We start from the raw sequence: 70,938 nt of genomic DNA, 5'->3' as shown, positions 1-70,938 counted from the left end.
TGGCTGGGCCATGGGCAAAGGCAGGCAAAGGGTGAATAGAGGTAGGTTCCTGTCTCTCAGCTAGCAATATCTGGACCTAGTGCCCACCATTTGACCCCACCGCTGAAGACCATATATAGTGAATGGGAATGAGTACATTACCATAGACCTCTGCAGTAAGTCTACAGTGTCCTGTGAGGCACTGCAACACAAGCTGAAAGGAGTAAAGAAAGAAATGAGACTTAGAGAGAGCTGGGTCTTTGGGCTGATGATTGATATTCTGGGCAGCAAAAACAAAGGGTGCCAAGTACACCCAATATTTTATTGATTATCAGCATATGAAAGTAGGCAGGATATGCTTTGAAGACATCTAGAGACACAGTGTAAAGGGAACACTTGGCTGAAAGCATCTGAGAATGGCTGATATGCAAGCAGGAATATCTGATATGCAGGCAGAGATAGCTGATATGCAGGCAGGGATAGCTAGTGTGCAAACAGGGATAGCTAGTGTGAAACAGGGATAGCTAGTGTGAAACAGGGATAGCTAGTGTGCAAACAGGGATGAAAGGGGGAAGGCACTGTTTACCTTGCTTGGAAAGATCAGAGGGTGCCGAGACTGGTTTGCAATTAACTAGAGTTTGCTAATACTGGACAGAGATGTCTGCTACAACCATCCCGTGCTGACCCTATTCAGAATGCTGCCTCTGCTATGATGGTGTTTAGGTCAACTGAGGATGCATTCTGAACTCAAGGAAAGGCCAGGAGAGGTGGGAAATATACTGCTGGGAAGCCAGCTAGCTAGGAGAAGACTCATATGGCTGGGCCTGTGTCTGACCTGAATGCCCCTGTCTGCCTACTGGCAACATCAGTTGCCCCTCTAGCTGGGCACAATATACAGGGTTTCCTCCTGGCTCTTTTCTGATTGTAAGGGTAGCAGTGAGATTTGATGGGGCTCTGAAAGACCACAGCTTAGCTTCCCACCCCACAGATACACACTCTGCCACTTTCACTTTGGCTGTGAGAAGAGGAGATTCTCAAGCAATGACTGACTCAATCTTAGCCTTCCAAGCATCAGGACAGTTCTGAGACCCAAGCCCACCAGTGGGTGTCCGAAGTCTGGGCAGACTCCAAGAAGAGACCAGCCTGGTGTTGGCATTTTCTCATATTAATTCCATTCCCTTTGTTCCTATCCCCTACCCCTCCCACTTCCCCTTCCCCTTTGCCCGCTCCGTATTTCACTTATCTATTATACCTTTTAGTCCTTATTTACACTTTCAGTTTCTCACACTAGAAAACTATTCAGTGTTTACACAAGTGCGTTCTATTTATTTCACTTCAGAGTATCACCTCAATGTGCATCCGTTTACCTAAAAATGTCTCTAGTTTCTCATTTTTTATGAATGAGTAGTACTCCATTTTAGAAAAAACCTCGCATTTTCTTTATCCAGTCTCCAGTTGATGGGCAATTAGGCTGCTTCCAAGTTTTAGCTATTACAAATTGTGCTGCTATGAACATGGGCACATATATATCACTGTGGTATGATTCTTTTAATTCTTTGGGGAAGACACCCAGCAGAGGAATAGCTGGGTCAAATGGGACTTCCAGTCCTAGTTGTTTGAGGTATCTCCACACTGATTTCCACAGTGGTTCCACCAGTCTACACTCCCACCAGCAGTGGAGCAGGGTTCCTCTTTCCCCACAGCCCCACCAGCATTTGTTATTGGTTGATTTCATGATAGCAGCCATTCTTTCTAGGGAGAGATGGAATCTCAGCATTGTTTTCATTTGCATCTCTCAAATGACCAGTGACGTTGAACATTTTTCATACATTTATTTGCCATTTCTACTTCTTTGTCTGAGAAATGTCTGTTCATTTCAAATGTCCATTTTTGGATTGGGTCTTTAAGTTTGGGAGGTCTGATTTTTTAAGTTCTTTATAGATTCTAGATAGTAGATCTTTGTTTGAGGAAAGCAGGTGAAAATCTTTTCCCACATTGTGGGTTGTCTTTTCACTCTGTTGGTGGTTTCTCTTGCTGTGCAGAAGCTTTTTAGTAAGAACAGATCCCACTTGTTGATTGTTTGTGCTAGTTCATGGGCAATTGAGGTTTTATTCATAAAATCTTTTCCTATACCAATGTCTTCAAGAATTCTAGCTAACCTCTGTTCCAGCTGGTTCAGCATTTCTGTTTTAATATTTAGATCTTTAATCCATTTCGATTTTAGTTTAGTGCACGGTGAGAGATATAGGTCTAGTTTTAATCTTTGGCAACTTGAAACCCAATTTTTCAAGGACCATTTATTAAAGAGGCTATCTTTCCTCCAGTGAGGGTGTTTGGCTCCTTTGTCAAAGATGAGGTGACTGAGTGTGTCTGCAGTTGTTTCTACATCTTCTAATCTGTTCCACTGGTTCTCAGATCTGTTTCTTTGCCAGTACCATGCTTTTTTTTATCACGGTAGCTTTGTAATATAGTTTCAATTGGAGATTGTAATGCCCCCTGCCATGTCTTTGTTGCCTAGAATTGCTTTTGCTATTCTAGATCCCTTCTTGTTCCAAATGAATTTTTGGATTGTTTTCTCAAGGTCCGTGAAGTATTCTGCTAAAATTTCAATTGGGATTGCATTGAATCTATATAGCAGTTTTGGAAGTATGGCCATTTTCACTATGTTGATTCACCTACCCAGGAGCAAGGGATGTCTTTCCATTTTCTGATATCCTCTTCAATCCCTCTTTTCAGAATCTATAGTTTTCAGAGAAGAGAACTCTGATTTCTTTTCTTAGGTTGATTCCTAGATATTACAATTTTTTGGGTGCTATTGTGAAAGGAATTTTTGTCCTATTTCTCTTTTAGTGAGTCTGTTGTTCATGTGGAGGAAAGCTATTGATTTTTGTTTGTTGAGCTTGTATCCAGCTACTTTACTGAATTTTGTTATTAAGTCCAGACGACTTTTGGTGGAGTTCTTGGGGTCTTCTATACAGAATATCATATCATCTGCAAATATTGACAATTTGACTTCTCTGTTTCCTGTCTTTATAACTTTTATTTCTTTCTCTTACCTAATTGCTGTGGCTAATGTTTCCAGAATTATATTGAGAAGGAGTGGTGATAGTGGACATCCTTGTTTTGTTCCTGATTTTAGTGTGAAGGATTTCATTTTTTGACCATTTAGTATGATATTAGCTGTTGGTTTTTCATAGATGGCTTTGATCAGATTGAGGTAGAGACCGTCTATTCTAATTTTTTGTAGGGTTTTTAAATCATAAATGCATGTTGCGTTTTGTCGAATGCTTTTTCTGCATCAATTGAGATGATCATATTTTTTTTTCTTGGCTCTATTGATATAGTGTATTACATTTATTGATTTGCATATGTTGAACTATCCCTGCATCCCTGGGATGAATCCCACTTGGTCAAGGTGTATGATCTTCTTGATGATCATCTGCATTCTATTTGTCAGTATCTTATTGAGGAATTTTGCATATGTTCATTAGTGAGATTGGCTTATAGTTTTCTTTTTCAGTTGGGTCTTTCTCTGCTTTGGGGATCACAGTGATGCGTGCTTCCCTTTCAATTTCATTGAAGAATTTAAACAGTAGTGGCAGCAGTTCCTCTCTAAATGTCTTGTAGAATTCAGCAGTGAAGCCATCAGGACCTGGGCTTTTCTTAGTTGGTAAGTTTTTAATAACATTTCCAATTTCATTGACTGCTATTGGGTTGTTTCAAATTTTTGTTTTGTTTTGTTTTGGTACCAGGGATCGAACTTGGATCCTTGTGCTTGTGAGGCAGGCACTGGAACCACTGAGCTAAATCCCCGGCCCAGAGTTGTTTCGAATTTTTAGGTTCAACTTTGGTAATTCATATGTATCTAGGAATCTGTCCATTTCTTCTATGTTTTCCATCTTATTGGCATATAGGTTCTTGAAGTACGTATTGATGATCCTCTGGATTCCTGCTGGATCCATTGTAATTTCACCCTTTTCATTCCTAATGGCATGGATTTGGGCCTTTTCTTTCCTTTTTCTGATAAGGTTGGCTAAAGGTTTGTCAATTTTGTTTATTCTTTGGAAGAACCAATTCGTTGCTTCATTGATTTTTTGTATCTTTCTCTTAGTCTCCATTGCATTGATTTCTGCTCTGATCTTTATAATTTCTACCCTTGTATGATTTTTTGTCCTGCTCTTCTTTTTCTAGAAGCTTAAGTTTCAGCATCAGGTTGTTTAATTGGGCTTGCTCTGTTTTCCTAATATGAGTATTCACTTCTATGAATTTCCCTTGTAAGACTACTTTCATTGTGTCCCATCTATTTTTGTATATTGTATTGGCAATATAATTAATTGTAGAAATTATCTAATTTCTTTTTAAATTTCCTCTGTGATCTATTGGTTATTCAGAAGTGTGTTGTTCCATTTCCATGTGTTTATGAAATTCTTGCAGTTTCTTTTGTTATTGGTCTCCAATTTCATCGCACTATGGTCTGATAATATACAGGGGATAACTTCAATTTCTTTGCACTTTCTATGAGTGAGGATATGGTGTATTTTGGAGAATGACTCATATGCAGTTGAAAAGAATATGTATTCTGATTTTTTTGGGTGGAACACTCTTTAACCATCTGCTAAGTTTATTTTTTCAAGAGTTTTATTGAGTTCTAGTATTTTGTTTTTCATTTTTTGTCTAGTTGATCCATCTATTTGTGGCAGTGGGTATTGAGGTCCTCCACTACTGTGGTATTAGTGCTTATTTGATTTTTCATGTTTGCTAGTTTTTTTATATATGGGGCACACTAGTGATTGGTGCATCTATGTTTATGATTGTCATCTCTTCCTGTTGGATTGTTCCCTTTACAAGGATGTAGTGTCCTTCTTTTAATCTCTTAATCAGTGCTGGTTTGAAATCCACTTGATCTGCAAAGAGGATAGCTACTCCTGCTTTTGTTCAGGTTCCTGTCCAATGGAGTATTGTTATCCACCCTTGAACTTGCAGTCCATGAGTTTCTTTTGAATTGTGTTTCTTATATGCAGTATATTGTTGGATCTTGCTTCTGACCCACTTTGCTAGTCTATTTCTTTTGATTGTTGAATTGAGAACATTAACAATGTTGGTTATAACTGTTACATATTGACTTATCCTTGACATGACATTTTGTTTTCGTTGGATTCTCCCTCATTGAGTTTAATTTATTTTTATGCCCAATGGATTCATTCTGCTGGGCTTCCTGGGGTTGTGATCCTTGTTGTCTTTTCCTAGAATATTGTATAAAGTTTTTTGGAGTGCTGGTTTAGTATTCATGAAATTTCTAAGGTGCTCTTTGTCATGAAAGTACCTTATTTCTCCATCAGTTTTGAAAGATAGTTTTGCAAGGTATATCAATCTGGGTTGGACGCTGTTTTCCTTTAGGGCTTGAAATAAATCACTCCATGTAAACCACTCCTGTGGGTTTGTGTTGAGAAGTCTGCTTTGATTCTGATGGGCTTTCCTTTGTATGTGATTTGTTTCTTTTCTCTAACTGCTTGTATAATTTTATTCTTCTGTTTGGTTTCTGGAATCTTAACTATTATATGCATATGTGTAGTTTTTTTTTGATCAAGGTGAATTGGAGTCCTATATGCCTCACTTATCTGTTTGCCAAGTCCTTTTCCCCTCCTTGGGAAGTTTTCTGCCATCACTTGTGTGGACCATTTGTTTTATATCATCTGGACTCTCTTCTGTTTCTTCATTGACTCTGATCAGTGTTACGTTATTCTTCTTTCCATTGTCTAGCAGCTGCTGGACTGATTTCTCGTGGTCCTTAATATTTTAAAGAAATTTTTCTTTTTGGGGTCACTAATTGATATCCCATCTTCTATATCTGAAATTCTATCTTCTCATTGGCTCATTCTGCTGTGTAAACTTTCAGTGGAGATTTTAATCTCCTGGAAATCTGTTTGCATCTGTTTTATGGATTCCACTTGTTTCCTATGTTGGGATTCCATCATGTTCCTGAGCTCCTCTATTTTTTTAACCTGTGTCCACTCTTAATCATGTCTTGCACTGTAGGCACAATCTCTGCTGTTATGTGAGAAATTATTTCTGATTTCTTTTTTTCCAGATCTTCTTTTGGTGCCAGTTCAGGCAGTCCAGATCATTGAGTTTCAGGTTTTTCCATGTTATTTCCTTTTGGATTACTTTAGCTGATCTGGAAGTCTGGTTTTGAGACTTGTTTTTGTGTCTTCTCATTTCAACAGAGGGGGACAGTGTGTGTGTGTGTGTGTGTGTGTGTGTGTGTGTGTGTTGCTTGCACCCACATAGCTCACCTCCTCAGAGCTGGCATTTGGGGGAGGCTCTGGTCCTTGGTGCTGGGGGCAGTAGTATGGTGGTCTGAATATCTCAGCTCCTCGATGATGGGGGCAGTGGCATGATGGCTGGAAAGAAGATGGTTACATTTTAAATTTGGCTGTTTGGCAACAACAGAATCACAAATTAACCCTGTAATTGTAGTCTAAGAATTTATGGTGCCTAAGACACGTTTTAAGCATATCGGCTAAACAATAAATATCAACTCAAATTGGAAGGCTAAAGTAAATTTATCAGTCAACTACAATTTGCAACAAGTTTAAGGTATCAAGGAAGAAGTTAGGTTCTGTTTTCCCTTCCATCTCTCCCACCACGTGATGATCCTACTGGCTATTAAATTTCTCCACTTACACCCTAAGGAACACTGAAATCGTATCCTAAACATAGACTCCCTAACATCTCCTTGGCTTCTCTTGGTAGGACAGTTTCTCTTTATTTTGGTGACCTCGACAGTCTGGCATTTGTTTTGGCAGAGTCTCCTGGAACTCAGTATGTTCAGCTAGAAGATAGATTTTCTAAACCACTAAGCAATCTGTACTCCCTTTTTCTCTCCCCTCTGTGTTTTTGCTATCCTCTTTCCCACTTCTCATTCTACATTTTAAATGAACTAAGGAACTTATGTGGGGGAAATTATCCAGCTAGGATTTAAATGTCATATCAAAGGTGTTTTTGAGAGAAAGGTGGAGGAGATTAAACACAGAGAAAGCTGAGTGAAAACAGGTAGAGATTGGAGTGATGATGATACAAGCCCAGGAAGCAGGACAAGGCAAGATCCATCTTTGGAGCCTGTAGGGGAGTAGAGCCCTGTCCACACCTTCATTCTAGCACACAGTGACTTTATAATTTGGAGCTTCGGCCCTTGGAAGGTGCAGTTTTGAACCAGTAATTTATAGCAATTTGTTTGATGATTTGGAAGATTCTTAGGTGTCCAGATTGCAGTGAATTTTGACTCTAGGAAATGCACTGTTAGGAAAGCTGCCCTTGAGAGGCCATGCATTTGACTGACAGAGGACCTGTGGACATGTGGTGGAAATAGTCCAAGACAGGGGACCACAGGTAATGATGAGGAAGTGGCCTGAATTAAGTGAACACAGCAGAATAAGAGGAGGTAGCATCATGATGTGGACCCAGCAATGTCAGGAGGAGGTGTGCCAGGACTAGAGGGGCATCCAGGATATAGACAGGCAATGGGAAGTTGTAACCCATTCTAGTCCTGGCAGACCCAGGCTGAGATCCTAAGAAGGAACACTTGAGGTTGCTGTGACCCTAGGCTGGCTAGTGCACACCTGAGTGACTCTGGGCCCAGAGGAAAGCCTCAGTACAAAACATACTCATACATTGCTACACAGCATTGTACTCACGAGAGGTGATTCTCAGAGTCACAGGCAGGATTCAGAGATTTATTTTCCCTTCACACCAATTTCTGAGCCCAAAATGACTGTCTCCAAAAGCCCACATTCCCTTCCAGACCCCTTACCCAGGCTCCTGATAATGAGTTCCAGAATAGCTGCAGGCAACCCATGGCCAAGGTCTCAGTGGCTGTTCTCAGTATTGTTCTTTGTTCCTTGCCCATCTCCCTGCTCCTCAACCCATCCCTGCTTGTCCAGGAAGACCCTGTTCCTTGTGACCTGTATAGTATGGCTGGGCATTGCTTTTGTCCTATGCTTATGGAAACCAGACCAGAAGTCAGGCTGAATTCCTGACATGCAAAAAACCAATCACCAGAGAGCCTCTCCCTATCCTTGGGCATATCAGACCTGGTTGCAGACTGTACTGTCCCTGGGAAGACAAGCTATCAGGGTCTCCCTCTAGGGATTCAACTACTTGCTGGGCCCAGAGCAGCCAAAGTTCTGGCTTCTGGCCATGGAAGACCTAGATTTGGTCCTGATTCAGTTGTGGTGGCTCCTAAGCAAACCATGGACAAGACTCAGTGAGCACACCCCTGGATTTTCTGAGTGGGGGTTTCATCCCAAAGCTTCTGGTTGGCTTATTGAGGGGTCTCTAAGGTGAGCTGCAGTTCCTTAGAGCTCCTCATATGCCCTGCAGGACCAGCTCAGAGCCTATGGTAGAAATTGTCAGAGGGTCCCAGGGAAGACAGGAGAATGTCTGTCATTGCAATGCATGGTGCCACACATGTAGTATAGACCATTCCAAGTGCCACAGTTCTAAGCAGTATGGATCATCAGATCCCCTCCTTAGCCAAGGCCTCAGGAAGAAGGGTATGGGCATTAACTGGAATCTCCAGTTTCCTGTCAACCTTTGAGCCTGAGAGTTGGTCCAAGTCACACCAGAAGGTCTACACCATGGTCCTCACCCAATTCCCCTAGTTCTGAGGCTCATAGCTAGTATATGGAGCTGACCCCTTTCCTCCATCCCATGAGCTTTAAACACATGCACAGAATCTTTTCTCTTGAACCCAGCTTGCTTGAGGCCTCCTGCCCTAAGGCAGGACACCACCAGCACCCCAGTGTTTGTCCCTCCAAATCCAAAACAAGTTGGCAAGAATGGGTTACACTTTGGCCTGCTTCTACTCAAGACATGGTCATCACTGTCTTGAGATGCCCATAAGACCTGGATTGAGATTAGTCACCACTAGAATATAAATTCTCCCCTGAGTTTATCCTCTTTTCTCAATCTTTTAACCCTGGGGGTGGACCAGGAAGGAAGGCAAAAGGAAACCAGATGATAGTGGGTAATGTGATGCCACTAGGTTTCAGCAAAGACAAAGACCAACATGGAGATGAAGACAGACAGCTAAAGGTGATGGTAGGTGATCTAAGACGGGCCAGACATCAGTATAGAGAGAGTGGCCCTACACAGATATCTGCACTACCCTGATCATCTCTGCCCAACTCCCAACCTGTCAGGCTCCTCCTCCTTCAAGCCTCAGCACTCAGCTGTTACACAGCCATGTCTATGGCCTGTGTACGTGTCTCTTGGTCTCTACCTAAGGGACTTGGAGAAGAGGGAAATTCCCTGAGGATCCCTTATGTCCTGTCTGTTTCTGAAAATGGGGGCAGAGGTATGGGGGAAGAGAAGGAATCAGGGCCTGCTCAAAGCCCTGGCCTAGGTGAGGGCCTGGAGGGTGAGGGCCAGGATCTGGGCTCAGTGAGATCACTGTTCTTTCCTGTCCAGAACGTCCACCATCAGCTGCACTGCCATCCCCTGACCTTTATGAGATGCAAAATGAGTCACAGAACCTATGGGAATTCTGTTACTAGAGGAATAAACACTTTTCTTTCTTTATTTTCTCTTTTCCTTTTCTTTTGTTATCTTTTTTATTTGTGTGTTTTTCTTGAGACCAGGTCTTCCTCTGTACTTTAGTCTGGTTTGAAACTCACTGTGTAGCCCAGAGTCACCTCAAAATGGCTCCTATCTCAGCCTCCTGGGATTGCAGACATGGAGCTACCACACCTGGCATGTTCTTTCCTTTTTGTGGGTTCAGTGAGTTGACATTGCCACTCGCATGCACACCCTGGGATCAGAGGGTCAGACGTGAGAATTTCCCCAATTCCAGCTGCTGACCCACAGGCAGTATCAATCGGATGAAAGGAAGAGGCACCGTGAGCATGGAAAGGTAGATCTTGAACGTGACACACTGTGAAAGTCTCAGCATGCCTTTCCTGTCCCGTGTTGATCCTTAGCTACAATCCACAATCCTGACTGGTCAGGGCAGGGAGGATATCTTGTCACGTATTTCTGAAAGAGTTGCTGTCAATAAGCTCCTTCACTAGTCCTGCATTTAGCAAAGAATGAACCTGCCCACTCAAGGAGGGGCAGACTGGAGGCTATAAATAATTTCCTCTGGTTGGCTTCTTCAGCCTTCCTCTTTCTCTTCCAACACCTGCCAGTAAAGCAACTGCTGTATAGCCATGGCCCTTGGGCTCCTATGTCTGGGAATCACCCTTCTGGGGGCCCTGAAGATCCAGGCTCAGGACTCTGATCCAGGTGTGATCCCAAGTCCACCTCTGAGCAAGATCCCCCTGCAGCCAAATTTCCAATATGACCAGGTAAGTTTCTGGAAAAGCAACTGAGGAGAGGAGGGTTAAGGGAAAGAGACAGTGGGAAGAGAGTGAGGAAGAGATAAATGGACTCAGGACAGTTTTGGGTGGGAGGACTCAGGGAATCCAGGCTCTGTGCATGTTTGGTTGGGACATCCGCAGCCCTTCCTCACCAATAAGAAAACTGAGGTCCAGAAAGACCTACTATCCACTTATACAGGGCCACCCCATCCCTAAAACTTCAGTGCAAACTCCTCCCTCCGATCACTCTTGGCCTCATAAGACCCAAACTACTGATGGCTTGTCAGGACGGCCCATTCCCAGGGCTCTACTGCCCACTGGGCTGCACAGAGTTACCAGCGGGGATAGAATGGTAATTGTGGATCTGGGTCCATCTCTGGGCTCTTATCATCTGACTCTTACAGTTCCAGGGGAAGTGGTACCCCGTAGGTTGGGCACAGAACACACCTTGGAATGAAAGCCTAAGCAGAACAGCCTTGTACAGCATCAGCTACAAGCTGATTGATGACAACAGCTACAATGTCACCTGTGCTTGGTTAAGGTAAAGCTGCCACATCCTGAGGGTCTGAGAGGCAGATTGATGGCATAACAGGGGGATAAAAAATTGAGGGAAACTGTCATTCATCTCATTGCTCTGCACTGAATCAATTTTTCTTACTTCTTCCCTCTGTCCCTCATAGGCTTTCTGCTTCCCTATTTCTCTCCTTTTGTTTCTCCCTCTTTCTCTTCTTCCCGATCTTTCTCCCTCCTCTTCATCAATATTCATGGATAGCTGCAGCAAAAACACAGTCAGGAGAAATGAAGAGAGGACTCCTCCCCAGAGGGGAGGACACTAGTTCCTGGAGAGGACCCCACCCATGCCTTCATTAGGGGTTGTAGAGACGTGACCTTAAAGGAGCCACCCTTCCTATAATACTAGCAGGCCTAGCTCCAGAGGCAGGAAATTCACAAGTTCAAATTCAGCCTGAGAAACTTTAGAAGACACTGTCCCCAAATGAAAAATAAAAACGGAGCTATGAGTGTATCTCAGTGCCATGGCCCTGTGTTCAAACCCCTGTACCATTACCATCACCACTATTAACATCATAAAAGAAGAAGGTCATGCATGTCACAGTAAGGGCTGCTGGACTCTGAGTCAGAGCCTCACCTTAGAAGGCAGCAAAGCAGCCAGCCATCAGCATGGGCACCTGAGCAGGGACTGATGTACATCCGGGAGGCCAGCACTCCCAGGCCTGAATCTGGGGCATCTCAACTCAAGCCAGGGTCTGTCCTGGGGCTCATAAAGAGAGGCAATCACAGGACAGCTGATGCAGAGAGGTGCAGAAAACTGCCAAATTATGCCAGGAAGTCACAGGCAGAAGATGATATAAGTAGGGCAGATGAGGAATCAGAAGGGGTATCATGTGCTCATCTCTCATCAGTGTATTCTAGACACTGGTTCCAACTGGAGCATTTGAGGATTGAAGGGCACAGGAAGGGAGGTTAAGGAGGTTTGCGTCTACGGTGCAGGGGTGAGTTGGACTCAGGTGAGAGGTCAGCTTTGGTTAAAGGGCTAGGTTACTGCTTGGCATGGAACAGAGTGGAAGCTCAGAGGAAATTGTCAGGAGAGATGGGAAAGAGAAGCAGTAAAATAAGTGTAGGGATCAGTGCCTGAGACCTGTGTGGGGGACAGGATGCCCTGGGGAGGTAACAGAGGAGACAGTGAGTGCTAGAGGGAGGGTTGAACAGACCCTGCAGAAGACCAGTCCAGTACCATGGAGTGGGCCAGGGGGAGGCCCTGCCAAGAGGGAGGACAGGCTGTCATGGGCTGGGCTGGGCTGGGCTTGGGGCTCAGAATCCTACTGCAGCTCTGCAACCCAGGGAGACCAAACTTGTGTCCTCTCCCTGTTCAACCCCACCATCTCTCACTCTCACAGCACCCGGGGATGTGTTCACATATCCGCAACTATAGTCCCAAGTGACCAGCCCAGCCAGTTCATCTTGGAAAATATAACAAGTGAGTCCCGGGTGAGGGAGGCCTGGGGTTGGGATTTGGGGAGCAGAGCCCTTCCAGAAAGGAACAGGCTTCCCTGCCCTTCCTCACAAATGCTGTCCTGTGGGGAGAAGCTGATGCTGACTGGTTGGGGAGGAAAGGGAGAGCTCCTTCCACCTGGTCAGGAAAGGATGACCTTTGGCATCCACACTGCAGGTTATGATGGATTACAGAACCTCACCATAACAGTGGTAGAAACTGACTACAATCAGTTCGCCATTGTGATTTTCAACTTGACTATCAAAACCAGGGTGCACTTTGAGATTATCCTCTATGGTGAGTTATCGCTGCATCCCCTCAGGGATCTGGTTCATGGTCACACCTATAGAAGATCCCCCCAAACCTTAAGAACCCAAAGTTTTCTCCAGTTCCAGCTCCTCTCTCAGGGAGGGGGTCTTCCCATGGACCCTGAGTGGGAAAGAGGTGTCTGACTTCATTCACTCATGCCACAGTGTTTATGTAGTGAGCCGAGGGTGGTGGCCCACAGCAGTCATTACAGTACTGGGTCAGCTCTGGCAGGAAGATTGCAAGTTTAAAGCCAGCCTGAACTACTTAGCAAGACATGGTCTTAAAAGCTTAAATTACAAAATTGTCTCTGTTGGCCCACTCACTGCCACTTGGACACAGGGAGGACCAAGGAGTTGATTCCTAAAGTGGAAGAGCAGTTCCGTAAATTTGCCAAGTCTCTGGACATCCCTGATGAGTACATCATCTTCACTGATCCCTTGGGTAAGGGCCATCTGGAGTGGTGGTAAGGAACATTGGGTCTAATGCTACTCCATCAGGGAAAAAAGACAGCAAAGACTCAGTCTCCTGGTCTAGTCACTGGAATGATGATGGCTTCTACCTTTTGGTCTGTGTCCTCAGGTCCTCTGGTACCAAGTGCTCCCTGAGACAGTTTAGCCAAGCCTGCCCAGATGACAATTTTAGGTTCAGGGCGAAGTTTATCCAGTCTCATTTTCCTGGGCAACCTCCTCCCCAAACCTTGGATCTTGCTAATCTGAGACACTTTGTTTCCCATATCTTGGGTCTGGCTGTCATGGATCATCTTCACCTTCCTCTTGCTCATTGCTGATGTAGGAGATCTCCTTGCTTTCAAGTGGCTTGGCCTGGAAAGGGCCATCATATATACCACACAGGGCTTCTGGCTGAGGAACTACTATAACCAACAGTTAAAAAGGCTGGAAGCCTTTATGCCTGAGCAGCCATGAGGCCTAGTTCTTTGATTTTTCCCATCCCCAGGCCCCAAGTTCAGAGAACACTCAGATCCTCCTCAGTGGGCCAGATTGGGACTAAAGTAGCCACAGGAAGTTCAGGGGTCTTTGCACCAAGATATCATCCTCTCTCTCTCTCTCTCTCTTTCTCCGGCCTGTTCTGGTATTATTTCTCCTCCACAGTGAAGTGCATTGATTACTGACTGGCAGGGAGGCAGTGAGGCAGTGAGTATGACTGGGCAGGGGACTGATGGGAGGCTAGGGTGGGGTGGGCTGGGGGGTCTCAGGCCTGCCTTTGTTCTGCCACTTCCCCCAACCCCAAACCACCGCCATCTTTACTCTGTTGTCCCTTCTCAGATGCCTGCTGTCTACACACTATGTTCTTCCTGTTGCTTCATCTTGAGACTTCATTAGCAGCTACAAGGCCAGTAAAAGAGCCAGAAGACCCTTCTTTTGTTTTGGACCAGGGATTGAACTCAGGTCCTTGTGCTTGCAAGGCAAGTGGTGGAACCACTGAGCTAAATCCCTGGCCCAAGAAGACCCTTCTTAAAGTACAATGCTCCCAGCCATGTCTTGAAATGCTACTTCACTGGTGGACCCTTTTTTGTTCAAATATACACTTGCTGCAAAGACTCCATGTGTGTGCTGCCTGTACACTGGCTCATGACTTTGGGGAAGGACAAAGCGTGGGCTCAAACACCATCAATCACTCCTGGGGCCTTTTGTCCCCAGAACCAGCCTGATGCTAGGGTGGAACAAGAAGGCACAAGGCAAGAATGCCAGGTTCCTCTGGCCTCTTTGTTGCCACCAGCTGCCCCAAGTGTGTCCTGGACAGAATGTTGTTGTACTCACTCTTGCTTTGATTGGACACTTTTAGTCCCATCCCTGAGCCCACCTCAAGATAGTCTAAAATGAGTGACCTATTCAAGAGAAGCACTTATCAGGCTTCATTCATACCACATGCTCCCATTGGACAACCTGCAACAGACCACACAGCAGCATCCCTATCAATACTGGGGAGCATGGGGGTCCCGGTATAAGGGGCAGTCACCCCAAGACTTATCAGGATCTTGTGGATGTGGGGTGATGGTGACCCAGACAGAGTGGGCTGGGGCAGAGGCAAAGGTCTATTCTAGGGAGTGAATGAGCAGAGGTGGGGCCCTGCCCTGTGGACCCAACACCCACCATTTGACTCCAACACCGGGGGACTGTGCACTTTCTAATTTTATTCAGAGTTTTGCCCCACCAGGATGATGTTCAGACCACCTCGAGGGGGGAGTTCAGAAATCAGGGCTGGGCCAGGGGCAGTGGGGAATATGCTGCTGGGAATCCAGGCTGCTGGGAGAAGAGTCCCAAGGCTGGGGTTGTGTCTGGCCTGAATGGGCCCAGTCTCCACATTGGCAGCACCAGCTGCCCTTCCAGGTGGGAACAACACATCGGGATCCCTATTGCCTCTTCTCTCCTTGTCAGAGCAGCAGCCAGAGTAAGCGATATTCTGAAAGACCCTGATTTCCCGCCTCACAGACCCATACACTGGCACTTCCATGCGGGCTGGGAGATTCCCAAGCAATGACCACCTCCACCTTGGCCTCCTGGCCAGCAGGAGAGGCCCAAGACCTAAGTCCACCAGTGGCTGTAAGAAGTCTGCTTCAAATAAAATAAATCGATTGTACTTTAAAGGACATTCTTAACACTAATCACATTCAAATAACAAAAATTTTCTATGAAGTAGATTTTACATGTCAGAAATTTAACATGAACTGTATAAGAAAAAGTCCTAAGAATTTTGCTCAGAAACACGTAAAAACTGAACTTGTATTCTCAGGCACCTTTATTAATAGGGAGAACCATAATGGCAGCTTTGTGAGGTGAGGAATTGGAAGTTCACAAGGAGAGGACTGGAACCCAGCGCGAGATGGAGCTGGGAGCAGGGGCTGGGCAGGGGCCCAGGATGGAAGCTCTGCCACTCCACATCATGTCACCTGCCATTATGAGCTAGGGCACTCACCCCTGTTTACAAGTGGGGGTTAAGGTGTCCCAGAGGAGTACACAGCTCAGGTCGTCAAGCATCAGCTGATGACCCAAAAGTGAAGAACAGCCATGTCCCAGAAAAATATATTTGAGGAGGTGAATAGGAGGAAGCTCTGCTTTCTTTTTCTTTTCTTTTTTTTTGCTTAAATTCTTTTCTTTGTACATTTTAGGCATACACTATGTTTACATTTATCATTGGGTGTTTGTACCTGTACATGATGTATCTTGGTTCTTATTTTTTCCCCATTTCCTGTGCGCCCTTCACCCCTCCACCCTTCCCTAGTTTCATAGATTTCTTTTCCATTTTCTTTCTTTTCTCATAATTTTTCCTTTTCATTCTTTGAAAGAGAAAAAATTGGCACTATATTCTACACCTATGCAACATAGGAAATATCATTTATCTTCCAACTGACAGAAATATTTTTCTAAACAATATTGAAGCCTCTTGATAACTATGCCTTTCTTCATAATGTCTCTGAAATGAGTCAACAAATTCATTCAGAATGTAGGTTCTAAGAAGAAGAAACATTTTAGTTTTATGGCTTCACAGTAAAAAAACATTAAATTTATTTAAGTGCTTCTACAATTTATGATTTTCATCGTTTTCATAAATATTCTCTGAAGCCACTCTGAACTCAAGAAGTTACAATTCTGTCAGTGAAAAGACCTAAAAGATTCAAACTTTCATTGCTTTTCTAAATCTTAACTAGCCTTGTTTCTATGTTCATGAAAGCAGCAAAATATTCATTTTTATCATACTGCATTCAATTGTCTTTAAATTTAGGATAGTCCATATTTTAAAAGAGATTTTAAAATAAAAGAATAAAACCAAACCTTACAAAACAACAAAGTAGAGTGTAAAAGTTGTTGGAGGTTAAGAAATTATAAATTAGTCATGATAGTCTGCTCAGGTAAATACATGTTTTTATTATGAAACAGAAAATTCAGGGTTGTTATAAATGACACTGTTATGGTTTCGATAAGGCTCACTAGGAATGGGTGTCCCAGCTTGCTGTATAGCAGTACTCATGTGGTTTGTTGTACACAACATGCCCCCTATCAGCTGCCACATGTACTCATGGCCAGAGGGAGGGGACAATGGCAGAGCAGATCTTTGGAAATGATGATTAAGACTTCTTTCTGTGTGCATCTGTGTTTCCCTAAGCTCAGAGAAGACCTAATTCCATGATTCAGTGTGCACACTGATATTTACAAGCAAGGGCATTGGAACAGACCCAAAGCAAAAGACAAATGAAGCATCCAAACATGTTTATATTCCAAAGTTAAGTCAGTCCATGGGCCGGGAATTTAGTGCAGTGGTGCTGCGCCTGCCTGGCAAGTGTAAGGTCCTGAGTTCAATTCCTGATACAAAAAAAATGTTAAGTCAGTACAGCATAAAAGCAAAAGAAAATTATAATTGCACCTGGTATCAGTATATCCAAAAGAGGGAGACAATGATATACTACACTTTAGAAGTATCAAATCATCTATCTCAAAGGCAAGTGAAAAGAATAGTAGCCCTGTTTTTATATATATTTTAAAAGCTTGATATTTTCTTATTTTCTGGAGCAAAGAGAGGCAACCCAAATCCTCGTGCATGGAACTGTGAACTAACAGGCATCTGTACATACAATTTTAGAATAATACTTTTCCCAGATTATTTACAGATCTAGGCAATGTAATGGATATTAAACTGACACTTGGAGTCAGATTTAAGGGAGGTCACAAGAATCCTCCCACCACCTGAATTTTTCTATTTAATATAGGAATATCCAAGATAACACAAGAAGACCTTATTAAGCTGTATTAAAGCAAAGCTCCTTCAGTCTTAAGGAAAGAGAATCCTTCACTGTTAACTATCTTTCATTCACATAGTGTCCAATTATAATATTTTTGTAGAGAAAAGTTTTCATCTTTCATATCTGGTCCCAATTTCCTCATCTGAATCCACTATAGCAGGATAAGCTTCATGTGTGAGTAAAGAGTGGATATTTTCTTTGACCCGCTTTAAATCTTCACCAATATTACTAAAAGTAGGTTTAATTGCTGCATTGGAAACTGTTTTTGAGGCCGTACATTTTATTCTTTTAATTAAATTTTCAGATGTGACTATGAATTCAATTTCATCACCAGAATCATCTACTAATGGCCTGAAGGCAGATCTTTCATTATTTGCAGATGATCTCCACAAGACCATTATTACAGTGAAGATAAGTGAAAAAGTAAGCACCAAAGTGCAGCATGAACCCAAAATCCATCCACTCTGATTGGCATTTTGCAATTGCAAATGTCTTAGTTGTCCACATCATAAACAGTAGAGGCCAGCATTCAGACATAAGAGCACTTGTAAAATACATATATTAAAAATTTTACTGTATTCTTAACAATAGAGTCTTCATAACTTGTGCCAAATTTATTTTTTTAATTTTTTTGTATTAAATTCTTTTCTTGGTACATTGTAGGTATACAACACAATTACATTTCTCATTGGGAATTGTACCTTTACATAATGCATCTTGGTTCTTATTTTTTCCCCATTCCTAGCCCTCCCTTCATGCCCTCCACCCTTCCCTATTTACGAAGACTTTATTTCCATTTTTTCCATTTCTCAGCATTTTTCATTTCCCTTCTTTCCTTTCCCCTGCCCCTCCCACTACCTCTATCCCTTTGGACCTTTTCTTCCTATTTTACATTATCGATTATTCATTCTAATCATTGGTACATTTTAGGTATACAATATAATGACATTCATCATTGGAAATTTGCACCTTTACATAGTCTCTCTTGGTTCTTATTTTTCACCCTTGCCCAGCCCTCCCTTCCATCCCTCCATTCCTCCCTATTTACAAAGATTTTGTTCCTATTTTTCCATTTTCTCATATTAATCCCATTCCCTTCTATCCTTGCCTCTAGCCCTCCCACTTCCTTCCCCTTTGCCCCTTTTCTTCCTATTTCACATTACCTATTATACATTTAGTCCTTATTTACACTTTCAGTTTCTCACACCAGAGAAACTATTTGGTATTTAAACATGTGTGTCCTATTTATTTCACTTAAGAGTATCGCCTCAATGTGCATCCACTTAGCTATAAATGTCTCTAATTTCTCATTTTTTATGGCTGAGTAGTACTCCATTTTATAAATAAAACCACATTTTCTTTATCCAGTCTCCAGTTGATGGGCATTTGGGCTGTTTCCAAGTTTTAGCTATTAAAAACTGTGCTGCTATGAACATGGGTGCACATATATCACTGTGGTCTGATTCTTTTAATTCTTTGGGGGAAGATCCCCAGCAGTGGAATAGCAGGGTCAAATGGGACTCCTAGTTCTTTGAGGTATCTCCATACTGATTTCCATAGTGATTGCACCAGTCTACACTCCCACCAGCAGTGGAGCAGGGTTCCTCTTTCCCCACAGCCCCACCAGCATTGGTTATTGGTTGATTTCATGATAGCAGCCATTCTTTCTGGAGTGAAGTGGAATCTCAGTGTTGTTTTCATTTGCATCTCTCAAATGACCAGTGATGTTGAACATTTTTTCATGTATTTATTTGCTATTTCTACTTCTTTATCTGAGAAATGTCTGTTCATTTCAGCTGCCCATTTTTGGATTGGGTCTTTAAATTTGGGAGGTCTGATCTTTTTAAATTTGTTATAGATTCGAGATAGTAGACCTTTGTCTGAGGAAGAGCAGGTGAAGATTTTTTCCCACATTGTGGGTTGTCTCTTCACACTGCTGGTGGTTTCTCTTGCTGTGCAGAAGCCTTTTAATAAAAAGAGATCCCATTTGTTGATTGTTTGTGCTAGTTCATGGGCAACTGAGGTTTTGTTCATAAAATCTTTTCCTACACCAATGTCTTCAAGGGTTCTACCTAACCTCTGTTCCAACTGGTTCAGAGTTTCTATTTTAATATTTAGATCTTTAATCCACTTTGATTTTAGTTTAGTGCATGGTGAGAGATACAGGTCTAGTTTTAATCTTTGGCAAGTTGAAACCCAGTTTTTCCATCACCATTTATTAAAGAGGCTATCTTTCCTCCAGTGAGGGTGTTTGGCTCCTTTGTCGAAGATGAGATGGCTGAGTGTGTCTGGCGTTGTTTCTGCATCTTCTAATCTGTTCCACTGGTCCTCAGGTCTGTTTCTTTGCCAGTACCATGCTGTTTTTATCACAGTAGCTTTGTGGGATAGTTTCAAGTTGGGGATTGTGATCCCCCTGCCATGTCTCTGTTACCTAGAATTGCTTTTGCTATTTGGGGTCTCTTCTTGTTCCAAATGAATTTTTGGATTGTTTTCTCAAGGTCCATGAAGTATGCTGCTGGGATCTCAATTGGAATTGCATTAAATCTATATAGCAGTTTTGGAAGTATGGCCATTTTCACTATATTAATCCTTCCTACCCAGGAGCAGGGGATGTCTGTCCATTTTCTGATATCATCTTCAATCTCTCTTTTCAGAGTGCCATAGATTTCAGAGAAGAGGTCTTTGATTTCTTTTGTTAGGATGATTCCTAGGTATTTCAAGGTTTTTTTGATACTATTGTGAAAGGAATTATTTGCCCTATCTCTCTGTCAGTGAGTCTGTCATTTGTGTAGAGGAAAGCTATTGATTTTTGTGTGTTGACCTTGTAACCAGCGACTTGACTGAATTTGGTTATTAAGTCTAGAAGACTTTTGGTGGAGTCTTGGGGTCTTCTATATAGAGTATCATGTCATCTGCAAATAATGACAATTTGACTTCTTCATTAACTATCTTTATTCCTTTTAGTTCTTTCTCTTGTCTAATTGCCATGGTTAATGTTTCCAGAACTATATTGAACAAGAGTGGTGATAGCGGACATCCTTGTCTTGTTCCTGATTTGAGTGTGAAGGATTTCAGTTTTTGACCATTTAGTATGATACTGGCTGTTGGTTTTTCATAGATGGCTTCTATCAGTTTGAGGTAGAGACCATCTATTCCAATTTTTTGTAGGGTTTTTATCATAAATGCATGTTGGATTTTGTCAAATGCTTTTTCTGCATCTATGGAGATGATCATATGGTTTTTGTCCTTGGCTCTTTTGATATAGTGTATTACATTGATTGATTTTCGTATATTAAACCATCCCTGCATCCCTGGGATGAATCCCACTTGATCAGGGTGTATCATCTTCTTGATGATCTTCTGCATTCTGTTTGTCATTATCTTATTAAGGATTTTTACATCTATGTTCATTAGTGAGATTGGCCTATAGTTCTCTTTTTCAGTTGGGTCTTTCTCTGCTTTGGGGATCAAGGTGATGCTTGCTTCCAGGAATGAATTTAGGAGTATTTCTTCCCTTTCAATTTCATTGAAGAGTTTAAACAGTAGCGGCAGCAGTTCCTCTCTAAATGTCTTGTAGAATTCAGCAGTGAAACCATCAGGGCCCGGGCTTTTCTTAGTTGATAAGTTTTTAATTACATTTTCAATTTCATTGGTTGATACTGGGTTGTTCCGAATTCTTAGGTCTTTTTCATTTAACTTTGGTAGTTCATATGTGTCTAGGAATCTGTCCATTTCTTCTGTGTTGTCCATCTTATTGGTGTATAGGTTCTGGAAGCAGGTATTGATGATCCTCTGGATTTCTGCTGGGTCTGTTGTAATTTCACCCTTTTCATTCCTAATTGCATGGATTTGGGCCTTTTCTTTTCTTTTTCTGACAAGGTTGGCTAAAGGTTTCTCAATTGTGTTTATTCTTTCAAAGAACCAACTCTTGGCTTCGTTGATTTTTTGTATCATTCTCTTAGTCTCCATTGCATTGATTTCTCCTCTGATCTTTATAATTTCTTCCCTTGTATGAGCTTTCGGGTTGTTCTGCTCTTCTTTTTCTAGAAGCTTGAGGTTCAGGATCAGGTTGTTTAATTGGGCTTGTTCTGTTTTCCTAATATGCGTATTCACTGCTATGAATTTCCCTCGTAAGACAGCTGTCATTGTGTCCCATAGATTCTGATATGTTGTATTGTCATTGTCATTTGATTGAAAGAACTGTCTGATTTCTTCTTTAATTTCCTCTGTGACCCATTGGTTATTCAGAAGTGCGTTGTTCAATTTCCACATGTTTATGAAATTTTTTGAGTTTCTTTTGCTATGGATCTCCAGTTTCATCTCACTATGGTCTGATAATGTACAGGGGATAACTTCAATTCCTTTGCACTTACTTAAACATGTTCTATGTGTGAGTATGTGGTCTATTTTGGAGAATGACCCATGTGCAGCTGAGAAGAATGTGTATTCTGATTTTGTGGGGTGGAAGACTCTGTAAACATCTGTTAAGTTCATTTATTCAAGAGTTCAATTGAGTTCTAGCATTTCATTACTCATTTTTTGTCTAGTTGATCTATCTATTTGTGACAGTGAGGTGTTGAGGTCCCCCACTACAATTGTATTAGTGCACATATGACTTTTCATGTCCGTTAGCATTTGTTTTATATAGTTGGGTGCACTAGTGTTTGGTGCATAGATATTTATGATTGTCATCTCTTCCTCTTGAATTCTTCCCTTTACAAGGATGTAGTGTCCTTCTTCATCTCTCTTAATCAGTGTTGGTTTGAAATCTACTTGATCTGCAAAGATGAAAGCTACTCCTGCTTTTTTTCGGGTTCCTGTCACATGGAGTATTATTTTCCATCCTTTAACTTTCAGTCTATGAGTTTCCTTTTGAATTAAGTGTGTTTCTTGTATGCAGCATATTGTTGGATTTTGCTTCTTGACCCATTCTGCCAGTCTATTTCTTTTGATTGGTGAATTGAGACCATTAACATTGATGGTTATAACTGAAACATATTGACTTGTCATTGCCATGACTTTTTCTTTTTGTTGGGTTCTCCCCCTTTCCATTTAATTTCTTGTCATGCCAGATGGGTTCATTCTGCTTTGCTTCCTGGGGTTGTGATCCTCAATGTCTTTTCCTAGGATATTGTGTAAAATTCTTTGGAGTGCTGGTTTGGTATTCACAAAGTTCCTAAGGTGCTCTTTGTCATGAAAGTATCTTATTTCTCCATCCATTTTGAAAGCTAATTTTGCAGGGTTCATCAATCTGGGTTGGTGGCTGTTTTCTTTTAGGGCTTCGAATATGTCACTCCAAGCTCTTCTTGCCTTGATGGTTTGTGTTGAGAAGTCTGCTGTGATTCTGATGGGCCTTCCTTTGTATGTGATTTGTTTCTTTTCTCTAACTGCTTGTAGAACTTTGTTCTTCTGTTGAGTTTCTGGAATCTTAACAATTATATGCCTATGTGTAGATTTTTTTGATCAAGACTATTTGGAGTCCTATATGCCTCACTTATCTGTATGTCAAGCTCTTTTCCCCTGCTTGGGAAGTTTTCTGCCATTATTTCTGTGAAGAGATTTTTTTTATGTCATCTGCACTCTCTCCTGTTTCTTCATTGAGCCCAATCAGTCTTATGTTATTCTTCTTTGCATCATCTAGCAGCTGCTGGATTGATTTCTCATGTTCCCTTATAATTTTGAAGCAATTTTTCTTTTCCTGGTCACTAATTGCAATCTTATCTTCTATATCTGAAATTCTGTCCTCACACTGGCTCATTCTGCTGTGTAGACTTTCAATGGAGTTTTTCATCTCCTGGAAATCTATTTGCATGTGTTTTATGGATTCTATTTGTTTCTTATGTTGGGATTCCATCATGTTCCTCAGCTCCTCTCTAGATTTATTAATCATGTCTTGCACTAGGGGCCCAATTTCTCCTGTTATCTGAGAAATTATTTCTGATTTCATTTTTTCCAGATCCCCTTTTGTTGCCAGTTCAGTGGGTCCAGATGGTTGAGTATCAGAGTGTTCCATCTCATTTCCCTTTGGGGTTGCTGTAGGTGATCTGGAAGACTGGTTTTGAGACTTATTTATGTATTTTCTCATTTTGACTGGGCCGGGGCGCTGTTAGCATCTGCACGGATTACCTCCTCTGAGCTGGGTGAGGTGGGCCAGGCGCCGCGAGCAATGGTAGGGATGGTGACCCAAAAGCCCTTTCCTGTGGGCTGGGAGCAGCAGGAGGGATGGTGGCTGGGAAACCCCTTCCTCTGGACCAGAAGCAGTGGGATGGCGGCTCAGAAGCCCCTACTTCTGGGCCAGGAGAGGTGGAAGCGATGGTGGCCTGGACACCCCTTCCTCTGGGCCAGGAGCAGCAGGACAGAAGGTAGCCCAAAAGCCTTTTCCTCTGGGCTGGGAGCAGCAGGAGGGATGGTGACTGGGAAGCCCCTTCCTCTGGACCAGGAGCAGTGGGACGGTGGCTCAGAAGCCCCTACCTCTGGGCCGGGAGCAGCGGGACTCAGTACCTTGATCTGGTGGTCTGGAGTCCTCTGCGTCTTTGTAGTGTGGAACCAGGTGGCTGCCTGTCTGTAGCAGGTGATTCAGCATATTCCACGCAACTGGGGACCTCGGTAGAGCGTGGGCAGACCTGCCTGTCTGCAGTGGGGTGATTCGATGTCTTCCACATGACTCAGGACCTCCTTAGGGCATGCACAGACCTGCCTGTCTGCAGCGGGCTGATTTGGTGTGTTCTGTGTGACTCCTATTCCTTGGGTTTCAAAGTGGCCCGATGTATGACATTTCAGTGATGGACCTGGTAGAAAAAGAGTCTAAATTTAACCAAAGGAATATTGCCACCAGACTGCCTTGTATAACTTTGGATAAGTCTTGGAAGTTGCATTCTTCTTAAAAGTACAATTTTTAGTTGTGGTTTCTTTGTCTCCTTTCTACCTATCTTTTATTTCTTGCATAATATGTCATTCTCCCTCCCTACATTTGAGGCCTTACTCGTTTTTCATTAAGTTTATTGATACAATTTCGTTATACATAATGATCACACTCATCATTGAGAATTTGTACCTGTACATGAATATCTTGATTCCTCTTTTTTCCCATTCCCCTCTCCGCTTTAACCCCTCTACCCTTCCTTATTTAAAAAGGTTTGTTTTGGGTCAGGGATTTAGCACGGTGGTTCCTGTGCCTGCCTCGCAAGTGCAAGGTCCTGATTTCGATCTCTAGTACTAAATAAATAAATAAGGTTTGTTTCCATTTTATCCTTCTTTTCACATTTTTCCTTTCTTCCCCCATCCCCTGCCTGCTCCTTTTTCTTTTTGAACAATTTCTATCTATTTCACAATACCTATTATATATTTTGGTCCGTATTTACACTTTCAGTTTCTAACACGAGAGAGACAATGTGATATTTACACATCTGTTTGATTTATTTCACTTAAGAGTATGGACTCAAGGTGCATCCATTTACCTAGAAATCTTTCCAGTTTATCCTTCTTTATGGCTGAGTAGTATTCTATTGTATAAAAAAACCCCACATCTATTTAACTTCATTCTTATATGGATAAATTCTGGTTTTTTGCAGTCGTGCATGCTATTGAACCTACAAAGACAGAAGTACTAACTAGAATAAGATACTTAAATCTACCATAACATCTCTCAACCTTAGTAGTATAGTGTCAGCAAGACAGATCCAAGCCTCTTTCCAAAGGCAATAGGAAGATCTACATTATATGTACATTTCAATAACTTCAGTCTTAATATAAGAACATGAACAAATGTACTGTGATCTAGAAGTATAGTTGTTATTCTACAGGAAATGAAAGATAACAAAGTATTTTCCTAAACAAAAAATGAAGCAAGGAAAAATTATATTCTTTACAGCACAAGTATGTGTCTTAGGTTCTTTTCTCATTCCTCAGACAAAATACCCAACACACCCAAGTTAAAGAAGAAAAGGTTTATTTCAGGTCACAGTTTGTAGAGTTTTCAGTCCATAGTCAGCTGGTTCCAATGCAGGGCAGCATAGCAGAGGGCCATTGCTAAGGAAAACAGTCCATGGCAGGGTAAGCAGAATGCATGAGGCAGAGAGCATCAGCAACAAACTGGCCTTTTTTCTTCCCCTTTTTTTATTTTTTAAATTTTTATTTCAATGTGATACAAGTAGATGTTAATAAAGAAGATATTTTTAAAAACACTCTTCTTACTTCTGTGAAAAAATAAGGCAAAATTGCATAACAAATTAATTAAAGAATGACAATAATTAATATACGCTGTACCATAATCTTAAAAGAATGGCCAAAATGTTAGAGTATAAGTCACAGACAAAAAAGATTCTTATGAAAGAAAAATAAATAGATAATAGCTCAAAACTTTCTTTTCAGTGAACTAAGAGGACCTAGTAGTATAAAAGAAACAACTTAGCATATATATTGAAATTTTTTTGAAACCACAAAATGTGTAATTTGGGGAATTATTAGAACTTCTTTCTACTTCCTATTTCTCTATTTTCTTTTTTAATATTTTCTTTAACATTTAATAGAAACTATGTACAAAAACATTTTTACTGTATTTTACATAAGATAGCTACCTCAAAAATTTACATAGATTAGAAGGAAGATAGATGGTTATGAGGGCTCAGTCCTGTGGGATATTTTCTCAGAGCATGAAAGTCAGAGTTCAGTTGGGGAAAAAGGATTTAGACTGCCAGATTAAGTGGATGTTAAAAAAACTAAAATGCAGGCCTTTGGGTAAATACCCAGACAGTGGGACCACCAATATTTCAAAGGTACCATTCTTAAACCTAGCTCTCATCTAGTCATCTATGTGGATTCCTGCCCATGATTTAGGAAATATCATTCCAAAGATGTCTTTCCCATTAGGCAAAGTCTCAAATATTCATTCAATTCTGGACATAGGGATGACCTCTCCTCCTTGCACAGAATAGGAAGAAACACACAACTTTTGGACACTACTGACTTATTCTACTCAATTTTAGTCCTTGTATCCACTTTTGGTTTCTCATACCAGAGAATAACATGGCACTCACACATGTATGTCTGATTCATTTCACTTAAGAGTATGGTCTCAAGGTCCATCCATTTAGCTATAAATGACTGAAGCTCATCCTTCTTTATGGAAGAGTAGTTTCCATTGTATAAAACAACACAGCTTCTATCTGTATTCATCAGTTGATGGGCATTTGGACGGTTTCCAAGATTTAGCTATTACACACTGTGCTGCTACAAACATGGGTGTGCATGTATCGCTGTGATATAATGCTTTTAATTCTTCCTGGGAGAAACCAAAAAGAAGAATAGCTCAGTCAAATGGAACCTCTAGCTTTAAATTTTGAGAAATCTCCACACTGATTTCTACAATGTTTGCACCAGTCTACACTCACACCAAAAGTGGAGGAAGGTTCCTTTTTCTGCAAAAGCCCAGTATTTGTTATTGATTGATTTCTTGATGGAAGCCATTCTTTCTGGAGTGAGATGGAATCTCAGTGTTGTCTTTTTATTTTTCACCCATGCTACAAGCCTATTGATTGGTGCCCTCTATCCCCAGGGTGAGGCTTCCATTATCCACACCCTCAGTCCCAGTATCCCATACTTAATCCACATTCACACAGTCTAAATCCAGCCATCTTCAAAATGCCCTGTCTATGTATGACCACACAAGGATTTTGGGGGCACATCTACATACAAAGCATAACAATATGGGTCCATGTTATCATTTCTTAGGCTTCAAATATTAACCATTTTCCTTATTTTTGAAATAAATTGACTATTTTTTAAGACATGAATACAATAAGGATAAGTGGAAAAGGGAGCTTCAAAATGCATCACCAACCCAGAGTTCTATCCAGTCTGATTGGCATTTTGCAATTTCAAATTTTTGAAACCATAAACACTAGTGAAGTCAGCATGACACAGATGAAAGAATGTGTGAAGTGCCTGTGTAATGAAAGTTTCACTGTGTTCTTTCTTAGCCTTAGAGTCTATCCGCAGTGAGGGAATAGCCTCCATCAGGGACAGTGCTGGGATCTACCATCTCAGAGACAGTTCTGAGAGAAATGCCACTATGTGGAGCTCTGGCATTGCCCTCCACCTGTTATCTTTCACTCTCGCTACCTTGCAAAATCCTGATGTGCACACGGAAGATACCTTGTGCTTTTAAGAGTTGCTGGCAATTTGCTCATTCTTCCTAGATTTAGCAAAGGATGGATTACCCCACCACTGGTGGTGGTGGTGGGGAAGGGCGACAGATAAATGGCCCAAAAATAGTTTCCACATGTGACACCTCAGATTTCCTCATCCTCTTCCAATACCTTCCTGCATAGCAGCTACCCTGAAGCCATGACCTTGGGTCCCCTGAGTCTGGGGCCTACCCTGCAAGAGCCTTGTAGACCCAAGCCCAAGACACACCTCTGGCACTAACCTGAATCTGTGCAATATTACACTGTAGCCATACTTCCAGGATGACCTGGTAAAAGCTCTTGAAATGCATGGGTAGTGATGGCCCAGGGACACAGGGACAGTAGGGGTACAGGGAGGGAAATACAAAGGGTCTCTGTGGAAGTACTGGATGGGAGGAGCAGAATTCAGGGAGCTAAGGCCCAGTGCATGCCAGGTGGGGATATCTTCAGTCCCTCCTCACTGACAAGAAAACTCGGGCTATGGAAGACCACCAGCCACTTACACAAAGCCACTCTGTCCTTGATGAATCAGAACTAACTCCTCTCCCAGGGTCCCTCCTGACACTGGAGGACTTGAGCCCCTCCAAGCTTCCTAAAGCAGCACATTTCTGGGATCTGTTGAACAGAGAGCTGCACAGAGTTACTAGCAAGGATTACATGATAGCTCTGGGGGCCATCCTTGGGCTCTGCCTATCATTGGTCCCTTGTAATTCCAGGGGAAGTGGTATGCCATAGGTATGGTAGACTACACAATTCAGTTCCAAAGCAAAACCCATTTAGACATATACAGCTAGCTATAAGCTACAAGGTAAAAGATGACCACAGCTACAACATAACCTCTACTATGCTCAGGTGAAGCCATCACCTCTTGGAAGTCTGAGAGGCAGAACAATGTCACAGCCAAATGTTCATCAAATGTGTTGGATACTGTCATTCATCTGTCTGTTTTGCTTTGAAGGATTTGCTTCCTACCTCCATTCTTCTATCGCTTCCTCTCTTTCTCCTTCCCTATCTCTCGCCTTCTTTTCCTCCCTCTCATCTTCATTGCTTTCTGTTGACATTCATGAGTGGCTCCAGAACAAACATATACAGTCACATAAAGCAAAATCTACCAGCACAATCCAGAGTCAAGAAGAAGGAGAGGGAGGCTGGGCAGAGCACAATTGGAATCATTCACACCAATGACTCTCATCTCAACTTCAGTAGCCACAAGCATATATATAAAGTAAGGCAGCCCCAGTCCAATCACTTGATCCATAACTATCCTTAAAAGAGTCTTCATAGTGCCATCGTAACCCAAGCTTACAATGATCACTCAGAGGTGGGCCAATGTCTACTGATGCAGATATCAACTTCACACATATCAACACACCTTGGGTTGACAGTCTGGTGCTGTTGATGTATTGGTATTCACTATACAAAACTACTTTTTCAAGCATTCCTCAGAAAATAATAGTGGCAATCCAGAACTGTTTTCTTAGTAAATCTTGCCAGTGCCAACCAGACCTTGTCAACCAGAGTACACTTTATAATATATAAACAGTACACATCACCATGCAAAATGTAGGAAGAGAAGAAAATCATTCGATGATATGTAAACAACAAGGACCCGAGTTTGAGCCCTGGTACCAAAAAATTAAAAAAGATATTCAGGAGTCCCCATTATAGAAAGAGAAATGTTCCAATTCCAGCTGGCATTTGTTTTGTCTATTTTATTTTTAAACTCTTTCCTCAATTTTAATTTTTTGTGAGATAACATAGTTCTGTTCTACATTTTTTAAATTGTTACCTCTTTTTAGTCCATGTTTGCACTATATAATGATTGCATTCCTTCTGAGGAGTGGGTACATGTACATAATACATCTTAATTCTTTTTTATCCTCTTCCAGTTGTCTCTCATTCCATATCTCAGTTCCTTCACTTTTGCAAAAGATCTATCTCCCCATTCCTTATTATCGTTCTTTCATTTTGCTCTTTATTCATATTTTCATATGTAAAAGAGAAACCCTATGGTATTTTTTTTCTTCTTAATTTTTTCCCCTTTAAGTTTATTGGTACATTTTAGGTATAAAATACAGTTATATTCATCATTGGGATATTGTACCATTACATGAGTATCTTGGTTCTTATTTTTTTCCTGTTACCCTGCCCTTCCTTCACCCCCTCCACCCTTCCCTATTTGAAAAGACCTTGTTTCCATTTTTTTCCTTTTCTCATATTTTTTTTTTCCCTTCTTTCCTTTCCCCTGCCCATCCCACTTCCCCTACTCCTTTAGACCTTTTCTTCCTACTGCACAATAACAATTATACATTTTTAAAATTACAATATCAAGATCTAGAAGACATTACCACAGATTTTACAGAATTTAAAAGGATATAGAAAGCATATTACAAAAATCTGTTTTGAAATAAATTTGACAACTTCTAAGAAGTAACTTGGAAGGCAAATCAATGAAACTCACTCTGGAGGAAATATAAAATTTGAATAGCACCTATTAAAGAAAGTATATTCCTAGCTTGAAAACCTATCTATATGACAAGAACAGGCTCATATACATTTTATCTGAGAAATTACATCACACATTTAAAGCAGAAAAAAAAGGAACACTTCTCCCCTCATTTTAGGAAATCAACATTTTGCTAATCCTAAAACTGAATAAAGATAATAGAAGAAAAAAGTATGAACATAGATAGAAATTTGTTTCACAAAACAAACTATTAGAAGTCAGATCTGGTAGTATGTAGAAAGTGGTTTTATTATAGGGGTGGCAGTGTTGGTTCACCATTGGAAGATCCACCCCCCAAAAATCATCATTTTAACAGAGGAAAGGAGAAAGCCATATGATCCTGTCAGTAGCTGGAGAAAAACTACTGGACTAAATTCTACAGCAGTTCATGGTAAAAGCTATCAGGAGACTAGAAGTAGAACAGAACCTTCTCAACAGAACAAAGACAGGTACTCCACACTTCCAGTAAAAACACCTTATATGACAGGAGAAGATACAATGCTTTCTCTCTAAGGTGGGGAACAAGGGCAGATATGCCTGCTCTTCACCTGTCCGTTAAACTTTGAAACATAGGCCCAAATCAAAATAGTCTGGCAATAAAATGACACAATTAGGATAGGATTGGTAAGGTAGAAGCAAAATCTTTATATGTAGATGAAATGATCATCTACAGAGAAAATACTAAGAAATCTCTAGGAGCCCCGAGAACTTGTATTTGAACTTAGCAAGATTAGAAAACACAAGATATATATAAAAATTCAAGTCTATGTATACTTGCTATAAATGAAGAATTAGGTATTGAAATTTAAAAGTTATGTGGGAGTACAAAGGACCTAGAAAAGTCAAAAGAAAAGTAAAAAAAAAAAAAAAACAATGTTGGAAGACATTTAGTACCTAATTTTAAGACTTCCTCTAAAGCTACAGTAATCAAGGCAGTGTTGGTGTAAGGAAAGACACATAGATCATTGGAATAAAACAGAGAATCTAGAAATAGAACCACACATATATGGTCCACCGAGTTTTGAAAGATTATTTAACATTAACATTTTATAGTACAAACTCACTTCAAGAGCAGAGGAAAAAATAGTGTTTTCAGCAAATGGCACTAGAACACCTGGTACCTGTATTTAAAAAAATTAACCTCAACTCTTTATTTCCATACATAAAGATAACTTGAAAGGATCTATGAACCTAAATAGGAAAGACTAAAACCATAAAACTTTAAGAAGAAATCATAAGGGAAAATGTTTATGAAATTAGGGTAGGCAAGAATTTCCTAGGATATAAAAAACCTGATGTACAAAAGAAAAAATTTGATAAATGAGATTCCATGAAAATTTAGAACTTTAAATGACATTGTTAAAAAAATGAAAAGTAGTCTTTAAACAGACCATAATTATAATGCATATAACCTATGACCAGATTATATAAAGAACTCTTACAGCTCATTAATAACAACCCAATTAAAAAGTATGCACAAGAAGATGATAAATAGCCAGCACAGCACAAGGAAAGGTGTGCAACACTAGAAACAGAAAAATACTAATCAGTACAATAACAAGATTGAATTATACACTCATTAGGGAGATGAAGTTAAAAGTTTAAAAAGAGCAAATGTCAGCTTAAGTGTGAACCAGTTAGAACTTTCTAATACTGTTAATGTGAATATAAAATGATAAAACCATTTTGGAAAACAATATAGAAATTTCTTGTATTACTGTTAAGAACCAACAGTCCTGTTCTTAAGACTTTACTTGAGAGGTATGAAAACACATGTTCACAATAGATTTGTACATACAAGTTGAGTGGCCCTTATATGAAATTCTTGGGACCAGAGTGTTTCAGATTTTAGGTTGAAATCCATTTGCTCTGCAAAGAGGATAGCTACTCCTGCTTTGTTTTTTTGGGTTCCTGTCACATGGAGTATTGCTTTCCACTCTTTAACTTTTAGACTACGAGTTTCTTTTTGAATTAAGTGTGTTTCTTGTAGGCAGCATATTGTTCGATCTTGCTTGTTGGTCCATTCTGCCAGTCTATAGCTTTTGATTGGTGAATTAAGACCATTAACATTTATGGTTATAACTCATACATATTGACTTATCATTGTCATGACTTTTTCTGTTTGTTGGATTCTCCCCCTTTGCATTTAATTTCTTGTCACACCCTATGGATTCATTCTGCTGGGTTTCCTGGGGTTGTGATCCTTATTGTCTTTTCCCAGGGTATTGTCTAAAATTTTTGCAGGGCTGGTTTGGTGTTCATGAAGTTCCTAAGGTGCTCTTTGTCATGAAAGTATCTTATTTCTCCATCAATTTTGAAAGATAGTTTTGCAGGGTACATCAAGCCAGATTAGAGGCATTTTCCTTTAAGGCTTGGAATACATTACTCCAAGCTCTTCTTACCTTGAGGGTTTGTGTTGAGAACTCTGCAGTGATTCTGATGGGCTTCCCTTTGTATGTGATTTGTTTATTTTCTCTAACTGCTTGTAGAACTTTATTTTTCTGTTGGGTTTCTGGAATCTTAACTATTATATACCTATGTGTGAATTTTTTTTGATCAAGGCGAATTGGAGTCCTATATGCCTCACTATCTGTATATCAAGTTCTTTCCCCTTGTTTGGGAAGTTTTCTGCCATTATTTCTGTGAAGAGTTTTTTACGTCATCTGCACTCTCTCCTGTTTCTTCATTAAATCCAATCAGTCATATGTTATTCTTCTTTGCATCATCTACCAGCTGCTGGATTGATTTCTTGTGGTCCCTTGCAATTTTTTTTAAATTTATATATTAATTAGTACATTTTAGGTATATAATACATTTACATTTATTGTTGGGTGTTTGTACCTGAACATGATGTATCTTAGTTCTTATTTTTTCCCCATTACCTATGTGCCTTTCACCCCCACCACCCTTCCCTATTTACACAGACTTTGTTTCCATTTTTTTTTCTTTCTCATAATTTTTCCTTTCCTTTCTTCCCTTTCCCCTTGCCCTCCTGACACCCCTCCGCCTTTGGACCTTTTCCTATTTCAAATTATCAATTATTTGTTTTAATCATTTTCATCCTTATTTACACTTTCAGTTTCTCACACTAGAGATACTATTCGGTATTTACACATCTGTGTCCTATTTATTTCACTTAAGAGTATGGGCTCAATATGCATCCAGTTAGCTATAAATGACTCTAGTTTCTTGTTCTTTATGGCTGAGTAGTACTTCATTTTATAAAAAAATCCCACATCTTCTTTATCCAGTTTCCAATCGATGGGCACTTGGGCTGTTTCCAAACCTTAGCTATTACAAACTGTGCTTCTATAAACATAGGAGCACATATGTCACTGTGGTATGATTCTTTTAATTCTTTGAGGAAGTTACCCAGTAGGGGAATAGCCAGGTCAAATGGGACCTCTAGTCCTAGTTCTTTGAGGTATCTCCATATGGATTTCCACAGTGGTTGCACCAGCCTGCACACCCATCAACAATGGAGAAGGGTTCCTTTCTCTCCACACCCCCACCAGCATTTGTTATTGGTTGATTTCTTTATAGCAGCCACTCTTTCTGGGGTGAGATGGAATCTCAGTGTTGGTTTTGTCTGCATCTCTTGAATGACCAGTGATGTTGAACATTTTTAAAATTTATTTATTTTCTGTTTTTACTTCTTCATCTGAGAAATCTCTGTTCATTTCAGATGCCCATTTTTGAATTGGATCTTTGAATTTGGGGGCTCTGATTTTTTTCAATTCTTTATATATTCTAGATAGTAGACCTTTGTCTGAGGTACAGCTGCTAAAAATTTCTTCCCATACTGTAGGTTGTCTCTTAGCTCTGTTGGTAGTTTCTCTTGCAGTGCAGAAGCTTTTTAATAAGATGAGATCCCAGTTGTTGATTCTTTGTGTTAGCTCCCGTGCTACTGAAGTTTTGTTCATAAAGTCTTTTCCTATGCCAATGTCATTGAGAGTTCTACCTAACTTATCTTCCAGCAAGTTTAGTGTTTCTGACTTAATATTTAGATCTTTAATCCACTTTGATCTTAGTTTAGTGCACGGTGATAGATATGGGTCTAGTTTTAATCTTTGACAGGTTGAAATTCAGTTTTTCTGATACCATTTATTGAACAGACTATCTTTTCTCCAGTGAGGGTGATTGGCTTCTTTGTCAAAGATGAGGTGGCTGAGTATGTCTGGAGTTGTTTCTGCATCTTCTAATTATTCCACTGATCTTCGGGTCTACTTCTTTGCCAGTACCATGCTGTTTTTATCACAGTAGGTTTGTAGTATAGTTTCAAGTTGGGGATTGTGATACCACCAGCCATGTCTCTGTTGCCTAGAATTGCTTTTGCTATTCTACATTTCTTCTGCTTCCAAATGAATTTTTGGATTATTTTCTCTAGTTCTGTGAAGTATATTGTTGGAATTTGAATTGGTATTGCATTAAATCTATATAGCAGTTTTGGAAGTATGGTCATTTTCACTATATTGATTCTTCCTACCTAGGAACAAGGGATATCTTTCCATTTTCTCATATACTCTTTGATCTCCCTCTTCAGAGTGCTGTAGTTTTCAGGGCAGAGGTCTTTTACTTCCTTTGTTAGGTTGATCCCTAGATATTTCATTTTTTTAGATGCTATTGTAAAAGGAATTGTTTCCTGAATTTCTCTCTCAATGGGTCTGCTATTTGCATATAAGAAGGCTATTGTTTTTTGAGTGTTGACCTTATATCTAGCTACTCTACTCAGTCTGTCAATTAGATCTAGAAGGTTTTTGATCGAGTTTTTTGGGTCTTCTATGTAAAGTATCATATCATCAGCAAATAATGACAGTTTCACTTCTTCCTTTCCTATCTTTATTCCCTTTATTTCTTTCTCTTGTCTAATTGCTATGGATAATGTTTCCAGAACAATATTGAACAGGAGTGGTGATAGTGGGCATCCTTGTGTTGTTCCTGATTTTAGTGTGAAAGTTTTCAGGTTTTGACCATTTAGTATGATGTTGACTGTTGGTTTTTCATAGATAGCCTTAATCAGGATGAGATAAAGACCTTTTATTCAAATTTTCTGTAGTGTTTTTATCATGAATGGGAGCTGGGTTTTGTCAAATGCCTTTTCTGCATCTATTGAGATGATCATATGGTTTTTGTCCTTGACTCTGTTAATATAGTGTATTACATTGATTGATTTACAGATGTTGAACCATCCTTTCATCCCTGGGATAAATCTGATTTGGTCAGTGTGTATGATCTTATTGATGACGCTCTGCATTCTGTTTGCCAGTATCTTGTTGAGGACTTTTGCATCTATGTTCATTAGGGAGATTGGTCTGTAGTTCTCTTTTTGGGTTGGGCCTTTCCGTGGTTTTGGAATCAAAGTAACACTTGCTTCCAGGAATGAATTCGGAAGCCTTGCTTCCCTTTCAATTTCCTTGATGAGTTTAAAGAGTAATGGCAATAGTTTTCCTTTAAATGTCTTGCAGAGTTCAGCAGTGAAGTCATCAGGACCTGGGCTTTTCTTTGTTGGTAAATTTTTTATTACATTTTCAATTTCACTCATTGTTATTGGGGTGTTTGGAATTTCTATATCTTCTTCATTTAACTTTGGCAATTCGTATGTGTCTAGGAATCTGTCCATTTCTTCTTTCTTTTCCATTTTATTAGAGTACAGGTTCTCAAAGTAGTACTGATGATCCTCTGAATTTCTGCTGGATCTGTTGTGGCTTCACCTTTTTCATTCTTAATTGCATGGATTTGAGCCTTTTCTTCCCTTTTTTGGATAAGGTTGGCTAAAGGTTTATCAGTTTTATTTGTTCTTTAAAAAAACCAAGTCTTTGATTCATTAATTTTTTGTATCAGTCTCTTAGTCTCCATTGCATTGATTTCTGCTTAGATCTTTATCATTTCCTTTCATGTACAAGCTTTGGGTTTGTTGTGGTCTTCTTTTTCCAGGAGCTTTAAATGAGTTCTCTCTGTTGTCCTAATATGGGCATTCACTGCTATGAATTTCCCATGTAGAACTGAATTCATTGTGTCCCATAGATTCCTGTATGTTTTACTGGCATTATCATTTACTTGTAGAAACTCTCTAATTTCTTCTTTAATTTCCTCTGTCACCCATTAATTGTTCAGTAGGGTGATATTCAATTTCCATGTGTTTGTGGGAGTTTTAACATTTCTTATGGTATTGACCTTCAATTTTATTGCACTATGGTCTGATTATATACAGGGGATAACTTCAATTCTTTTAAATTTACTTAGACATGTCCTGTGAGCTAGCATGTGATCTCTTTTGAAGAATGATGAGTGTGTAGCTGAACAGAATGTGTGATCTGATTTTGTTGGGTGGAACACTCTATAAGCATCTATTAAATCCATTTGTTCAATAGCTTGGTTCAGTTATAGAATTTCATTGTTAATTTTTTGACATGATCTGTCTATTTGTGATAGAGGTGTGTTGAGGTGCCCCACTGCAATTGTACTAGTGCTTATTTGGTTCTTCATGCCTATTAATATTTGTTTTGTACAGTTGGGGGCATTCATATTTGGTGCACGTATATTTAGGATTGTCATCTCTTCCTCTTGGATTGTTCCCTTCACAAGGATGTAGTGACCATCTTTGTCTCTTTTAATTAGTTTTGGTTTGAAATCTACTTTGTCTGCAAATAAGATTGCTACCCCTGCTTTTTTCTGTGATCCTGTCATGTGGAGAACTGTTTTCCATCCTTTTACTTTCAGTCCATGAACTTCTTTTTGAGTTAGGTGTGTTTCTTGTATGCAGCATATTGCTGGGTTTTGCTTCTTAATCCATTCTGTCAATCTATTTCTTTTGATTGGTGAATTGAAGCCATTAACATTGATAGTTATAATTGAGAGATATTGACTCATTCTTGCCATGATGTTTTATTGTTGTTGGCTCTTTTCTTATTTTTCCCCCTTTCCCTTTAGTGCCTTACCTTGTATGGTGTCTTCTCTCTGTTGACCCTCATGGAATTGTGACCTTCATTGTCTTTTTCTAGGATATTGCATAAAATTGTTTGGAGTGCTGGTTTGGTGTTCATGAAATTTCCCAGGTGTTCTTTGTCATGAAAGTATCTAATTTCCCCATCGATTTTGAAAGATAATTTTGCTGGATACAACAGTCTAGGTTGGAAGTTATTTTATTTTAGGGCTTGAAATACTTCACTCCACGCTCTCCTTGATTTGAGGGTTTGTGTTGAGAAATCTGCCATGATTCTGACAGGCTTTCCTTTGTAGGTGATTTGTTTCTTTTCTCTAACTGCCTGTAGAATTTTGTTCTTCTCTTGGGTTTCTGGGATCTTGACTATTATATATCTAGGTGTAGATTTTTTTTGATCATGGCTGGGTGGAGTTCTATATGCCTCACTTATCTGTACATCCAATTCTCCAACTCTGTCTGGGAAGTTTTCTACTATTACTTCTGTGAACAGTTTTTTCATGTCAATTGTACTTTCTCCTGTTTTTTTGTGGACTCCTATCAGTCTTATGTTATTCTTCTTTGCATCATCTAGCAGCTCTTGGATTGATTTCTCATGGTCCCTAACTATCTTTAAGAAATCTCTGTTTTCATAGTCCTTAACTGCAATCCTGTCTTCTATATCTGATATTCTGTCTTCAGATTCTCTTAGTCTGCTCTGCATGCTTTCAATGGAGTTTTTAATTTTCTGAATAGTTGTTTGAATCTGTTTCATGGATTCCATTCCTTTCTTATGTTGGATGATCATGGTTTCCATTTCTTTCTTATGCTGGGCTTCATGGCTTCCAGCATGTTTCTGATCTCATCTATTTTCTTGTCTGTTTCTGCTCTAGAGCTTCTAATCATGTCTTTCACTCTGCTTACCATCTCTGTAGTTATCTGGGAGATTATTTCTGCTTTGAATTTTTCTAGAGCCTCATGTATCTGCTTTGTTACTTCCTGTGCTATCAGTTCAGGGTGTCCAGGTGGTTGATTATCTGGCTTTTCCACCTCACTTCCTCCACAGTTTCCTTCCTGTGGCATGAAAGCCTGCTTTTGTGCCTTGCTTAAGTGTCTTCTCATTTTTATTTTTGGTACTGTCCTTGGTTTAATTCCTGGGTTGATATTTCAAAATTGCTTAATGCAGGTAGCCTTGTGGCTTGTGTTTTAAACCATTGTGGAATGATTGCTTTTCAGAGGTGTCTTCCAGATATGGCTTGTGTTTAGGTTTTGAGGCTCTAATGACTCTGAGGCTATTTTATTTTCCTTATACCAGGGAGGAAAACTGATTAGATCAATCACAACATGTTATTCCAAATGTTACAATCAGCAATACCATAGCATCAAGCCCAGCTTAGAAAATGACAATTTGTGGTAGTTATTAATGTATCACATTTCACTATGTGAAGTATAATCCCCTGTGCCTCCGTAGTATGGGAGAAGGTAGCAGAAGAGCCAGAAGGTGGGGGGGATATGGAATTGGGCCATGCAGGTACCTTCATGGCAAAGCAGAGCACTGGATGAAGGCGGGGCTCCAAGCCACTCCCAGGACCTCACTGTGCCATGGGCAGGAACTGGAACAGAGCCGAGGAGCCTCAGGCTGTTTGGCCAATCCTCGGAGAGAAGCACCGGATGAAGATGGGGCTCCAAGTCACTCCTGGGACCTCACTGTGCCTTGGGCAGAAACTGGATGGTCCCTTACAATTTTAAAGGAATTTTTCTTTTCCTGATCACTATTTGTAATCTTATCTTCTATGTCTGAAATTTTGTCCTCACATTGGCTCATTCTGCTGTGTAGACTTTCAGTGGAGTTTTTAATCTCCTGGAAATCTATTTTCAACTGTTTTATGGATTCCATTTGTTTCCTCTGTTGGGATGCCATCATGTTCCTGAGCTCTCTTCTAGATTTGTTAATTATGTCTTGCACTATGAGCACAATCTCTGCTGTTTTCTGAGAAATTATTTCTGATTTCATTTTTTCCAGATCCTCTTTTGTTGCCAGTTCAGGGAGTCCACATGGTTGAGTATCAGAGTGTTCCATCTCATTTCCCTTTGGAGTTGCTGTAGGTGATCTGGAAGTCTGGTTTTGAGACTTGTTTATGTGTCTTCTTATTTCGACGAGGTGGCGGAGGGGGTGGGGGGTGCTGCTGGCACCCTAGTGGCTCACCTCATCTGTGCTGGAGGGGGTGGTATGGTGTCCCAGAAGCCTCCTCTTGTCCACTGGGAGTGGCTCACCTCCTCTCTGCTGGTGGGAAGTTTGTAGAGTTTTCATTTCATAGCCAGCTGGCTCCAAGACAGAGATGGCACACAGGCCTTGCAATGGAGAAACATCATGGTGTCCACAAGGTAGCAAAGGCATCAAGCCAACCCTATGGTATTTAACCTTGTATTTTTCACATATTTCATTTAACCTTATGACTTCAAGTTGCATGAATTTTTTCTACAAATGACTCAAGTTCCTCCTTCTTTATGGCAGTATTCCATTGTGTATTTATGGCAATATACCATTGTGTGTAAACCACATTTTTAACAATCTGTTGATGGATATACAGGTCAAGTTCAAGATTTAGCTATCATGACTTATGCTGCTATACACATGGGTATGCAAGTATTACTGGTATATGTTTTATTTAAGATATTTTAAGGATGATACCTAAAAGATGAGAAGCTGGGTCAGATTGAAATTTGTGTTAATAACTTTTTGGAGTTCCCCGTACTGATTTCTGTAAAGGTTGTGTGTGGGAGACCGTATTGTCAATTACGCCCAAAGCAGGCTGTAATCAGTGCAGGCTGAAAAGGAATAACCCCATAATGCACTTGTTTTAAGTAGTGAGTCTTACTGAAGCCTACATAACTCATAGGAGCATTGTGGATGGCATGAATGTCAATACCAACCTTCCTACCAATGGCCCTAGCAGAGGCCAGAGAAATGGCTCATGAAGCTGTGGGGCTTTAATATGAAATAACACACAGCCAAGGTCAGAGTGACTCCAGCTTCCATTCCCAGAATTGAAATCATTAACCACAGCCTATATCTGGTCTGTTGTGTTCCTAACACAAGAATGCTTTGTCTCTTCTTTTACAAGCCTTGCCTGCATGAGCACTGTATCCCTAGTAACCACACGTAGCCTCTTCACCCAAACCTAACAATGATTGTGTCAGCAATAAATATTGATGGCTCTGGGTGCTCAGAGTCTTTGCTTGCTCAAGCACTGACCATCCCAGTTCCTAATTTCAACTTTGATTCTGTCTGTAAGTCTTTCTTCTCATCTTGCATCATAGCTTCCAGCAGGAGACTGGGATCCACTTCAGGGATGCACGATAGTTATGGAAAGGTATAGATTCCCATCAATAATGTAGACGTGTACCTCACCAGCATGGTGATTGTTGATGTCTTGATGATAGCTATTCTTTTAGGAGTAGGATGTAATCTCAATTCTATTTTGACAAAAAAAAATGTAGATGTCATTCACATCTCTCTGTTTTCTGGCTACAACATCCACTGATCCTTCTTGGGTGAAACATTTCTATTTTCTGTTAGTTATTCATTATCTGAAGAAGAAAACACATGTAAATCACTGTTGCAATCTAAGTTTTCATTTTTGATATCCAACCATCAATGTTCTTCAAATAACCACAAAAGTTTTCATCAACACAAAGTTGATGTTTTGGGGACATCTCCTGCCTGAGGCAAAATCCTATGTTATGAATTATTTTTACACTTTTTTCCTCCAAGTTCAGAATATTCATTGTGACAGGTTCTATATTTCAAATGCCACTCTCCAGTAAATATCAAAGGCCTAGAATAAATGAATGACTTAAAAGAAAACTTAATCTCAGTAGAGTTAAGATATTTTCCAAGATATCAAAGATCTTGATATTCTTCTAAATTGATCCTGAAACAAAAGGCTGAACAGTTCTCTGGGCCCTCCTGGATCTTCCAGGACTTCATTCACCAAAGGAGAGGTTGAATGCTCCTTTTATTTTATAATTTGAGACAGTATCTCAGCAAGTTTTCTACACTGGGTCAAACTTGCAATCCTCTGCCACAGCCTCCTGTAGTACATGGACTAGAAACATATGCCACCATTCCCAGCTGAGGGCACATTTCAAGTAACAAAGAGAAGTGGCAATGGAGCTCCTAAGATGGGAGAGGACAGGGAGAGGAGGCTGGGGGGGGGGGGGTGTCAGGATCTCTTAGCAACTGGTTTGCTCAGCTTCAGTTCCTGCCTTTTCATCATTTATCCTGAGGGTGAGGCAGGGTACAGTGAGGGCTGTCTGGTGTGGGGGTCTGAGGATGCACCTACTCAACAGCTTGGGACCCCGTCTGAAGCCCCTTCCTTTAGGGCTGATGACCCCAGGGTTCAGGCGGGGATGTAAGAAGCAGAGAGGTAGAACCAATGAGGGGCTCTCTAATCTCACATAAAGCCAGAATCCCAGTCCAGCCTCATTTCAAGCATCCATGACAGTCACCACCTCCATGAGTGAGCCAATTTTAAAGGTCACTTCACAGGCCTTGAACTCCATTGCTGCCTCCCCAGGATGCTGGCCAGGCCTCCAGTGAGGAAGCAGCCTTACTCATAGACAGGTCTGTCCTCAGCCATCCCAAGGATACTTCTGACACCGTAGGTGCTCCACAGCCCCCAAAAGAGCCAGAGGCAGAGGTTTGGTCTGAAAGATCTCTCAAGGAAAAACTAAAATCCTGACACTGCATTCAACTGGTATACACAGCACCAGCTTTCAGCCTCTAAACTGGGCAGGTTCCTCCCCCCAGGTCCCTTTAGCAGGGTTCCACTCTCAACTGTGACTGAAGCCTCAGCACTCAGCTCTGTCTTGCAGCCAAATCCATGGCACATGGACCAGGTTCTGGGTCTTTGCTTTCTGGGCTCCCAGGAGAACACAATTGCCCAAAGGTTTCCTGCTGTCCTGTCTGCTCCAGCAAATGAGGCAGAGGTATGGGGAAGGAGAGGTGTTCAAGGTATCATACCCCGATTTAGAGCCTGGCCTGAGACTCCTGAGGGGGACAGGATCTGGGCTCAGTGCATTCAGAGCAGACAACTTGCCCTTCCATGTCCAGAAGGTTCACTGTCAGCTGCAATGATATTCCCTGACCTTTACAAGCTCCAAAATGAGGCACAAGGCCTATAGGAGAGTGTAGGGAATAGGGAAAGTGGATGTTAACAGAACCACTGCTATGGCCCTGATCTCCTATGAGCCACAACTGGACAAGGCAAATTAAAGAATGAAGACAAGAAATAAGACTTAGAGAAGAACCTGGGTTCTGGGTCTGATCAATGCTTCTCTGGGCAAAAAAGACAATGGCACCCTGAGCTTGCCACTGTTTATTGGGTTCATAGGGAGTATCAGATGACTCAGAGAGCAGTGATAATCCTAAATTGACAAGGATCTTATAATTGGAGGAGGTATCAGATGTCTTGGAGAGTGGCAGTAATCCTAGGGCCATGAGGATCTTATGCTGATGAGGATCTTATGTTGATGAGGATCATAAGATGAGCAAAATGTTCTTACAACAGTTGGTGGGATAAGTTAAGCTGAAAAAAAAATTGTCCTTCCCCAGGTGCATCATTTCTACTCAGTTTTCAAAGAACTAGGATGTCTTCAGCTGATGTAATCCAGCTCTTGAGTGTCACAGCACATGAGACCAGTGTGGTCTCAGCTGCGACCAGAGTCAAAAATGGAGTTATGTTTAGGCACGTCTTAGCCAGCCTATAGGCAAGAAGACTACGACTAATCATAATTTAATTGTGAAATGATTTTTTTCCCAAAATTATGTAGAATGGCTCCTGATAGGAGGGAACACACTGCTTTCTTTTCCTCTGTTCCTTATTTTTTGTTTGCTTATTGTTTTAAGACAGGATCACCCTCTGTATTTTAGGCTAGTCTGGCCTTGACACGCTGGCTATCTTCCTGTCTCAGTCTCTTGAATATTTGGTTTGTAGGCAAGAGTCACCACACCTGGCGTATTACTTGCTTTTTGTGGGTAACGTAAGTTAATATTGCCCCCCACTACCACCACATACATACTGAGCTAGGGTGAGATATGGAAACTTGTTTGAATTCTAGCTGCTGATACACAGACAGGGCCAATCAGATAAAGGGAAGAAGCACATCAAGCTCACAGAGAGAGCTCCTCTCTGTGACATATTGTGGAGGTGTATGTATGTTCTTTCTGTCTTTTGTCACTTTGCTGGGGTTTTTTAACCTTGCACAATCCTCACCAGAGCAGGAGGGGGCATCCTGCCACGTGCTTCTGAAGAAGTTGCTACCAATTAGGTCACTGTTGCAGGATTTAGCAATGGACAAATCAGCCCAACCTGGGCCAGAGGTACTCTGTAGACCATAAATAGTTCCCCTAGGTTGACCTCCTCACTCTCCTCCGCCTCCTCTAAAACCTGCCAGCCCAGAAACTGCTCAGAAACAATGGCCATAGGTCTCCTGTGTATTGGCCTCATTCTGATGGGGTCCCTGAAGACTCAAGCCCATTACTCCCCACTGAAAAGGATCCAGAACTTAATTCTAAGCAAGGTACCCTTGCAGCCAGACTTCCAGGATGAAAAGGTAGGGTTCTAGGAAGGCAGCTACAGGGAGGGCTCAAAAGATGGTGCCTGTAGGAATAGATCCGGGAAGAGGTAAATGGACTCAGGGGCAATGTTCAGTGGGAGGACTCAGGGAGCTCAGGTCCTGTGCATGTTTGGTGGGGACATCTTCAGTCCCTCCTCACCAACAAAAAAAAATGACATTCTTTAATGCTCTCTGGCCTCTTACCAGGGCCACCTCATACCTGACAACTCGGGGCTCACTCCTCTTCCAGGGTCCATCCTGGCCCTGGAGGAACCAAGTTCCTGTCAGCTCCTCAGAGCAGCTGATTCATGGACCCTGCAGCACAGAGGTCCCAGCAGGAACAGCATGGGAGGGGTGGCTCTGGGGACATCCCTTAGCTTGGACTGTCATCCCTCCTTGTAGTTCCAAGGAAAGTGGTTTGTCGTTGGTGGGGCAGACAACAGAATTCCAAAGGAAGGCAAACCAGCCATGAACAGAATCACCTATGAGCTTGAAGATGACCACAGCTTCAATGTCACCTCCACTTGGGTCAAGTAAGTGACTAACTCCTGGGTGTCTGAGAGGCAGACATGTGTCATAACCAAGGACTTTGCAAAATGAGGGAAACTGTTGTTCATCTCACTGCTTTGCACTGAATCTTTTCCCTTCTGTTCCTTTGTCTCTTCTACTCTTCCTTTTTCCCCTTTGCTTTCCTTCTATTGCTCCCTCTGCCTCCCACACTTCCTCCTTCCATTCCATTAAAATTCATGGGTGGCTGAGGCACAGACAAACATAGGAGAAAGCAAGAAGGAGAGTAGGGTGTCCCAGAGGGGAGGAGGGACACTGAACCCAGAAAGGGACCTCACCCAAGGCTTCTATATAAGGTTTATAGTAAAGTAACCTTAAAGGAGCCAACATGCCTGTAATCCTATCAAGCTCAGCTCAATAGGCTGAGGCAGGAGAATCACAAGTTTGAATCCAGCTTGGGAAATGAAAGGAGACCCTGCCTGAAAATGAAAAGTAAAACCAGGGTGATTGATGTAACTCGATCTGTTTAATCCCTTACTGTTATCACTACAACCTTCACCACCATATAGAAAAAGAAGGTACATGGGTCGCCTTAGAGGCTGGTGGACTCTGAGTCAGAGAGTCTCACATTAGGAGGCAGCAGAGCAGCCAGCCAGCAGCGTGGTCACTTGAGCAGCAGCTGATGAACAGCCATGAGTAGAGCACTCCAGGCCAGTCTCTGGGGCAGCACACAGTGAGCCAGGGCTGGGCCAGGGGTGTGTGTTAAAGGGCCAGGATCAGTGCACAGCTGCTGCAGGGAGGTGGCAAAACCCCTCACAGTAAGGCCCAGCAGTCACATGCAGGAGATGACAGTGGGGCAGATGAGGACACAGTGGGGGAGTCCACGGGCTCCTTGATCAGCAGTGAATTCTGGCACTGGCCACTGATTGGATGGCAGTCGAAGCATTTGAGGACTGAGGGGCATGTGAAGAAAGGTTTACGGGCTCTGTTGATACAGTGCTTGAGTAAATTTGACCCGGGTGATAGGTCATTTTGGGCTGAAGGGCTAAGGCAATGCTTGGCATGCAATAAACTGTAAGCTTGGAGAAAATTGCCAGGAGAAGGGAGCAAAAGGATAAAAGAACAGAGCCTGAGGTCTGCGTGAAGGACAGGCTGCACCAAGGAGGCAGCAGGGGAGACAGGGAGTGAAGACAGTGGAAGTTAAAGGAGGGTTGAGTGGACCCCACCTCACACCAGGCAGAGGCTCAGAGGGAAAGGCTCAGGGCCATGGGTGTGGGCAATGTGGGGCCCCTGCCGTGGTGGGGGACAGGCAGGCATGGGCTGGGCTGCAAATGGACCTCAGAATCCTGCTGCAGCCCGGGCCCAACTTCATGCAGCCCAGGGGCACCAAGACTGCGTCTTCTCTGTTCACCTCCCGCCTTCTCTCACTCCCACAGCGACCAGGGCTGTGATCACTGGAGCAGCACTGTAGTCCCAAGTGGGCAGCCTGGCCAGTTCACCATGGCCAATATCACAAGTGAGTCCTGAGTGAGGGTGCTCTGGGGTTGGAATTTGTGGGGCAGAGTGCTCTGGAAGAGCACAGCCCTCCCTACCCTCCCTACAGGTGCCATGCCCTGGGGAGAAGCCCCTGCTAGCTGGCTGGGAAGGAAGGGGCAGTCTCTTCTGGAAAGGATGACCCCTTGTTTAACATACTGCAGGTTTCAGTGGAGTACAGAACTTCATCATGAGAGTGGTAGCCACTGACTACAATCAGTTCGCCATCGTGTTCTACAGGATAGTCCAAGATGGGGTGCAATCGGTGGCCACCCTTTTAGGTGGGTTATTATTCCATCCCCCAGCCCCACCCAGGGACCTGGGTCCTGGTCAGAATAGCAGGAGGGAGCTCCCATCCTGAAAATCAAAGTCTCCTCTAGTTCACGCATCTCTTTTGGGGAAGAGGTCTTTTACTGACCTTTCATGAGAAAGAGGTCTGAGGCATCCTTCACTCATGCAACAGTGTTTATGTAGTGCAGAGGGGTGGTGGCCCATACCTGTCATGACAGCACTGGGTAGGCTCAGGCAGGAGGATTGCAAGTTTAAGGCCAGCTTCAACGACATAGCAAGACGCTATCTGAAAAAAAAGGAAATAAATTACAAAGTTCTTTCTGCTCCCCCACCACCATAATCTTGGCCACAGGGAGGACCACGGAGCTGAACCCTGAACTGAGGAAGCGCTTTGTCAACTTTGCCATGACTCTAGGCTTCACTGATGAAAACATCTTCTTCTCTGACCCCATGGGTAATGTCTAGCTGGGGAAGGGGAAGGGGATGCGGGGTCTGTCCAGGCCTGATGCTGCCCCACCAGGAAGAGGGGAGAGGAGAAACTCAGTCTCCTGGTCCAGTCACTGGAGGAAAGGTGGCTCCTACCTTTGGTTCTGTGAGCCCCAAGTCTTCTGTGCACAAATGCTCCCCCTGATAGTTTAGCCAAGTCATCCATAGGTGAGGATTTTAGGCCTGTGTCCCAGTTTGCAAGTCTCACTTTCTTGGGCCACCTCCTCTCCATGCTTGGGTCTTACTGTCCTGGGCGCTCTCCACCTTCCCCCGGGGCTTGCTGATTACTGACATAGAGATGTCTTTTGTGTGAAGTGTATTGGCATGGGCTGGGGTCTCTACCTGGGCCACACAGGGCCACTGGCTGAGGACCTGCCAGGCCCACCACACAAACAGGCCAGAGGCCTTTGTGGCAGAGCAGCTATGGAGCACAGCCCTTGGGTTGCCGGTCCCCAGGCCCTGAATTCAGGGAATCCCCAGATCCTTTTCAGCTGGGCCAGGCTGTGCCTGAGGCAGCCAAGGGCCATGCAGGTATCCTAGCATGGAGATATCAGGCAAAGACACACACACACACACACACACACACACACACACACACACGCACGCTAACACATGTACACATGCATTCGTGTGCACGTGCAGAGCACTGCCTGATCTGATGTTCTTCCTCCCCACAGAGAAGTGCATGGATGTCTGAATGGCAAGTGAGTGTGGCTGGGCAGGGGCTGATGGGAGGCCAGGGCAGGGTGGCTGGGGGTCTCCTGCATGCCTTTCTCCTCCCTTTCCCTGACTGCAAACCCCAGCCGTCTTTACTCTGCTGTCTCCTCTCAGGTGCCTTCCGTCTCTGCAACCCATGTTACTCCTGTCACCTCTGCCCAAGGTGCCCTCCGTCTGCAATACCAACAACAATGCCAGTGAGAGAGCGGGAAGACTCTTCTTACAGTGCAGTGCTGCCCTCCCATCTCCCAAAATGGCTGCCACTGAAGGCCTCCACTTTTTCTGTTAAATAAACAGTTGTTTCCAGGAATCCAAGGGTGTGCTCCTCGTATGCTGGGCTGTGGTTTGAGAGAATGACAAAGAGTGGGTCCAACAGCATCACCGCCAGGGTCTGCTGTCCCCAGACCCCAGCAGGAGGTTAGGGTGCAGAGACAAGTGACGAGGCAAAGAATCCCAGGCTCCCTGCCACCATTGTTGCCACTGGCTGCCCTATGTGTGTTGCGGGCAGAATGATGCTTCGCTCACTCCTGCTTTGGCTGGGCGCTCCCAGCCCCCAGCCATCTCCAGAGCAGCCTATGGGGCATGTCCTGTCCAACATAAGCACTTGTGGAGCCGTATTTCAGGCCCATACTTGGCCACCGGAAATAGGTGCTATAGCAGCAGCCCCACCAGGCCTGGGGAGGAGGATGGCCCTGGTGGGGTGTAAGGGACACCTACCCACTGCTTACCAGAGTCCTGTGGATAATGGGTGTTGGTGGGGAGACAGGAGGGTGCATGGTGGGTGAGACAGAGACAGAGGCCTATTCCAGGCCACAGGTCAGTATGGTTGGATCCCTGCTGCTCTGACAGAAACCAGAGGACCAGATTCCTGAAATTTGACCCCAGCAGTTGGAGACCATGCCCATGGTAACCCCATTCATGGTGCTGCCTTAAGCAGGATGATGTCCAGACCCCTGAGGGTGCATTCTGAAGCCAGCACAGGGCCGGGGAGGTCAGGAATATACTGCCCAGAACACAGCCTGCTGGGAGCAGACTCACATGCCTGGGCCTGTGTCTGTTCTGAAGCCCCAGTCCCCTACTGCCAGCATCCGTTGCTCCTCCAGCTGGGCACAACATGCAGGAACCTCTCCTGCCTCTTCTTCCCTTATAAAGGAAGGAACCAGATTGGGTGTGGTTCTGGAGGACCCTGGCTTCCCACCCAACACACACATACATTCACCCTTCATCCTGGCCAGGGGAGAGGGAGATTCCCAAGCAATCACATCACCCACTTCAGCACCCCTGAAAGCAGGTCAGGCCTGAGACCCAGAGCCACCAGATGGGGTCAGAAATCTGAGCCATACCCCAGGAAGAGACCAGTTTGGTGTCACTTTGGATTCTGACTTGGGATGGGTACTGTGTCTGACCCAGAGTAGGTTCAGGCTGAGCGGGACACTTGAGGGGCTAATGGCCACAGACCCCGTAGCTGGCCAAAGGGACAGAACCTTCATCCTGCGCACTTGGCCTTTGGGATCCCCTTGGGCCATGGATCCAGCCTCTCATCTTGGCCCAAGCAAGGAAACTTCCCATAATTCCTTGCTTCTTCAGGGTCTTTCAGGATCAAACCTTCTGGGACAAACAGGGCTTTGTGTTACCCTTCCGGGTGGCTGGAGGCATGAGTTTCCTTGACCATGGTAACCAGTGGCCACAAACCACCAGCTAAGACAGCGTTTGTGTATTCTTCTCTGGTTCTGGGAGCGAGGTTTGAACCAGCGTCCCTGGGCTGAGACCGCAGTCTGCAGGACTGTGTCCCTGTGGGTCCCTGGGGAAGAATCCACTTTCCTGCCTTTTCCAGCCTCTGAAGCTGAATTCCATGCACTGCTTCACTGGCAGCTGCTTTGTGCTCCTTCACAGATGCAGCGTAGCATCAATAAACCCTTGTTCTTCCTTGATCCTCTCACTTTCAGGCCAGGACAGTCAGAGGACCTGGATAGGACAGCTTTCTTTGAAATTCTTCTGCACAACTTTTGTGATCTCCACTGCTACTCCACCTGGGTAATGGAGAAGAATGCAGGGCTGCTCAAGGACAAGCAGGTGGTGCCCCTTATAGCAGGCTTGGTGATCCACTAACTCCCTACCTTTCTGTCACCACCTAGGACATACACCAGGGACTGGCCCCCAGGCTGAGGATGCCCACACCCTTGGGCAACCAGTGGGTGATCAGGACACTGCTGCAGCCATAGGACTTCTTGACCACTAGAGCTACAGGGTTCCCAGGAAGTGAGCCCCTGATCTTTGAAACGTGGGCCAGAATTTCACCTGGACACCTGGGCAGGTTCCCACCTCTGGGTGTCATCCAGGAGTGAGCTTGTTGCTACGGTGACACTGTGCATGCCTCCCTTTCCTGGTCAGCACATGGGTCAGGGAGTGAAGGCAGCTGGCCAACCTTATCCTGAAGGATTCTCTCATGAGCACACCAAGCATACTGCCTGGCTCAAAGACCCCTCCATGTCCACTGCAGCACTCACAAGAGAGAGGGATCGAGTCTTTGCCTTATAGAGACCACAACACACACTCCTGGAGGCACTTGTGACAGTCAGAACACGGGTAACCTCACACCCCTCCCTGCCTCTGCCCAGTCATGGGACTCTGCCTAACAGAAACCATCCCTACTGCTCGGACAAGGCTCCAGTCTGAGGTGCCTCCCACGCGTGCACAGGTATCACCACTGAGAGCTCTAAGAGAAGCATGGAAGAGCAGGGAGGGAAGCTCAGGACAAGCTCACTGTGCATGGTCGCTGCTTCAGCTGCAGGAAGTGGGTGAGTTAGGCAAGAGAGCCCAGTTCCGGGTTCTGTGAACAGGAGTTTCCCAAAGCCAGAGGAGGCCTTGGAAACCACATGTCTGATTTTCCTTGGGTGGGGAGGTGACAGAGGGACGACAAGACAGAATATAGTTCCAGGGTGTCCTGTCCCTCTTCCAACTTCTCTGGGGCTTGGAAGCCCAGGATGACCTCACCCAGCTCCCCAGAGAAGGGCAGGGCTCTAGGATGGAAGGATTTCAGCAGTTTGCCTGTGCTGAGTGTGGGGCCCAGATTGGGTGGGATCAGAGTTTTACTCAAAGGTATCTAGGGTAGGGGAAGCAGAGCTGGGGTGTCATGAGTGCCCCCTCCCATGGGTCATGCCTGGGATGGCAGCCTGCCATCCACCTTTACCTCTCTTCCTTGGGGCCTGTTTACATCTGCTGCTTCCACCTTCCATCCCACCCTGGCTCTGGCACGACTGATTCCTTGTTCCATCCAAGTGCTGCCCCCAGGTGCCTAAATCCATTATTTCAGGCCCACCTGGCACCCGGGCATAATTGTGGAGGTGGTGTTAGTTGGTGAGGGAATGGCTTCAAGGAAGCAGGTGACACAAGAGGGCTCCTGGGACAAACTTGGCTTTTCTAAAGATGCCCTCCTAGGAAGGTGAATAAAGGCAAGGGTAGGGACATGGAATCATCTGATGAGGCTTCCACAACCCAGCCCTGAGTGGTCCCAAGTAGCCCTGGAGCTGTCTTGGAGGTGCAGAGCCAGCGAACTGAGGCAGCTTCAGGGACATGCTGTTTGGGATTTGCTCCAGTGACTTCCTTCAGCCCCTAAGGAGAGAAGGCTCTGAAAGCAACCAAGCACAGTTTGGCTGGCACCACTCAGCAGAAGGCACTGGGCTGGTACCTGGCCCCTTCTATAGACACCTCTTTCCTGGGAGGTTGGCTTCTCCTAGAGCCACTGTAATAAGTTACCACAAGCTACTACCTTGAAATAGCATACATGTATTCTCTTCTGGTTCTGGAAGCCAAAGATTGAGCTGGGACCATAGTACCCAGAGCTGGGCTCCCTGGGTGTTACTAGTGTAACATCCAGTTCCCTACCATTTCCAGCTTCTGAAGCTGCCTTCCATGCATTACTTGGCCTGCAGTCCCTTCCTCCTCCCTCAAAGATGCAGTGGGGCATCAACAAACACCTTTTCGGCTTGGCTTCTCACCTTAGTCAGCTGACCTGGATGAGACACTTTTCTCTGAAAGCACTGGACACCAATTTTGTGGCCCCTACTACCTTTCTCCCTAAGTATGGGGAGAGGGAGAGCTGCATGAGTGTCAGGCAGATGTGGCCTGTAATGAAGGTAGATGCCTGCCTCCTATGTTCTCCCCATGGTCACTGTCAGGGCTCCACTGTCAGCCGTCACTGCAGCCTCATCTTTCAGCTCTTTCAAGAAGCCCAATCTATGGCTCCTGTACCTGGCTCTGGGCTCCTGCCTACAGGGCTCACAGAAGTGGGCAATTCCTCGAGGCCTCCCTGTTGTCCTATCTACTCCTGCAAATGGGGGCCGAGGTGCAGGGCAGGTGCAGAGCCCAAGGCATCGCAATCTGTTCCTGGGCCTGTGAGCGTCAGGGTGGGCTCACTGGGCCTAGAGCAGGCATCCTGTCTTTCTCTGTGCAGACTGTCTGCTGTCAGCTGCCTGCCATTTCCTGACCTTAAAAGATCCAGAATGAAGCACAGGAACTATACGTATGAACACATTTTGCTTTCCTTTTTTCTTTTCTTTCGTTTTTTTCAGGAGACTGGCTCTCCCTCTATATGATATTCTGATTTGGAACTCACTGCATCAGCCAGGCTGATCTCAAAATGCCAGCAATGCTCCTGTCTCCTTCATGCCTACCTTGTTCTTTGCTCTCTGTGGGTACGCCGAATTGACACTGTGATGCTCACATCTACACCCAGGGCTCACGGGGTCAGGCATGAGAGCTTGTCAAGAATTCTAGCTGCTAACCTGTAGGCAGGGACAATCAAACGAAGGGAAGAGGCACGGTGAGGACCCAGATAGAGACCTTGTCTATGACACACTGGAGGTCTGTGCATGGCCCTCCTGTCTCATTCCGTCTTGCCCTTTCACACCTTGCACAATCCTGATGGGAGGGTTATTTTCATGTATTTCTGAAGGTGTTGCTGTCAATTGGGTCATAATTCTGAGATTTAGGAAAGGATGAATCAGCCCACCCCTGTGGGTGGGAACAGAGTGGTGATCATAAATGTTTCCCTCTGGTTGACCTCCTCAGTTCTGCTAGCTCTTCTTCAACGCCTGGAAGCCCAGAACCTGCTCTGAAGCCATGGCCCTGGGTCTCCTGTGGCTGGGCCTCATCCTGCTGGGGGCCCTGCAGACCCAAGCCCAGGACATACCTTCATTCTGGATCCCAGTGCCACCTTTGAGCCAGATCCCCCTGCAGCCAGACTTCCAGGATGACCGGGTAAGGGCAACTGCAGGGAGGGCCCAGAGCACAGGAGCAGAGCAAGGGAGAGGCCAATGGCCTCTAGAGCACTGCTGAGTGGGAGCACCCAGGGAATCCAGTCCTCTTCATGTTTGGTTGTTTGTTCATGTTTCTTGTCCCTCACCAAAAAGAAAAAGGGGTTCTGCGAGCCATGCCCCTAGAAATTCAGGGCTAACTCCTCACATGTGGTCCCTCTTGGACCTGGAAGACCCAAGCCCCTTCCAGTTGCTCAGGGCAGCCCATTCTCAGAGGTACCAGAAGGGCCGATGTGGGAGGGGTGGCTCTGGACACATCCCTGAGTTCTGCCTGTCATGAGCCCTCTGCAGTTCCAGGGGCACTGGTATCCCATAGGCTGGGCACAGAACACAATTTGGAATGAAAGCCTAAGCCAAGGACTCAAGTTAAACTCCACCTATGAGCTGAAAGATGACCACAGCTACAATGTCAATGCCACCTGGTTCAGGTAAAGCCACAACCTCCTGAGGTTCTGACAGGTAACCCTATGCTTAGCTAAATGAAAGAAACTGTCCTTCATCTCACTGTTCTGTGTTTAATCAGTCTGCGTCCCTTCCTCCTCTTGTTTGCCTTATCCTCCCTTCTTACCTTTTTCTCTCCTTCTATTTCTCCCTTCTTTGCTTCCTCCCACTCTTCCCCCCTCAATGCCATCAATATTAATAGATGATTACAACAAAAATGAACACACTCTGGAGAAAAGAAGACAGAGGTGTCAGAGGCACCACCCAGGGCAGGAAAGTGACTTTAAAGGACTCACCCTACCTACCACCCTGCCAGGCTCAGCTCCAGGGGCTGGGTCAGATGCATCACAAGTTTGAATTCAGCCTGGGCAACTTTAGGAGATCCAGTCTCAAAATGAAAAGTAAAATCAGGGCTATGGATGTAGCCCAGTACCACTACCATCACTACTGTTACCACCATTAAAAGGAGGAGGCACAGGGGTCACAGCAGGGGCTGGTGTACTCTGAGTCAGACAGTCTCGCCTTAGGAGGCAGCAAATCAGCCAGCCATCATCAGCATGGCCACCTGAGCAGGGGCTGAGGAGCAGCCGGGAGGGGAGCGCTCCTAGACCAATCTCTGAGGCATCATGCCCTGAACCAGGCAGAATCTTGGCACAGATGCTGTAGGGAGATGCACAAAACTCCCAGTGTACCGGTGGGAAGTTGCAGGACAGAGATGACTGTCATCCAACTACAGTGATTTCTGGCATGGGCCACAGATTGGATTGCAATTGGAGTATTTGAGGGGCACAGGAAGGAGGGTTTAGGAACCTGGGTCTAGAGTGCAGGGGTGGGCTGGACTCAAGGGAGAGGTCAATATTGTCTCAAAGTACAGGGCAGTGCTTGGTGTGGAGCAGACTGGAAGTTCTGTGGAAATTGCCGAGAGGTAGAAAAGTGGGGCAGCAAGGTAAGAGCTGGGCTCAGGGCCTGGAGTCTGTGTGTGGGACAGGCTGCTCCGGGGAGGCTGCGAAGGAGTCAGTGAGTGCTGGAGGGAGGGTCAGAGGGCACCCACAGCAGACCAGCCAGAGGCTCAGAAGGGAAGCCCCAGGGCTGTGGTTGTGGGCCAGGCAGGCCCCCTGCCATGGAGGGGTTAGGCTCTCATGGGCTGGGCTGGGCCATGGTCTCAGAATCCTGCTGTAGCCCTGGGCCAACTTAACACAGCCCGGGGGCCCAAGCCTGTGTTTTCTCCCTGCTCACGCCTGCTCCATGTCTCATTCTCACAGTGACAAGGGCTGTTATCACAAGAGCAGCACTATAGTCCCAAGTGACCAACCTGGACAGTTCACCCTGGGCAATCTGGCAGGTGAGTCCTGAGTGAGAGGGTCCTTGGGGTTGGGGGTTGGGAGCCAAAGTCCTTCCAAAAGGGCACAGGCCTGCCTTCACCTCCACACAGATTCTCTCTGTAGGGAGACAGGCCGGGGAGGAAGGGGACTGTCACTTCCTCTTGGTCAGGAAGGGACGCCCCCTTGGCATCTACATGCAGGTTTTGAAGGATTACAGCACTACACCATGAGAGTGGTAGCCACCGACTACAATCAGTTTGCCATGGTATTCTACAAGTTGATTTTCAACAACACGGAGTACTTTGAACTCATTCTCTATGGCGAGTTGTCACCCCATCCTCTCATGGACCTGCTTCCCGGTCATTCCAGTGGGAGGGGCCCCAATCCCCCAAGAGCCCCAAGTCTTCTCTGGTTCAAGCCCCCATCTTAGGGAGGAAGTCTTTCCACAGAGCCTCCCTGGGAAAGCAGTCTGAGGTCTCATTCATTCATTCATTCAGCTGTGCTTATATAGAGAGGCAGGGGCGGTGGCCCACACCTGTTGTTACAGCACTGGGTAGGCTGAAGCAGGGGGAATTGAGAGTTTAAGGCCAGCCTGAACTATATAATGAGATATCATGTCAAAAATCATAATATAAATTACAGAATTCTCTGTATTGCCCACTTTCCACCATCTTGGCCACAGGGAGGGCCAAGGAGTTGAGCCCTGAAGTGGAGGACCACTTCTTCAACTTTGCCAGATCTCTGGGTCTCTCTGATGACTACATCTTCTTCATTGAGCACATGGGTAATGGACGTTTGGGATGGGGAAAGGGGATGTGGTTCTGTCCAGGCCTGATGCTGCCCTACAAGGAAAAAGGGAGAGGAGAGACTCAGTATCCTAGTCCTGTCTCTGAAGAGATGGTGGCTTCCACCTTGTGGTCTCTGGGACTCTAGCCCGAAGTGCTTCCCCTGACAGTCTAGCCAAGGCCTGGTCAGATGAAAATTTTAGGCCCAGGCCCAAGTCTCCCCAGTCTCATTTTCCTGGTCCACCTCATCTCCATAGCATGGGCTTTGCTCTTCTGAGCCACCTCTTCTCCATATCTTGGGTTTGGTCATGTCCCACTTGTCCTGGGGCTTGGTCCTTCCTGATATGGGGGTGTCTTTACTTTCAAGTGGCCACCTCTGGGCAGGGGGCTCCACTCAGGCTATGAATGGCCACTGGCTGAGTAGCTGCCATGGCCAACAGGTAAACAAGCTGAGTCCTTTATGCCCCAGCAGCTGTGAGCCCCAGCCCTTTGACTTCCCCTTCTCTATACTTTGAATTCATGGAAGCCTCAGGTCTTCTTCAGCTGGGCCAAGCTGGAACTGAGGCAGTCAGAGGCAGTGCAGTAGTCCTGGGACCGAGATCCATCCTCTCTCTCTCTCTCTCTCTCTCTCTCTCTCTCTCTCTCTCTCTCTCTCTCTCTCTCCCACATAAACAACAACAACAAACACGCACACACATACCTGTCTTCTCTCTCTCCCCCACAGAGAATCAGTGCATCGATGACTGAACATGCAGTAAGTATGGCTGTGCAGAGGGCTGATGCAAGGCCAGGGCAGGGTGGGCTGGGGGTCTCCGGGCTGCCTTTGTTCCTCCTGACCCCTGGCTGCAGACCCCAGCCATCTTTACCCTGCTGTTCCCTCTCAGCTGCCTCCTGTCTCTCCACCCCATGGTCTTCCTGTCTTTTCAGCCCAAGGTGCCATCTGGCTGCAGCATGAACCACAGTGCTAGTGAGAGAGCTGGAGGACCCTTCTTACAGCACAGTGCTACCCCCCGACCTCTCCAAATGCCAATCCACTGATGGAGCCCACTTTTTCTTCTAAATAAACACTGGCTTCCAAGACTCCAGGGGTGTGCTCTCTGTGCACTGGGCCATGAGGTTTGGAAAAGACAAAAGGTGGGCTCAACTAGCATCCCTCCCAAGGCCCACTGTCCCCAGAACTCAGACTAACGTTAGGGTGCAGAGACAAGTCACAAGGCTAGGAATTCCAGGCTCTCTGGCAACCATCATGGCCACTGACTGCCCCGAGTGTGTCCTGGGCAGAACAATGCTGTGCTCGTCCCTGCTTTGAGTGAACGCTCCTAGTCACAGCCCCAAGCTCATTGTCAGAGCAGCCTAAAAGAGAGGCACTTATTAGCCCACAGCTCTTGGCCACACTCAGCCATCGGCAACAGGTCCTACAGTAGCAGCCCTGTCAGGGCTGAGAAGAAGGAGGGTCCTGGAAGGATGTAAGGGGAAAACCCTTGCAGCTCACCAGGATCTTGTGTATCCTGGGTGATACTGAACTAGATAGGAAGTTTCATGGTGACTGAGGCTGGAGACCTATTCAAGGCAGGGGGTGGGCAAAGGTGGGCCACTGCCTTCACCAGGGACCTGTGGATCTAGTGCTCACCAATTCACCCTACCACGGGGGAACCATGCCCATACTAACCCTATTCAGACTGCTGCCCCCACCAGGCTGATGCCCGGACCACTTGGGCTACATTCTGAAGCCAGGGCAGGGACAGGAGGAAGCCTCCTGGGAGAAGACTCATACAGCTCGGCCTGTGGCTGGCCTGAATGGCTCCAGTCCTCACACTGGCAGCCTTGGCTGCCCCTCCATCTGGGCTCAACACACAGGAATCCCTCCTGCCTCTTTCCCTTTGTCAAAGCAGCAGTCAGAATCAGTGCAGCATTGAAGAAGCCCGGCTTCCCAGCCAGACACACACATTACCACTTTCAACTTGGCTGGGGGACAAGGAGATTTCCAATCAATGACTGCCTCCACCTCAGCTCCCCAGGAAACAGGATTGGCCCAAGACACAAGCTGACCAGTGAGGGTTAGAAATCGGGCTCAGACTCCAGGATAAGACCTTTCTTGTGCCACTTGAGCTTCTAACTTGAAACAGTGACTGTGCCTGACCCAGAAAAGTTCCACGCTCAGAGGGAAACCTAGGATGTGCTGGCCGCAGCCCCACGAGCTTGCCAAAGACAGAATCTCCATCCTAAAACCTGGCCTTTGGGATCCTCTTTGGGCAGGTGATCTTGCTTCTAACCTTGGTCCAAGCAAAGTAGTTTCCCATTATCCCTTGCTCCTGCTGGGACTTTCAGGATCAAATTCTCAGAGCACAAATATTCCTTTGTGTTTCCTCCCTGGGCGACTGGAGGCATGAGTTTCCTATTGCCACTGAACAAGTTGCCACAAACCACCAGCTTATAAGTGCACCCATGTATTCACTTTGGATCTGGAGGCAAAAGTTTGAATCAATTTCTCTGGGTTGAGACCATAGTCCCCAGGGCTGTGATCCCTGGAGTTGGCTGGGGAAGAATCCATTTCTCCACCTTTTCCAGTTTCTCAGGTTACCTTCCCTGCATCTCTTGGCTTGTAGTCACTTTCTACTTCTTGAAAGATCCAGTGTAGCATCAACACATCCCTGTCCTGCATGGGTCCTCACTTGGAGGTAAGAACAGCCAGCTGACCTAGATGCGACAGCTTTTTGTGGTCCCCACTGCCACTCCACCTGGATGAGGGAGGAGAATGAAGGGCTTTTCCAGGGCAAGCTGGTGGCTGCCACTATAGCAGGCTTGGTGATCCACCACAACTCCACCTTCCTGTGACCACCTGAAATATATACTAAGGTGTGGCCCCTCCTGTGCTGATACGGCTGACCAATGGGAGACCAGGACACTGCTTAAGCCATGGGTCCTCCTGACCACTACAGCTACAGGAGCACCAGGAAGTGAGCTGCTATCTCCTGGCACATGGGCCTGCAATTCAGCTAACCTCTGCCCAGGATTACCCCTCAAATGCAAACTAGAAGTGAGCCTGTTGGCTGGCTGACATTGAGCACACCTGCCTTTCCTCACCAGAACATGGGTCAGGGTGTGATGGCAGCTGGACAACCTTATCCTGAGGGTTTCTCTGATTACCAGACACACAAAGCATGCTTTCTGGCTGGAAGATCACCATGTCTACTACAACAACAACAGGACGGGTGCAGAGAGTCCTTTCCATAGAAGACCGTGACATGCAATCCTGGAGGCACTTGAGAAGAGCCAGAATCAGGGAAAGCCTCGCACCTCTTCCTGTCTCTTCTCAGTTAAGCTCTGCCTCACAGGAACTGTCCCTACTGCTAGGTTGAAGGATACAGTCTGGACTGATTCCTGCCTGTGTACAGGTGTAGCCACTGAGAGCCCTAAGAGAAGCACCGAAGGCCAGGGAGGGAAGCTCAGGGCCAGGTAAGGATGGCTTACACTGTAAGAGATGTGGATGAGGTCACTGAGACAGCTTAGGTCAAGGGGTTGTGAAAAAGAGTCTCTCAAATCCACAGGAGGCCTAGAAAACTGCTTCTCTGGTCTTACTCAAGCAAAAGGGAGGCTACAGAAACAAGACGGCACAGAGTAGAGACCCAGGCTGCCTGCACATCCTCCAGGCTCTCTAGGCCTGGGCTGCCCAGCTGAGCCCAAGCCTTCACTGCCTGGGCTTCCAGTGTGGAAGCCTGGGGATGGCCCTGCCAAGATGCCCAAATTGGGATGGGGATAGGGAAAGGTGAGCAATAGGTGAATCCCTTTTGATGTGAGCAGCACCATCCACATCTTCTCCAGACCTGCCCTGAGCCCATCCTCTCTCTGATGCCTCACCAACCTCCTCCCTGACCCAGTCCTGATCCTACTCCAGCTGTCCTTTAAGGGCCAAGCAAGTGGGAACAGCCTCCTTTCCCTAGAGCCAGGTCAAGGGGCAGAAGGCTCCATCGGGTACGGAGCTGCTGTGGTTTGAATGTGTGTGTCCCCACCAAACCCAGAAGGTGGAATCTGAGAACCCAGTGATATTCTCAAGAGGTGGGGATGTTAGGAGGTGGTTAATTCAGCCCTTGTGAATAGGCCTAGTACTTTTACATAAAAGGGCTCCAGTAAGGAACTAGTTAGGGCCTTTTTGTTCTTCCATCTCTTCCCCATGTGACAACTCCTAGACGGTGCAAACTGAGAGGAACAGCCAAGACACCCAACCCATTGATCCCTTATGCATTTCCCAGCCTCTAGAACTGCAAGAAATAAATCTCTATACTTAGAGATAATACAGTCTGTGGCACTTTGTGTTAGAGCAGCAGAAACAAGCAGAGACAGCTGTGCACTGTTCTATTGCAGTGGGAACCACAAAGAACAGGTAGCTAGGACCCCACTTCTCACACAGAGGAAAGAATGGAGCCCCTGTTGAGGAAAGCCCAGATCCTGCCAGCCAAAAACCACCATTTTGGACTCAACATCTGTTACCACCTCTCTGGGTGTCTGACTCACACCTGACTCCACCCTCTTAGGATCTCACAGTAGGGACTAAATTTCCACACATGAAACCTTAGGGGACACTATAGCAGTCATCATGTCTCCTTAATCTTCTCTCGGATATGACAATTTCTCAGTCTTGGTTTTGATTGCCTTGATAGTATGGCATAAGACCTTGTAGGCTGTCCTTGAACTAGGTTGGGATAAAAGATAGATATCTATAATCAACAATTAGCCATTCTTTTTTTTCTCCCTCTTGTAAATATGTCCTTCCTTTGCTCCCTCATCATTCTACCTTTTAGATGAACTAAGGATCTGACATGGAGAGATCATCCTGGATTATCCAGTTGGGACCTGAATGTCATTTCAAGTGTGCTTCTGTGAGGCAGGGGAAAGGAGATTGAACACAGAAGGGAAAGCCACGAGAAGACAGAGGCAGAGATGGGAGTGATGGAGTCACAAGCCCATGAAGCTGGATGAGGCAAGGTCTATCCTTGAATCCTGCAGAAGCAACAAGGCCCCATCCACACCTTGATTCCTGCACAGTGAATTTCAGCTTTGGGGCTTTTGGCCTTTGCAATGTGCGTTTTTGAGCCACCATGGTGTAGCAGCTTGTTTAGTAATTTGATAATTTGAGAGTCTGATGTGTTGCATGTTGCAGACATTGTTGACAGCAGGCGATGTACCCTTAGGAAAGCTGCCATTGAGTGGACAAGGGTGTGGCTACCAGGGGACTTACGGATGTAGGGAGGAGGTGGCCCAAGACAGGGGACCACAGAAAATGGGATGAAGGGACTTGAATGAAGGGAGGTCAGCAGTATGGGAGGAAGTAGCATGGAGCAGGGGGTCTCAGTGCTCCCAGGAAGAAGTGGGCCAGCATAGGAGGGGCAATAGGGATGTGGGTAGAGGCTGGGGAGCCATGGGCCAACCCATCTTGGAAGACACAGGCTGAGCTCCTGGGGAGGGACACATGGGGCTGCAGTTACTACGAACAGGCCAGTGCCTACCTGAGGGGTCTTCGGCCCAGCAGGAAGATTCCAGTCTTGGACCCTGTGACCTCTGTGCAGCCTACTGCTCAGATGATTTTGTGAGGAAGACAGCAGAGTGTGACTCTTCCTCCAGCCCAAGGTCTGGCCTTAAAGCACTCTCCTCAGTGGTGCACATGCTTTCGAGCCCCGTGACCAGCCCTGTTGAGAATTCGCCTTCAGAGGGGTCGCAGTCAGACCAAAGCCACTGTGTCGGTGGCAGGTCACATCATTTTCCTCTGCCCTTGCCCTCCTCCCTACCCCTCATCCCAACTCTGCAGGCCCATGTTGACTCTGCTCCTTGTGTCACTTGTGGTGGAACTGGACACTGCTCATGAGCTGCATCTCTGGGGAACAGACAGGGGTTAGTATGGACTGCTGACATGCAAGGACTGAATCACCAGGGAGCCTCTCCCTCCCTTGGGCAGATTAGACCTGGCAGGGTCCAGACTTGACTCTGGGAAACCAGTCCACCAGAGTCTTTCTCCAGGGTGGCTCTAGCAGACTGGGCTTAGATCAGCCAGACTTTTCCTTACTTCTGGCCAGCCACAGAAGTCCTCAGTGTGGGAATGATCCAGCTTCAACTTCTGCTAAGCAGACCCAGAGCAAAACTAAGTGGGCCCAGCCTCAGTTTTTCCCCTTAGGGATTTAGCCTGAAAGATTCTGTGAGGCTTGTTGAGGCTTTTGGGGCGGGGGTCTAGTGTTCCTAATGAGATAGAGTAATAGCTGGTAGGGGCAGCACTACAGGACAGCTCAGGTCCCATGATAGGAAGCATCAGAAGGGCCCAGGAAAATCTATGCACATCTGGTATCCCAATGCATGGTGCCACACATGCAGTGAGGATCATCACAAGTGCTAGTCCTAGGCACTGTGGACCCCTGAGTCTCCTCCCTGACCAAGGGCCCAGGGTATAGGTTTTTGATGGCAACTGGAGCCTTGAGTATCTTGTCTACCTGGAGCCTGAATTCAACCCAAGCTTTACAAGGTCTATACCGTGGTCCTGACCCCTGTGAGTCTGAATTTCACTGTTGGTGTGTGGAGCTGATCACCTGTCTAAAGCACTAGTGGAATCCAAGCGGGACATACAAGAGCTTTCCCCTTGAACCCAGCCTGAGGAGGCCTCTTATCCTATGAGCATGCCCAAGAGTCTCTGGCCCTCCAGCTCTGTCACCCACACAGCTGAGTCTGAGACATTCCCAAAGCTAAAATAAAAAACTTAACCCACCCTTTTGTAGCAGGTTGACTGACTTCCTTCATGGAAGAAGTTTTCAGGATGTCTCAGTAGGCATGAGAAGTGTTTATTGGTGATTTGGGACACATTTGAGAGGTGAGTGCAGACGCACAAAAATGAGGTGCCTGATAGATTGGAACTGGGAATATTTATACTGCCTGAGGGTGTGGAAAGCCCTGAAAAATGTATGTGTGCTTTTTTTCAGATAGGTAATTTAAACACTGCCTGGGTTCTCTCAGCCTTCTCTTTTGTCTTAGGGAGACAGAAAGATGATAGATAGATAGATAGATAGATAGATAGATAGATAGATAGATAGATGATAGATAGATACTAGAATCTTTTTTTTTTTTTTTTTTTTTTTTGGTACCGGGGATCAAAGTCGAGTCCTTGTGTTTGTGCAGCAGGCGGTGAAATCGCTGAGCTAAATCCCCGGCCCCAGAATCTTTTATTAGTGTCGGGTGGAAGATGTGCACCGCAGCTCTGCTTCTCTGCTGTCTGAGCTGCTCGTGAGGATCATAAACTTAGCCCCAGTAACTAGTTTAAAAAACCAAGCTTAAAATAAACGAGGGTACTGTATTTGAAGCCAGCCCTCCCCACCTGTCTTCCTCTTTCTCCCCTAGGAACTGGATCAGGCCCCTGGAGTCTGTGTCCCTGGTAATGATGTCTGCTCTCTGTCTCAAATTTAGAGAGCTTTTTAGAAGGCCCTTTCTTTTGCAAAAGGGCTGGGCTGTAAAAGCCAGGTTTTAATAGTGGCTGTAGTTTCTGTTTGTTTGTGAGCAAGGGGTGAGCTGGGCCAAAGCTCGACAGAGTCACCCTGGGGGCGGCGGGGGGGTCGGGGGGTCGGGTAGAGATTTGTCCAAGGCTGCTGGCTGCCTGACCTGTGCTGGGGGCAGGTTTGGGGGATCCTCGAGGGGGCAGGGGGGCAGCAGCAGGGACACGGGGTATGGGCGAGCCACCCACTCATGAGGAAGCAGAAGCTGCTGTAGGGGCTTCCCCTTGGCGCCCACCTCCCAGCCTAGCCCCGCGGGCCACTGCCTTGAGACCCCAGCCCCAGCCCAGGCAAGCGGCAGTTTTCCCAGCTCATCCTGCACCTGCGCCCCTACAGTAGGGGCTCTGCGGGGCCACCGCAGTCCTGGAGAGAGAACAGTGTGTGTGTAGGGGGTGCTCCAACCTGCAAGTGGCGGGGGGGGGTCAGTGACAGATGTGGCGGATCCGGAAGGGGCTCTGACGGAGGACGGACACCCTGCTGGGCTCCCGGGAGGGGTCCAGCCGGGGCCCAGTTTTAATGACCAAATTATCCCCGAGTGAACAACGACAAAAGAGACAAGCTACATTGGAGAATCTTAGCCTTCGAGGAGATCTATCACCTCCCGGAACAGAGACAAGTCGTAGTCCGGAAGAAATCTGGGCCCTGGGCCAAAGAGGTGTTTGAAACATTGTGTGTTACTGATTGAATCGCTCAGGTAATTTCTCTTACTAGCGGTATTGGGCTAGGCTTTACTTAAACCCACTCTGAAGATTTCTATGTCCTGGTATCTGTAATACAGTTAAGAAACTCACAGATTAAAGTCTGTACGCATTGTCCAGCAATCACAAATCACATGTTAGTAGAGGCGCATTTATCAATTTTCCTCTCCCACGCACACACGTGAAAGAAGGGAAAGGCTGACTAAGCCTTTTTCTTAGGGTCTCTCTGTTGATCTTCAGCAGAAATATGCGTAAAAAAAAAGGAAAGTACGAAGTGATGGGAAAAGAAGGTTGGAATTAAAAATCAACAAGGAGAAAGTTTTCTCCTCACCAGCAGAAGATCAAACCCAAAAGAAAAGCGAGGCAGGACAGGCCGGACATTCCTTCCTTCCTGGAGTGCAGAGGGAGGAGGTTCAGGCCAGTCTGTCCCACGGAAACCTGTCTTCTAAGTCTTAGGGACAGCTGCTGCCCTATTGCCTTTTCTAACCGGCAGTTGGAATTCCCATGACTAATGAAGAGGCATTTATATTTCCCAGATATAAACTAGATTTTATCCAACGTCTATTTTATAGCATTTTATAAATTCACATTTTTGGTTAGTATCAAAGTCTACTGGGGGAAATCTAACACTATTTTTCTGCCGATACAGCCAAGGCTGTATTGCTTTCCTTTTTCTTTTCTCTCGGCCTCCCCTGGGGATGTTTTGGGCCAACCATGGGAACTTGAAGCTAGCTTCTCTGCATCCAACCTCCACAGCCAGTTACCAACCGCATTCGAAAACTCTTGCTGTGTTTTGTCCTCCCTCCAGTTTCTGTAGATGCCGCATCTGGCAAGTGGGCACCAGTGTTTTGCTGTCTGAGCAGCCCATCAGGATCACAAAAACTCAGCCCCAGTAAAAAATGAGAGAGACAGTTTTACCATCTTGGCCAACACAACAAAATGTCACATGTGGGAGTGGGTGTACTTCATGCCACGCCATGTCTTGTCATGCCTGCTCTGCTGGAACACTCAGTTACCCGCGTCCTGCCAGGATCCTAAACTCTCACCTTTAGTAATGGAATATAGAGGCAGAGTAAATAAAAGAAGAGAGTTTATTTGGGAAAAAATAGAAAGGAAAGAAGATAAACAGCTACTCTGAGAAAAAGAGTAGGGGCCATTAGAAGTGAAATACTTGTGGATTTTTGTCTTTAGTTCTCTTTTATTTAGGACTAGTGATTTTTCCCATCCCTCATATGGGCACCTAGTAGTTGTCACCATCTGATGACTCTTTGCCTATCTTTGATCTTACCCTGAGCTATATTTTATCTGGCCATTTTATTTCTTTTTGTTTCTCTGTGATGGATAAGTGGGGGGGGGGGAGCTCATAGAAAGGTAACTTAGAGTCAGTGATTAAAGTAAAGGGAACATGTGTGTTTTTTATATTAAATAAGAGTCCTTAGTAGCTGTTTCTTAGCTCTTTTGCATTTTATTAGAGGTCAATGAGGGGCCTGGTTACCGTGGCCTTTCATGTTCCTGGCCACATCCTTGTGTTTCCTGTCAACTCTTTCTGTTAAGTTTTTATGGTAGTTGTGTTACCTGGTGCCTTCTCGGGTCTGGTTTCTCTCTCTCTTTACCTTTGGCTTTTTAATTGTTGGAGTTCAAGTGCAGAGGCAAAAAACTGCCTTTAGTGAGGTATTTATATTAATTTTTTTAAATAACGCTTAATGAGAAAACCAAAAAACCTGCCCTTAGTAAGGTTGTTTTTAAATTAATTTTTTAAAAATAAAGCTTGATGAGATCTTACTTTATCTTTTTTTCTGCCTATGACCCCCGTTCCTATGATGTCAATCCCGTTATCTCCACCAGCTCTGTCCCAACCCAGTCCTTTGTCTTTACTGCTTCCCAGCCTCCTCTCTGACCCTGCCCTGGTCCTAGTCCACCTCTCATTTAAGGGTCAAACAAACGGGCACAGCCTCCTTCCCCTAAGGCCAGGTGAGGGAGCAGAAAGCCCCATTAGGTACAGTGCTGCTGTGGATTGGATGTGTGTGTCCCCACCATAAGTTGGAACCTAAGACCCCAGGTGATGGTATCAAGCAGTGGGGCTTTTAGAATGGACCAAAAACTCTTCTAAAAGGACTCAAGTTAAGAACCAGTTAGGCCCTGTCTTGTTCACTTTCTTGCCACTGGAACACAATACCTGACACTCACAGCTGAAAGGAGGAAAGGTTTATTTTGGCTCACAGATTGTAGAGGTTTTCAGTACACAGTGAGTTGCTACAAGGCACCTATTCCTGCATGATGAACTGGAGGTCTGCTTCACACTGCAGGGCAGGAGTATGAGATAAATGTGTCACCAGGCATCTCTGGATCCGAAACAACCTGGCAGAATGCAGAAAATGCCAAAACCAGAACAGATATTCAGCTGGGAAACAGTGTATGGGAGCCCATGACTGAGGCAGGAACTGCACTGAAGAATGGAGCCTACAATGGTTAAATGAGACATTTTTCTCCCGGAGTTGCAAAGCAATGGCACCTTGAGAACCATGTCTTTCTCCATAACCTCTCTGAAATGAGTAAATAAATTAATTCAGAAAGTAACCTTCAGAATGAAGAAAAATTTTAGTTTTGTGGCCTTACAGTGAAAAAAATATTTTTATATTTCTATGACTTATAATTTTCTATTTCCTCAGAAATTCTCTGAAGCCATTCTTAGTTCACAAAGTTAGAATTCCTTCAGAGAAAACACCCATGAGATTCCATCTTTCATTGTTGTTCTAAATGTTCACTAGCCTCGTGTATGTTTTCATGCAAGCAGCAAAACATTCACATTTTCATCCTACTGCATTCAATTGCCTTTCAAGTTTAGAAGAGTCCATATTATAAAAGAGATTTTAAAGTAAAAAATGAAAATATTACCAAACAACAAAGCAAGGTATAAAATATGGTTGAAATTTAATAAATTACAAATTAGATGTGATGTTCTAGGCAGTGACATATATGTTTTTATTCTGAAATGGAAAATACCAGCCATCTAAGGGACAGTTCTGAGAGCAATGTCACCTTGTGGAGCTCTCGGAATGGCCTCCATCTGTTACTTTCCGCTCTCTCTATCTTGCAAAAGCAAGACAAGGAGAGGCCAACATCTTTTGTTTTTAAACAAGTTGGTATCAATTGGCTCATTTTTCCTGGGTTTATTAAAGGATGGATCAGCCCACCTTCGGGGTGGGGCAACATGCAGTTAGTTCATTAATAATTCCTGTAGATAGACATCTCAGTCCTCCTCTTCCTCTTCCAAAACTTTCCAGTGCAGCAGCTACCCTGAAGCCACGACCCTGGGTCCCCTGAGTCTGGAGCTTACCCTGCTAGGAACCTTTTAGACTCAAGCCCAGGACACACCTCTGGCATTGATCCTGAACCCACATCTGAGCAAGGATCCCTGCATCCAGACTTCCACGATGACCAGAGGTAAAGGGTCTGGAAAAGCAGGTGCAGGGAGGGCCCTTGGGATCAGGGACAGTGAGAACACAGGGGAGGAGAAGCAAAGGAAGCACTGAATTGGGAGACCAGGACCAGGTGGGGACTATACCAGGTGGGGACATCTTCAGTCCCTCCTCAAACAAAAACTGAGGCTCAGGAAAGCTGACCACCACTTACCTAAAAACACCTTATCCCTGATGACTTAGGGCTAACTCCTCACCCAGGATCCCTCTTTACCCAGGAGGGTCCCAACTCCCACAAGCTTCTCAGCACAGGAACATCTCTGGGCCCTGCTGCCCAGAGGGCTGCCCAGTGGTGCTAGCAGAAACCACATGGTAAAGGTAGCTCTGGGCCCATCCCTGGGGTCTGCCTGTCATTGGCCCTTGCAGTTCTAGGGGAAGTGGTACATCACTGGTACAGCAGACAACACAATTTAATTAAGAAATCAAATCCAGTTAGACATGTACAGAGCCACTTGGATGATACAGGGCCAGCCTCCTGGAGGCTCCCTGATGGGAAACCCTGATGGCTTGGAATCCCAGAGTAAGGTATGGCCAGATCTACCAGGGGAGATGTGCCCTGCTGATTCGACTCTTGACCTTGGCCTGGCTATGGCCTTCTGAAGGCACATTCTCAGGAGCCCAGGTAATGGGCCTGAAGATATATGAGCCTCGGGGGACAGTGCTTTAGGGCCAGACCTCGTGCTGGAGGGATAATCACCCCTGCCCTGTTTCCATGGCTCAGAATCAGCACTCCTGGGCAGCATTCTATAGTGACATGAAAATCAGGCAGGACAAAGGTCACAGGGCCAAATACTGGGTCCATCCTTGTGTGCCAAATGTTCCTCAGGTGGGCACTGACCTGCCCAGCATCAGTACTACATCAAGTGTCCCCGCCTGGGAGCTCATCCTGTGTCTGTTAGGACTGGAGTGTCTCATGACTCCTCATTCTCTACCTATATCCCTAGGTGCCCCTCCTCACCTGAGCTACCTCCTTCTGACAATGGTCGGTCCCCCTGCTCCACGCTACCTCCTCCCATACTGCTGGGCTCTCTTGGTTCAGGTCACTTCCTCCCACTCTCTGTGACTCACTGTCTTGAGCTACTTATTCCTATATCCACAGGTCCCTTGCAGCCACACCCTTGGGCCCCTCAAGGACAGCTTTCTTCATAGTGCATTTTCCCTTCCAGATTTGTGCCAGAATTGAAGATAGCATTCTCTGATTGGTAGCAGATGAAGTTGTTCTGCATTTGCCCTGGATCTCTTTGATTCAGAGGGCACATGCCCACTTTCCCAACTGCTTTGCCATGACCTAATCTCCTGCCTCAGTAGTAGGCCCCTGTATATAAATGTCATATTTTTCTTATCTATTCATTTGTTATTGAACATATAGCTTCTTTTAAGATTTAGACATTTTGAATTGTTCTACTGGCATTAGGCTGGATCTGAGTCTCCCCAGGGTTGAAATAAGGAATTTAACCCATACTTTCTGTAGACTAAGTCTGTAGGTTCACTGACTTCCATCGTGAACAAAGGATTGCATCGGTAAGAGGCAAGAGAAGGGTCTATTAGAAATATAAGATGATCTCAAGAACAGGGTGTGGGTGCCCAGGAAAATTAGACTCATTATGAGCTGAATTTGGGTATCTCTAAGGGAGTGTTTTCAAGATGGGTGCTAGGATGTGTATTCTTACTGTCTGGGTGGTTATAATGCAAGCTGTCTATATGTGTTTGAAGTTGAGATCTGCTGCTATCAATATTTCTGCTTCCTTGGGGGTGGAGAAAGCATAATTTACAGGGGAACAGGACAATTTTAGAGCCCAAATTTACAGCTTATTGTCTCTAAGATCTCTAGAAAATTTTTTGGGATTGAGTTTTTTGGAAGGCAAAAAGGCCTCTGTAACTTTCCATGTGAGTCTTGGGATAGATTTTCTATTTCTGCAAAAGAATCTTGGATGGTTTGTTAGAAATTACATTGAATCACTAGATGGATTTGGTTAGTATTGCTATCTTAATCGCCTTAAACTTCTAGTTCATGAACATGGTGTGTCTTTCCATTTATGTGTCTTCTTTAATTTTGTTCAGCAGCATTTTGTACTTTTCACTGTACAAATCTTTGATATCCTGGGATAACTTTATTCCTGCATGTTTTATTCCTTTAGATGTTAAATAGAATTAATTAATTGTAAATAGAATTGTTTGTTAATTTTCTTTCTGGATTGCTCTCTATTGGTACACAGAGACACACCTGAATTCTGGATTTTGATTTGTATCTTGTGACTGATTCATAGTTTTCAATTGTCCTATTCTTTTAACGCCATGTCTCATGTCCTTCCCAGTTTTTAACAGTGGTCAGCATGAGATGGGAAGGCAGGACATAGCTAAGACTGCCCGGGAAAGTGGGCAAGACATGTTGATTGCAAAATTTCAGGCCACACTTGCAAAACAGTTCCCAAAGCCCTGCAAGCAGACTTATCATGAGAACTGAAGCACATTATTGATAGGATGACTTGGATGTGACACTAGCATGAAAAATATAAAAAAGGAACATTTGCCATTAAGTGTTTGGTATCATGGTGTCTCTTCAGAATAGCCCACCCTATGCTGTAGGGTGCATTTTAAAATTTTTTTCCTACTTTAACTCAGCCCAAACTCACTCTGCCTTTTTCCTTACCTTTAATAAATGTGAAAATTTGCTACCATTGGTTCCCAAGCAGGTCACTGTCATTCATTGTAAGGGATACCAAAGAGACATGTCTAAAATCTTTTTGGAGAAAAAAAAGTCAGAGCAGCAAGAAGGGCAGCCTTCGAGCCCCTCAAGGCTTTAGGTTTATTCTCAGTTCCTAAGGAAACATTAAAACCAGTCTAGAAACAAACTGGTCTTTCTTCAAGGGATACAGTGGAAAAATATATAAACTCTCAATGGGAAATAGTTATTCTAATTTTCAAAGGACTAGGACTAGTGGTGAGGACTGGACATATCTGAAAAACTTACTCACTTGCCCTGGCAATCTCAGACCAGCTCCTGCTCTAGAACCTATACAGAGGAGAGGAACATACCCTGGGGAGGACCAACAATCACAAAGTGAGCTCCACCTAAACTGTCCTATGAAAAAGAGCACCTAACAGAAAAGAATGTACTCCTGTGAACCTCTGGAAAACATAAGGTTGCTTTTCAGAAAGCTACACTCTAGTCCCCCTCTGAGTGAGGATAAGTAGCAGAACTACAAATGGGCACTGGCAACCTATGTAATATTCCCCTTTGTCTCAATGGGAAGGGTGGAAATCTGACCTGCTCCTTCTCATATTTGGGCTTTACACTTCTACTACAAACTAACAGTAAAATTACACTCCTGACAAACTTACCAAGCTTTCTCCCATGGAACAGCCAGCTCAGCAGTCCTTCATATATAGTTATTTACTGTTCTTTCATTGCCTATTGATAAGTTCTACTCATCCCAGCCAATAAACCACAACATCCTAAGCTAGTTAGAGAGCACATAATCCCCAGTAGGAAGGGGCTATCGCCCCTGTTATCTTGAACTAGCTATACAAAGAGAAAGACCTCCATGTCCTCATGAGTCCATAAAGGATTACAGGGTTTTAGGTCTCAGCAGAAAAAGAGACAGGAATTTAGGGTACAACAAAATAGCTGGACAACTTGCAGGACCTGTCAGTCACGGAGATAAAGGACATGTGCTGAACAGCTTCACCGGGTGCCAATCAGAGAATGCTAGCTTCAACTCTCCTGGCACGAGATCAAGCAGATTATCCATGTAACAGCCTAGATCTGATGTCAGAATAGGGGCATAAAAGATGGGCATAAAGCCACTGGCTTTATGGTCCCTGCCTTTGTTTTCAGCAGCCTGCTCTGCACGCAAAGCATATTTGCTTTGCTGCTTCAGTCAGCCCATACTCACTCTGCAGAGCACTTCTTTTCAGATCCCTTCTTCTCCCTTCTTTCCTTACCTTTAACACCTTTAATAAATGTAACACCCTGCCACTTCATTTGCTCTCCACTTCTTTGCTCAGGACAAAAAGAGTCTGGAAAGAAATCCTGGGAAGACTCCACCGCGCACCAACACCCCACTCACACTACTCTGCATAGAGAAAAGTAAACTTGAATCTTGTGTAGGAACATAAGTGTACCTTGGGGTGTTAACATTAAAGGAAATAAATCAGATACAGAAGCTTAAGCATGAAATGATTTATCTTATATGGTAAT

At 44.4% G+C, this 70,938-nt stretch overlaps 2 protein-coding genes, 1 long non-coding RNA gene and 1 pseudogene across 3 annotated transcripts; 3 read left to right on the top strand and 1 right to left on the bottom strand.

The window, feature by feature from the left end:
- Positions 1 to 12,992: 12,992 nt before the first annotated feature.
- On the top strand, positions 12,993 to 14,201 carry LOC110350115 (uncharacterized). Its single transcript, XR_002396445.2, has 3 exons — positions 12,993 to 13,095; positions 13,764 to 13,805; positions 13,938 to 14,201. It is a non-coding gene; the product is annotated as an uncharacterized LOC110350115 (long non-coding RNA).
- A 3,319-nt stretch (positions 14,202 to 17,520) lies between these two features.
- Positions 17,521 to 27,905, bottom strand: LOC147826062 (transmembrane protein 87B pseudogene; annotated as a pseudogene).
- A 15,543-nt stretch (positions 27,906 to 43,448) lies between these two features.
- Positions 43,449 to 47,484, top strand: LOC101709013 (neutrophil gelatinase-associated lipocalin-like). Its single transcript, XM_004849259.2, has 7 exons — positions 43,449 to 43,637; positions 44,043 to 44,173; positions 45,584 to 45,663; positions 45,845 to 45,961; positions 46,324 to 46,425; positions 47,135 to 47,161; positions 47,289 to 47,484. The coding sequence occupies exons 1-6, from the start codon at positions 43,500 to 43,502 to the stop codon at positions 47,152 to 47,154; spliced, it is 588 nt and encodes a 195-aa protein (XP_004849316.2). The 5' UTR covers positions 43,449 to 43,499; the 3' UTR covers positions 47,155 to 47,161; positions 47,289 to 47,484.
- Positions 47,485 to 52,295: 4,811 nt separating this feature from the next.
- LOC101703972 (neutrophil gelatinase-associated lipocalin-like) lies at positions 52,296 to 55,784 on the top strand. Its single transcript, XM_004849607.3, has 6 exons — positions 52,296 to 52,433; positions 52,781 to 52,917; positions 54,193 to 54,272; positions 54,453 to 54,572; positions 54,935 to 55,036; positions 55,762 to 55,784. The coding sequence occupies exons 1-6, from the start codon at positions 52,296 to 52,298 to the stop codon at positions 55,782 to 55,784; spliced, it is 600 nt and encodes a 199-aa protein (XP_004849664.3).
- Positions 55,785 to 70,938: the final 15,154 nt, after the last annotated feature.

The sequence above is a fragment of the Heterocephalus glaber genome, unplaced genomic scaffold, assembly GCF_053883595.1.
Source record: "Heterocephalus glaber isolate CG9 unplaced genomic scaffold, H.glaber_assembly_v1.0 deba00001479, whole genome shotgun sequence".
NCBI lineage: Eukaryota > Metazoa > Chordata > Mammalia > Rodentia > Bathyergidae > Heterocephalus > Heterocephalus glaber.
The sequence above is the reverse complement of the archived record's forward strand: the minus strand, read 5'-3'. Positions and strand labels throughout refer to the sequence as shown.

What these genes read in the sequence shown, in the direction of transcription:
- LOC101709013 (XM_004849259.2), top strand. Translation starts at nt 43,500, where the DNA reads ATGGCCATAGGTCTCCTGTGTATTGGCCTCATTCTGATGGGGTCCCTG. An exon ending in GTCACCTCCACTTGGGTCAA is followed by an intron (nt 44,174 to 45,583) that starts GTAAGTGACTAA and finishes TCACTCCCACAG; the next exon opens with CGACCAGGGCTGTGATCACT. An exon ending in ATCGGTGGCCACCCTTTTAG is followed by an intron (nt 45,962 to 46,323) that starts GTGGGTTATTAT and finishes TCTTGGCCACAG; the next exon opens with GGAGGACCACGGAGCTGAAC.
- LOC101703972 (XM_004849607.3), top strand. Translation starts at nt 52,296, where the DNA reads ATGGCCCTGGGTCTCCTGTGGCTGGGCCTCATCCTGCTGGGGGCCCTG. An exon ending in GTCAATGCCACCTGGTTCAG is followed by an intron (nt 52,918 to 54,192) that starts GTAAAGCCACAA and finishes TCATTCTCACAG; the next exon opens with TGACAAGGGCTGTTATCACA. An exon ending in CACCCTGGGCAATCTGGCAG is followed by an intron (nt 54,273 to 54,452) that starts GTGAGTCCTGAG and finishes ATCTACATGCAG; the next exon opens with GTTTTGAAGGATTACAGCAC.